Source organism: Dendrobates tinctorius, unplaced genomic scaffold (assembly GCF_039654945.1).
Source record: "Dendrobates tinctorius isolate UK_male_01 unplaced genomic scaffold, ASM3965494v1 ptg000502l, whole genome shotgun sequence".
Taxonomy (NCBI): Eukaryota; Metazoa; Chordata; class Amphibia; order Anura; family Dendrobatidae; genus Dendrobates; species Dendrobates tinctorius.
Window position 1 is genome coordinate 279,025 of NW_027362161.1, and position 72,089 is coordinate 351,113.

Consider the following 72,089-nt stretch of genomic DNA (forward strand, 5'->3'; position numbering starts at 1 on the left):
CAGGGGGGTCTGATCCTGGGTCTCAACCTTGTGTTGTGCCAGGCAGGTGTACCCCAGTCTCTCTGAAAACATCATCTGTCGCTGCCTCAACAACGCCTCTGCCTGCTATCTCTCCCGGGGCCCTAGGTTTTCTCCCAAGTGTACCTGTTCCATGTTTTAGACTGAGTCCTCTCCCCTAAGACATCAGGCTTGGGGAGTCCTGCTAAATCCTCTGCTTCGGGTGCACAGATGGCCACTACCTCTTCAGGGCGCTCCCGGTAGGGCTTCAGCATATTCACGTGGAACGTGCGGATAACCCTGGGGTCGTCACAATCGGCGACATTGTAGGTGGTGTGGGCTATTTTCCCCACTACCTGGTAGGACCCCTGCCATGCAGCTTTGAACTTGTTCTGCCTAGTTGGTTCTAACAAAAGGACCTTCTGTCCTATTTCAAAGGTGCGTTCTCCGGCCCTCCGATCGTACCATACACGCTGGTGCCGTTGGGCTGCCTGCATGTTCCCACGTACAGCCTGAGTCAGCTCCTGTAGGCGGTCCCGGAATTCCAGCACATAGGGCACAATAGGTATCCCTTCTCTGGTTCCCTTCCCTTCCCAGTGTTCTCGCACTAAGTCTAGGGGTCCCCTTACCCGCCTCCAGTATAACAGTTCGAAAGGGGAGAACCTCGTGGATTCTTGGGGCACCTCCTGAGAGGCAAACAGGAGGTGTGGCAAGAATTTCTCCCAGTCCCTGTAGGTCCTGGTAAAAGTCCCAATGAGTTGTTTTAATGTTCCGTTAAAACGTTCACACAACCCATTGGTTTGTGGGTGGTACGTGGCGCTTCTAATGGACTTTACGCCGCACAGCTTCCACAGTTGGTTGGTCACCTCTGCTGTAAACTGGGTACCCTGGTCCGAGATAACCTCCCGTGGAAATCCAACCCGTGAGAAAACCTGGAGCAGGGCAGTCGCCACTGTCTCTGCCAGTATGTTAGGTAATGTAACCGCCTCTGAATACCATGTGGCATAGTCTACCACTGTCAATATATACTTTTTCCCTGATGGACTGGGTTTGGCTAACGGCCCTATCAGATCGACCGCTACTCAGCTAAATGGCTCCTCCACAATGGGGAGGGGGTGTAATTTAGCCTTGCAGCGATCTCCCCTCTTGCAAATGCGCTGGCAACTGTCACAGGTCTGGCAGTACTGACGAACATCATAGGTTACCCCCAGCAAAAAGAAATTTTGTGTCAGACGATACCTGGTGCAACTGACGCCGAGGTGCCCGACCAAGGGTATGTCATGAGAGATTCGCAGTAGCTCCTGCCTATACTTCATGGAAACTACCAGCTGTCGTTTTATAGTGGGGCTCGTCCCTGTGTGGCACTGCTCTGTAACCCAGTAGAGGAGTCCCTGCTTCCATACAAACTGTTCCCCTTCCAGTAGTCCTCTCCCCTCCTGTGCCTTCCCACGATACCCCTGTAATGAGGGATCCTCAAGTACCTCCCTTTTAAACTCAGCTGGGGTGGCCCAAGAAATGTGTCTGGCTATGGGGATACGTGTAGGGCTGGGGTGTCTTACCTGGGCCTCCTCTGAGTGTGATTCCGCCTCTGCAGCTCGAGCTTGTCTCCGGGTGGTCACAGGATAGGTCTCAGCCAGAGGGGCGACCGAGTATGCAGACAACATGGGCCCCAAGTCATTTCCCAGCAAGACGTCTGCAGGCAAATCCTCCATCAGGCCGACCTCAACAAGGCCATCCCGACTCCCCAGTTCAGGTGAATCCTTGCAGTGGGCAGTTGATGTATGACTCCCCCTGCTACACGGACGGCCACTGTCCGGTCCGTCTTCTCTTGGTCCCGGAGGAGATGAGGCTTCACAAGGGTCAAAGTTGCTCCGGAATCTCTTAGTCTCTGCATACATTTCCCATTAACCCACACCGCCTGTCAATGCTGCTGTCGATTATCTGCCCGGGCTGCCTGTATGGGGTCTACTTCATGCAGCACTTCCTCCATCTCTTTCATCCTCGGATTAGTCATAGCCCCCAATGCCGGGTCAGCTTCGCCCGGGTAGTAGTGTAGAGTGGCCCGGTTGACGGTAGCTGTTCCCACCTTTGGCCACTGGGTATGCTGAGTCCGGTTGGGACATTGTCTTTGCAGGTGGCCCAGCTGATGGCAGGTGTGGCATCGCACCCCAGGGGGACTCTGATAAGCCGGGGTTTTAGCTGGTCCCCCGACAATCTCCTGTGGTTTAGGGGCCTTCAGACCCATGGGAAGGCCCCTAGTGACAGTCTTTGATCCTGACAACTGAGACCTCCTGGCATCATGATGTTCATCGGCCAGACGAGCGGCATCCTCTAGAGTCATTGGCCGTCTGTCCCAAAGCCATTCTTGTGTCTTGGGGTTTAGTCCAGTAAAGAATTGCTCTAACAAGTAGAGCTGAAGGACATCCTCCTTAGTGGTTGCTCGTCTCCCTTGTACCCACTGTAGCAATGACCGCCATTGTTTACAGGCCCATTCAGCGTGGGTATCTGTTACCTGTTTTCTAAGTCCACGAAACTTTTGGCGGTATGCCTATGGTGTCAGCGCATACCGGGCCGAGATCGCTTCTTTGACCCGCTCATAGTCCATACAGTTCTCATCAGGTACCGTGCGATAGGCGTCCGCTGCCCGGCCTGTCAGCTTGCTGGCCAGAACCTGAACCCAATCCTCCGGCTTCACTTGATGAAGGGCACACTGCCACTCAAAGTCCTGCAGAAAGCCATTAATGTCTTCCTCTGCCTCCCCCAACTGTCGGAAGGCATTATACTGGATTTTTTTGTGGCTTACTGCTGACGGTACCTGGGCGGAGGCCAGAGCTCTCCCTGCTCGCTGACTCTCCTCTCTCCGCTCTGCCATCTCCATCTTGGCTAGCTCTATCTTGGCTAGGTCTACTTTGGTCCATTCTGCCATCTCCATCTTGGCTAGCTCTATCCTGGTCCGCTCTGCCATCTTTTCCTTCAGATCAGTACGCACATCAGCCATCACCTCTCGTACGATCTCTACTGCGGGGTTTGGACCATAGAACGCCAGTCTGCTCTTTACCTCCCTCTGGAATTCAGTCTCTTCCCCGTTTACACCTTCCAGCTGGTCAGTCATCGTGTCTGCTGACATGAATTTCAGGTAAGTCATTGTCATGATCCCAATGCAGGTTTTTGAGCTGCACACCGGGGGTTAATGTCTGGAGCTCTGTGCAGGTTTTGACCTGCACACTTGGGGTTAATGATTGTGGCCTCTTTTTGGTTCTGGGAGAGCTTCTTAAACCCCTGGGAAGCTCCAATCCCTGCCAGTTATACTTTTGCCTTTGGTCTAGTGTGCTGACCCCCGTGTGCCTGTTTATTGCTATAGCTTGTTTATATGGTTCTGACCCGATTCTGTTTCCCGTTGTGAGTTTGCCTGTTGATTTTGCACTGCGTTATTATCTGTGTATGACCCATTGCCTGTGACCTGATTACTCTCTGCTCGCCCCTCTTGTACCTTGCAGCTATCTCTGTGTGTGACTCATTGGCTACGTCCTGACTATTCTCCATGTCTATGCCCCTTGGTAACTTTGTCTCACAGTTACTCTGCTAGGAGTTATCTTGCAGCTCCTAGCTCTGTGGAGTTTAAGTCACGCCTCTAGCAGTCACATGATTCAGGTCCTGCAGCTCTGAAGTACGCATCTACTCGGTTGCTGCCCGCTCCACAGGTAGCTTTGAGCACGCTTTTGCTTACTCAGGGCACGTGCACTGGCTCAGTGAGCAAGTTCAGTGCGGTGTCTCTTGACATTATAACTGGCCTGCAATTTTTTTTTCTCTCCTCACTTCTGCAGCATGGACCCAATGTGTGCTTTATCTGAGCAGGTGAGAAGCTTGACTCAGTCACTGCAGAAGCTTAGTTTGGAACACCAAGCTCTGGCCCAGTCCCAACGGCGGGTTGAGGACTCAGTTCAGGGGGTGCTTTCCGCAGGCTTCCAGCAGGTGGGGAATAGAGATGTCATTTTAGTCCCACCTGAATCCCCGGTTAAATTGCCAGATATATTTTCTGGTAACAAGGATGATTTCAGGGCATTTAAGGAGGGCTGTAAGCTTTTTTTTTTCTTTGAGACCCCGCTCCTCTGGGGATGAGAAACAGAGGGTGGGGGTGGTGATGTCCCTGCTTAGGGGGTCCCCACAAGCCTGGGCATTCTCGCTTTCCTCTTCTGCCCCTGAGAGAATGTCTGTGGATGCATTTTTTGAAGCATTAGGGCTTATTTATGATGAGCCTGATAGAGTGCGGTTGGCAGAGGACAAAGTGATGAGTATCTGTCAAGGGGAGCACTCGGCCGAATGGTTCTGTACTGAATTCAGACGTTGGGCAGCGGAAATTTCCTGGAGTGACGCCGCCCTGCGGGGGCTGTTCCACAGAGGCCTGTGTGAACGTCTGAAGGATGCTTTGGCACTTCATCCTCCGCCTGACTCCCTGGAGGATGCCATGGTCCAAGCGGTTCGCATGGATCGCAGGTTGCGGGCTAGAGGCATTATGCAACGGGAAACGCCCTTATTCTTCAGTGGAGATGAGACCCAGACTCTTCCTATGGCTATGGAGGTGAACGCTGTCACCTGTGAGGGAAAGGAAAGAAGACGCCGCCGGGAAAAGCAGTTGTGCTTCTATTGTGGGAAATCTGGACATTGGAAGAAGGACTGCCCCTCCTGTCCGTCATCCTCCAAGATGGCGGGAAATGACTAGGTCTAGGTAGTAATCGAGGAGGCTACCCAGACCTTCAGGTACAATTTTCCTCATGTGCAAAAATGGTGCTGCAGGTGGAACTGGAACTTGGTTATGGTCCTGTTCAGACTACTGCTTTTATTGACTGCGGTTCGGCTGTGAACCTGATTGATACCAAGGTTATGACTCTTTATAAGATAGGGACAGTCAGGCTTCACGATCCTGTTAAACTTGTGGCAATTGACTCATCTCCTCTTACCCAAGACGGTATCTGTTGCAGGTCTGAACTTTTTTCTCTAAAAGTGGGTTCCACTCATGTGGAGAAACTAAGTTGTCTGGTGGTAGATAACTTGCCTGCAGGACTGGTACTGGGGATGCCTTGGCTTCAACGCCATAATCCTACCATTGATTGGGTTACAGGGGAAATCACTCAATGGGGATGCAATAGTAAATGTGGTAACCGGGGACATCTTGTTAACGCTGTTAAATCAGTGTCTGTGTCGTCTGTCGATCTGGAAGGTATTCCGGAGTACCTGAAAGATTTCGAAGACGTTTTTTCCGAAAGTGAGGCTGAGGCGCTGCCACCACATAGACCCTATGATTGTGCCATTGATTTAGTACCCGGAGCCAAGTTACCTAAGGCTCGATTGTTCAATTTGTCTGGGCCTGAGCGCCAAGCCATGAAGGAGTACATAGCTGAGAGTCTCCGCAAAGGGCATATCAGGCCTTCTGTGTCACCTGTGGCAGCAGGGTTCTTCTTTGTGAAGAAAAAAGATGGTGGTTTGCAGCCGTGCCTCGACTTTCGGGAACTGAACAAGATAATGGTTAGGAACTCTTACACACTTCCCCTCATCTCAGACTTATGTAACCAGTTAGCTGGGGCCCAATGGTTCTCCAAGTTGGATCTGCGGGGGGCCTACAATCTGATAAGGGTTCGGGAAGGGGACGAGTGGAAAACGGCATTCCTCACATCAGAGGGACTCTTCGAGAACCTGGTAATGCCATTTGGGTTAACTAATGCACCCGCTATTTTCCAAAATTTCATCAATGTTGTGTTTTCTGATCTGATAGGCCGTTTTGTTATTATTTATTTGGATGATATTTTGGTGTATTCCCCGGACAGTCAATCTCACTTGCAACATCTAAAGACTGTTCTCCAGAGACTCAGGGAGAACCAATTGTTCGCCAAACTGGAAAAATGTTCGTTTTTTGTACAGGAGTTGTCTTTTTTGGGGTTGATTGTGTCCTGTGAGGGGTTTCGTATGGATCCTAAGAAGGTGCTGGCGATCGCTGACTGGGTTCAGCCTCGAGATCTCAAGGGGCTCCAGCGCTTCTTAGGATTTGCGAACTATTACCGGAGATTCATTAAAGGTTTTTCACAAGTGGTTAAACCACTCACGGATCTTACCCAGAAGGGAGCTGATGTAAAAAATTGGTCTGTACTCGCTAAGGAATCCTTCTCAGCAATTAAGAAATGTTTTATGTCTGCCCCGGTGTTGGTGCAACCTGACCCGTCCAAACCATTCATTGTGGAGGTGGATGCTTCTGAAGTGGGGGTGGGGGCTGTGCTGTCCCAGGGTCCGGCCACCCTTACCAATCTCAAACCCTGTGCCTTCTTCTCCAAGAAGTTCTCTTCAGCTGAGAAAAACTATGATGTAGGCAATAGAGAACTTCTTGCGGTCAAGCTGGCATTTGAGGAATGGAGGCACTTTTTGGAAGGGGCGGCTCACCCTATCACGGTTGTCACGGATCACAAAAATTTGGCATACCTTGAATCTGCTAAGAGGCTTACTCCTAGACAGGCCCGTTGGTCACTTTTTTTTTTCACGATTTCAGTTCTCAATTACTTTTCGACCAGGATCCACAAATGTTAAAGCGGATGCCCTGTCCAGAAGTTTTGATCCAGTGTCTCCCCCTGAGCCGCCGTCCTCCATTCTTCCCCCAGAGGTGGTAGTGGCGGGGGTCTCAACTGAGTTGGAACAAGAAATCCTAAGGGCTCAGGCCCTAGCTCCGGCAACCAGGCCAAGCGATAAACTGTTTGTTCCAGATTCATTGCGGCCTAGACTTCTGCAGGAGTTTCATGATTCTAGGCTGAGCGCTCATCCAGGTATCACGGCCACTAGAGAGGCAGTAACCAGGGGTTTTTGGTGGCCTTCATTAAGGGCCGATGTCAAGGAATTTGTTTCTGCTTGTGGCATGTGTGCCCATTCCAAAAGCTCGCATAACCGACCGGCTGGGGAACTCATACCTTTACCGGTTCCTGATAGGCCATGGACTCATCTTTCCATGGATTTTATTACCGGTCTTCCACCTTCCAGGGGCAATACCGTGATCTGGATGGTGGTGGACAGGTTTTCTAAACAGGCCCATTTCATTCCCTTGGCAGCATTACCTTCAGCAGAAACATTGTCAAGGTTGTTTGTGCAGCATGTGGTCCGATTGCATGGGGTACCCCTGAATGTTGTGTCTGACAGAGGTGTGCAGTTTGTGGCCAAATTTTGGAGGGCGTTCTGTATGAAATTTGGCATCTCACTCTCCTTCTCGTCGGCATATCACCCGGAGAGCAATGGTCAGACGAAACGCACCAATCAATCCCTGGAACAAATTCTCAGGTGTCTGACCTCCGCCAGACAGGAGGATTGGTGTGATGCGTTACCGTTGGCTGAATTTGCTTTTAACAACCGGGTGAGTCAGTCCACCATGTCCCCATTCCTGATTAACTATGGCTTTAATCCGCATTTTGGGGAGTTTTCTCGGGTGGATTCCGGTTGTCCAGGAGCAGAGGGGTCTGTTCAACGGTTAAAAAACCTCTGGGCTGAAGTCCGGCGTAATATCTCTCGGGCCCAGGGGAGATACAAATATTTTGCGGACAAAAAGAGAGCCTCGGGAGACATGTTTCAGGTGGGAGAGAAGGTTTGGCTCTCCACGCGTAACATCAACTTGAAGGTACCATCAGTTAAGTTGGGACCAAAGTTCATTGGTCTGTACGAGATTATGGAGATAGTCAACCCTGTGGCATATAGGTTGCGTCTCCCCGCCTCCTTAAAAATATCTAATGTGTTCCATAAGTCTCTGTTGAAACCAGCAGGATCTGTCAAAGAGAACTCTGAGACTGTTGTTCCTCCAGTGCTGGTGGAGGGTCAATTGGAGTATGAGGTCGGACATATTGTGGACTCTCGGCGGGTGCACCGCTCTTTGCAGTACCTGGTCCACTGGAAGGGATATGGACCAGAAGAGCGCTCATGGGTCCCTGCTCATTCGGTACATGCGGATCGCCTGGTTCGGGCGTTCCATGCCAAGTACCCGGGGAAGCCTGGGGGTCCGGAGGCCCCCCGTTGAGAGGGGGGTACTGTCATGATCCCAATGCAGGTTTTTGAGCTGCACACCAGGGGTTAATGTCTGGAGCTCTGTGCAAGTTTTGACCTGCACACTTGGGGTTCATGATTGTGGCCTCTTTCTGGTTCTGGGAGAGCTTCATAAACCTCTGGGTAGCTTCAATCCCTGCCAGTTATACTTTTGCCTTTGGTCTAGTGTGCTGACCCCCGTGTGCCTGTTTATTGCTATAGCTTGTTTATATGGTTCTGACCCGATTCTGTTTCCCGTTGTGAGTTTGCCTGTTGATTTTGTACTGCGTTATTATCTGTGTATGACCCATTGCCTGTGACCTGATTACTCTCTGCTCGCCCCTCTTGTACCTTGCAGCTATCTGTGTATGACTCGTTGGCTACGTCCTGACTATTCTCTCTGTCTATGCCCCTTGGTAACTTTGTCTCACAGTTACTCTGCTAGGAGTTATCTTGCAGCTCCTAGCTCTGTGGAGTTTAAGCCACGCCTCTAGCAGTCACGTGCTTCAAGTCCTGCAGCTCTGAAGTACGCATCTATTCGGTTGCTGCCCGCTCCACAGGTAGCTTTGAGCACGCTTTCGCTTACTCGGGGCACGCGCACTGGCTCAGTGAGCAAGTTCAGTGCAGTGTCTCTTGACAGTCATCTGCTGGCTCCTTCGAGCAGGAGTCACATGAACTTGGCTTGTCACTGGACTCTGCCACGGCGGGGAGCATACCTTCACATTTTACTGCCGTGCTAGGACTCAGGATTATCAGCATCCAACTGAACTTTAACTTCCCCTTATGGACTGGAACTTCTACTGTTGGGTTGGTGGAAGAGTTGGCATGTTGCGGCTTCCCCAATCCAAAGATGGGTTTTCTATTGGACTCATTTATTATTTTTTATTCAAGCTCTACGTTTTACTACAAGAATGGACTTGATTTCTGCATTATGTTGCATTGTTTTTCTTCTCTCCTCTAATTGCAGGTTTCACGACATTGAGGGGCAGAGTCGTCTCCTTATCTCTCACAAGGACATATGAAATCTGACGATTTCAGATGGGGAGTGTTGTGTCCCACTAATGGGAACAACCTGTAATGTATATTTCTCTGTGTTTAGTTCTTCCTCCAATCAGCAAAATTCCCTGTTGTTGCTAGGTAGAATTAGACTGTGTGAAAATTGTCCCCATGTCCCTCCTGTAGTTGAGCTCTGTATTAGGTTGCTCCTTCCTTCTTCTTCAGTTTAGCCTACAGTAGTCATTACTCAAGACAGGTGTACTCCCCTGTTCAGATTACTCCTTTTTAACTAATGTTCATTGTAACTAATACAAGATTTTGGAAGAAAACAGCATAGTTTCTCCTGGTTTTTCTACAGTTGCATTGCCAGTGGAGTTAAAACTATCTGTACATGCCTGGTGGTGTAAGTACAAGTTACACAATTATCTAAGAAGCTGATAGTTAGAACACTTGGGATTCACAGCCATCAGGAAGAGTCAGAATAGCTTCATTGAGGAGGATGACACCAACAACAAGGTGTACGTGAATGCCGCCTCCGTCAAACACGGGAGAGCTGTTATGATAGTCACCGTAGGAGGCAGACACAAAAATAGGAGCTACGTCCAGAAAACCAGAGAAGTTGGCAACTATCAGATTGCAGACCCCTGAACCTATCAACACAACTAGCAGTAGCCGTGGGGGGTTCCTACGGTGCCCTAGACCCCTCGATCACAGCCGGAGAGCTAAATAGCCTAAAGACAGAAAAGGAAGAGCAGACCCCAAAGTAAAAGGCAGCCCCCAACATATAATGACGGTGAAGCAAGATGAAAAAACACACACAGATAGAAAGATAGGCTGAGCAAACGATGGGGCCCAAACTAATCTAAACAGGAAAGGAAGGTTGCTATCTGCAATCTGCCAAAACCCTGTAAAAGACATAAGCCAACCAGCTGATATGGAAAAAGGCCCTGAAGCAGCTAGGCTTCAAAAACTAAATCAGCACTCAGGTATTTTCAGAGGACAGAGCTAAAGGAATTCAGCTCACCCCAGCAGGGAATGGCAGAAATCCAGAAAACAAAGCAAAAACGAAGTCAAAGCACAAATGCAAAAAGTAGAGCAGAAAACTTAGCTTTAGAAGAGCAGGAGTTCAGACTGGTCTCCTAGGATCCCACAGAGAAATCACCCACAGGGCAGGAGGGCGTCGACAGCCTTATATCCAGTCCGTAACTCCACTCAGCCAGTCATCATCATTAGGCTCAGATGTTTGATAATCAGGCTCACTACCTTTCCTTACCAGAAGAGGGAGTTCATCGGGCCTCAGTGTTGAAGGGAAAAATGAACTCACAACAGTACCTCCCCCTTGAGGAGGGGTCACCGAACCCTCAGCCACGCCACCAGGGCGATCAGGGTGAGCCCGATGAAAGGCACGCACCAATCTTTTGGCATGAATATCAGAGGCAGTGTCATGGTATGCCTAGGTTACTTTAGGCAAAAACCCCGGGACCCCTGCGATGTCCCTCAGACTAGGGGAACCCTGTCTGACCCTCTACCCAGGGTTTACACTGAAGGTGTGCCTGCCTGAGCCTCCACCCTGTCCCTGTCTCCTGTCCAGCCCTAAGCTGAACCCACCACCCTCCACCCAGTGAGGGGACCAGACACCAGACCCCACAAATACGTATGGACAGGGGTAAAAGAAACACCACACAGTTAATACACAAGGGAATACAATAATGTGCAAGGGCAACCAAAAATATATATAACAGATTGGAGAAAGAACCACTGAGGGATATACTGCACCAGATATCAGACGCTCCAACACCACCACTGCTGACCGGTATTGCTAGCACTAGGCTAAAGCTATAGTCGGTGACGCCCATAGTCAGGACGAACTATTTAAAGACCAAGGGCGTGGCCCAGCCCTCAGTCAGCATGACAACCTGGTTAACCCTATCCCGACTGGAACAGAATACCCAACAGGGTATTACCGCTGTCTGCCGGACACCCTGGTGTGAACAGTGTCCGACATGACAGTACCCCGCCTTCTACGAGGGACCTCCGGAACCTCACCATGTCGAGGACCTGGCTTGTCCGGATGGCGACGATGGAACATAGTAACCAGTCGATCAGCATGAATGTCAGAGGCCGGCACCCATGTCCTCTCCTCAGGACCATAGCCACGCCAGTGGACCAGGTACTGTAGAGTGCGACGCACAACCCTAGAGTCCACCACTTTGGACACCTCAAATTCCAATGCGCCATCCACCAAGACGGGAGGTGGTGGCCCGGGGGAACCATCCACCAAACCCACGACCTTCTTTAGCAATGCTTTGTGAAATACATTATGAATCTTATACACAGCCGGCAACTCCAAACGAAATGCCACTGGGTTGATCACTGCGGAGATTCTAAATGGGCCAATGAACCTGGGACCCAACTTAAGTGACGGTATCTTGAGCTTAATGTTCCTAGTAGATAACCACACCCAATCACCCACACACAGGTCCGGACCTGGCACACGTCTGCAGTCAGCCACCCGTTTGTACCTGGAACCCACCTTCAACAAGCGCTGCTTGACTCTCCTCCAAACAGACGACAATTGAGCTCCCAACTGGTCCTCTTCAGGGACGCCAACTGAGCACCCCTGACGCAAGGTGCAAAATTGAGGATGTTGACCATACACACAAAAAAAAGGAGATTCCCCAGACGATTCCTGGCAATGGTTGTTTATTGCGAATTCTGCCAGAGGAAGAAACGCTGACCACTCTTCCTGATTGTCGGAAATAAAGCAGCGCAAGTATTGCTCCAGGTTTTGGTTCATCCGCTCAGTCTGTCCATTCGACTGAGGGTGGAAAGCCGATGAATGAGATAATTTGATTCCAAGGCGAGAACAAAAAGCTCTCCAAAACTTTGCCACAAACTGCGTACCTCGATCAGACACAATGTCAGACGGGACACCATGAAGTCTGACCACCTCGCGAATAAATATCTGAGCAAGAGTCTTAGCATTGGGCAAAGACGGTAAAGCAACGAAATGTGACATTTTGGAGAACCTATCAACAATTACCAAAATGACCGAGTTCCCTGCCGAGGCGGGCAAGTCAGTAATAAAATCCATGGAAATCTCAGTCCATGGCTTACTGGGCACCCCGAGAGGCTGCAAGCTACCAGCGGGACGGGAACGAGGAGTCTTGGCCCGTGCGCACGTGGTACAGGCAGCCACATATGAGGCCACATCCTGCCGGATTTTAGGCCACCAAAAACGACGCGATACCAGTTCCAGAGTGCTCTTAACCCCTGGATGACCTGCCAGTACCGTGTCGTGATGTTCGCCCAACACTCTAGAGCGTAGATGTAGCGGCACAAAAGATTTATTAGCAGGTAACCCCGGCGGTACCACCTCCTGAGCCTCGGCAATCTCTGCCTCAATCTCTGTCGTGATGGCAGATACCACCACACCCTTTTGGAGAATAGGCACCGGCTCTTCACATAACTCTCCACCAGGAAAACACCTGGATAAAGCGTCTGCCTTAACATTCTTCGACCCAGGTCGATAGGTAACAATGAAGTTGAACCGGGTGAAGAATAATGCCCAGCGAGCCTGTCTGGAGGACAGGCGCTTAGCAGATTCTAAATAAAGCAAATTCTTATGGTCGGTTATCACAGTAATCTGATGAACAGCACCCTCCAAGAAGTGTCGCCACTCCTCAAATGCCAATTTGATGGCCAATAGTTCCCTGTTGCCAATATCATAATTACTCTCCGCAGGCGACAGCTTCTTGGAGAAGAAGGCACACGGATGCAACTTGGCCCAAGAAGGGCCCTGAGACAGTACAGCCCCCACTCCAACCTCCGACGCATCCACCTTCACGACAAACGGTAAGGAGACATCGGGCTGCACCAGAATGGGCGCTGAGGCAAAACTATTCTTGAGGAATTCAAACGCCTGTACCGCAGGCTCAGACCAGTCAGAAAAGTCGGTACCCTTCTTAGTCATGTCAGTCAGTGGTTTGGCAATCATAGAGAAGTTCTTAATAAATTTCCTATAGTAATTGGAGAAGCCAAGAAATCGCTGAAGCGCCTTAAGATTATCAGGCCGATCCCAATGTAGTACCGCCTGCACCTTTGCGGTGTCCATCTTAAAACCTGAGGCGGAGATTATATAACCCAAGAACGGTAGCTCCTGTACGAAAAACACACATTTTTCAAGCTTAACATAGAGCCTGTTCTCTCTGAGCAACTGCAGAACCTGTCTAACATGCTCTATATGTGTATCATGGTCGCGAGAGAAAATGAGGATGTCGTCAAGGTAAATTATAACAAACCTCCCCAACAACTGAGAGAAGACATCATTAATGAAGTGTTGAAAGACCGCCGGTGCCATAGTCAACCCAAACGGCATTACCAAACTCTCAAAGTGACCCTCAGGGGTATTGAACGCTGTCTTCCACTCATCCCCCTGACGGACTCTTATAAGATTGTACGCCCCCCTGAGGTCCAGTTTGGAGAACCACCTGGCACCAACCACTTGGTTGAATAAATCGGGTATAAGTGGCATAGGGTAAGGATCACGGACCGTAATCTGGTTGAGTTCTCTGAAATCCAGACACGGGCGTAAACCGCCATCCTTCTTTTTAACAAAGAAGAAGCCAGCAGCCAGAGGAGAAGAGGAAGGTCTAATATGACCCTTGCTCAGGCTATCCGCAATGTATTCCTTGAGAGCTAGCCTCTCGGGACCTGAGATATTAAACATTCTAGCTTTAGGTAACTTGGCCCCTGGTTTCAACCTAATAGCACAGTCATAGGGGCGATGCGGTGGTAGTTCTGAACAACCTTTCTCAGAAAATACATCCGCATAGTCCAGCAACGGCTCCGGGATACTTGGGGTCAAAGCGGAAATACATGTAGCCAGGCACCTCTCCTGACACTCCCTGCTCCACTGAATTATGTCCTGGGTCTTCCAATCAATAACAGGATTATGCATTGACAACCATGGAAAGCCCATAACCATCTGAGCCGGTAAGTTACTAAGCACCTTACAAGTTACCCGCTCTGAGTGTAATACTCCGATGTGGAGTTGTATATCCAACACACACTCTGTGATCTCCCCTTGAGACAACGGGGAAGCATTGATGGTAACCACCCGGATGGGGTTCGGCAATTTCTCCACCGGAAATCCCGCTGTATGCGCGAACCTCTCATCAATGAGATTGGCAGCTGAGCCACTATCAATAAATACTGTAATAGAGAGCATTTGCCCCCCAAGTACCACCCTAGCAGGGAGCATACACTGGGAAACCATGACGGAGGATACACAAAGGCTCAGACTAGACTCCTCCAAACCCTCTGAGCCTATCAGTTTTCCGCCGGCGCGCCCTTCTTAGGTACCAGGGGGCAAGCGTTAATAAAATGTCCTCCTTTGCCACAAAAAAAACAGAGCCCCTGCCTTCTGTGCCAAGGACGTTTAGGCTTGTTACTCGGTGACTGTGCTATACCAGCGATCTGCATGGGTTCCACGGATTCACCCGAGGCAACCTCACCGACCACTCCCCCACCTCCCGGAGGCAACGAAACCAGCGCCCCCTGACGGAGACGTCGGTCTATGCGTACTACAAGTGCCATCGCAGCCTCCAGAGAGGCGGGAGTCTCGTACATTAGGAGAGTCTGTTTAACCCTTCCAGAAACCCCATGCAAAAATTGACTTTTAAGCGCAGGGTCATTCCACTGCGTGTCCACCGCCCAGCGCCGGAATTCCGTGCAGTAATCCTCAGCTGGTCGATCACCCTGTAGCAGTGAGCGTATCTTAGACTCTGCTAAGTTTAATCTATCCGGATCGTCATAGATCAAACCCAGAGCAGAGAAAAAAAAATCTACAGATTCAAATGCCGGTGAGTCTGAAGGGAGTGAAAAGGCCCAGGCCTGTGGGTCACCACTCAGCAAAGAAATCACCAAGCCCACGCGTTGAGCCTCATTACCTGAGGAATGTGGACGCATACGGAAATACAATTTGCATGATTCACGAAACACCGTGAACTTACCACGATCACCAGCAAATCGTTCAGGAAGGGGAAACTTGGGCTCAGCTGCCCTGGCTGCAGCCTCAGCAGGTACCGCAGGAGCTGACAGGCCTTGTTGCTGGACCGCCGCCCTGAGTTCAGTGACCTGTATGGATAGAGCCTGCAGCTGCTTGGTTAGGGAAAGTATAGGATCCATAGTAAGTAACCCCTATATTCCCTACCTATACTTTTTTTTTTTTTTTCCTCTTACTTTAGTATTTGGGCCGACTATAATGTCATGGTATGCCTAGGTTACTTTAGGCAAAAACCCCGGGACCCCTGCGATGTCCCTCAGACTAGGGGAACCCTGTCTGACCCTCTACCCAGGGTTTACACTGAAGGTGTGCCTGCCTGAGCCTCCACCCTGTCCCTGTCTCCTGTCCAGCCCTAAGCTGAACCCACCACCCTCCACCCAGTGAGGGGACCAGACACCAGACCCCACAAATACGTATGGACAGGGGTAAAAGAAACACCACACAGTTAATACACAAGGGAATACAATAATGTGCAAGGGCAACCAAAAATATATATAACAGATTGGAGAAAGAACCACTGAGGGATATACTGCACCAGATATCAGACGCTCCAACACCACCACTGCTGACCGGTATTGCTAGCACTAGGCTAAAGCTATAGTCGGCGACGCCCATAGTCAGGACGAACTATTTAAAGACCAAGGGCGTGGCCCAGCCCTCAGTCAGCATGACAACCTGGTTAACCCTATCCCGACTGGAACAGAATACCCAACAGGGTATTACCGCTGTCTGCCGGACACCCTGGTGTGAACAGTGTCCGACATGACAGGCAGAGACCCAGGAATTATCCTCCTGACCATAACCCTTCCACTTAACCAAATACTGGAGTCTCCGTCTAGCCAGACGGGAATCCAGTACTTTCCATGTTACCTTCAACCAATACAGGATCTGGAGGTGCCACCCCCGGAACAACAGGTTCAACAAACCTCTTCAACAAAGGCTTATGGAACACATTATGGATTTTAAATGTGACAGGAAGAGCCAAACGAAAAGAGACCGGATTAATAATCTCCAAAATCTTGTAAGGTCCAATAAATCTAGGCTGAAACTTAGGAGAAGCCACCTTCATAGCAATATTTTTTGATGATAACCACACCATATCACCAACCTTAAACTGGGGACCAATGGTCCTATGTCGGTTGGAAAACCGCTGGGCCTTTTCCTGGGAGAGAGATAACTTATCCACCACTTGGTCCCAGATCTGGTGCATTCTCTCCACCACAGTGTCAACACCTGGGCAGGCAGAAGGCTCCACCTGCCCTGAAGAAAATCGAGATGAGACACAAAGTTACAAAAAAAAGGTGACATCAAAGTGGCAGAACTAGCTCTATTATTTAAAGCAAATTCGGCCAAGGGCAAAAATGAAACCCAATCATCCTGATCAGCGGAAATAAAACATCTCAAATATGACTCCAAGGTCTGGTTTGTTCTCTCTGTCTGCCCATTGGTCTGAGGGTGAAAAGCAGAGGAGAAGGACAACTGGATTCCCAGCTTGGAACAGAAAGTTCTCCAAAATCTAGACAAAAACTGAACTCCTCTGTCAGATACAATGTTCTCAGGAATCCCGTGCAAGCGAACCTGTATATATATACACTGCACAGTACCGCTCCTCCTGTGTATATATACACTGCACAGTACCGCTCCTCCTGTGTATATATACACTGCACAGTACCACTCTGTGATGTACAATGTCTGCAAGATATGTTTTCTGTTGCAATGTGCTAACAAATCCTCCATTTTCTTTGAGAAGCTGCCTGCCAGTGTCTCAGTTACATTGCACACTACAGCAGCTTCCCTTCCCCCCTTAGGTGTTATAAATCAACTTCCTGCCACACCATTTGGCTTCTCTCAGCCTCAGCTGAAAGAGAAGAAAAAAAAAGTGCGGGAAATAAACTCTTTGTTTGAAACAAAGAGGTTTGAATGAAACTATGAGAGATTACCCTGCGAAAACCATATACCCTAGAGATATAAAAATCACATTTTTGTAATCCGGGCGGTCACAGCGTCGCTGCCGTGGTTCTTGCGAAGCCTAATCCTTTCAGAACCTGAGATATGTGTTCCAGCTAAACGGTGTATCAGAACTACTGCATATTTGGTCTTGAATTATTGTACTCAACAAATCCCAACCAATGATGCCCTATATGTGTCTGTGCGGGCTGCCCCCACGGAGTTATGATTAGTATAAGTTTTCTAGTGTAATTCTAAATCCATAAGGGAGAGGTGGGATTAACCCAGCATGCATCTCTCCGTGATGTCACATAGCAAGTCTATAAAGCATTTCCTGGACAAAACCAGGGCAGAACAGCTCAAGTCGTCGTGATAGAAAGACCCCCGATGAGCAGAGACGGGCAGCTCCGCCTCCACCCACCTTAAAGCTGCATGGTCTGCCTAAGGAACAATATGGAACTGTGAGTGTACTCTCTTTGTTTTCTCCCCTTTTATTTTATACCTGTACTGTACATATTTTATGTCTCAATTTTATAGCAACTTTGATCTGTAAGCACTGTCCTCTTTCGGAAAATAAATGATATAATTATTTAGATCTGTCTCTATGCTCTAAGAATCGAACTGTACGCCTTTGTTAGATAATCGCTACTAATTCAAGGGGTTTGCCACGGACCCTCTTAATTTAACACTGTGAATTAAGTAACCGTGACTGGTGGCAGCACGTTGTGCATGGCTATTGCGGCTTGCTGGCAGTCCAGAAGGGTCTTATATTGCTAATTAATATTGCAATTAATTAATTGCTTATATTGATAATTCCCTTACTGCAGAAGCCTAATTGCTGGTTCACAACAGGCAGCCCGTCCGGCGACCAATTATCCTAGGTGCAGTTCCCTGACTGACCTGAGGGTAAGGGGGGCGCCGGAGAGCTGCAAGTTCCAAAGTGGAACTGAGAAAGTGGGATATACATAAATCCCCGCAGTTCTTGGAAGATTGATAGCAGTGGTGGGGCATCCAAATTAAACTCCCCCTGCGGCAAATTGTAGAGCGAGATTAGCTTGCTGGATATTTTTGTCACATGGTGCCAGTGGTGGGATAACTAAGATAAGCCCCAACGGTGCCTGTGATAGCCGTGTGCCGGCATTGTGTCTCGTCCCTCCGTCCGCTGATACACCCGTGTCAGTGGTGGGACTGTGACATAGTGGTGACACAGGGTCCGCTGTCCGTCGCGTTTTGGTGGCAGCGGGACCCCCGTTAGTCGCCTCCGTATTTGGACGAACGGCGGTGGGCTGTTCGTCACATATTGGTGGCAGAGCGGTGGGATCATCCTAGAGCATTAGTGATTTGGTTTGAGCAATCATTCCTCTCACTAAAGACCTGCACGGTTCCTGCGGGAATCCTGCATCATAGGTTTTGGAGAACAGACTCAGTGGTTACTAGTCCTGAGACATTAGTGTGTACATGCAAGTATCTCCCTCCCGTTTCTTCGTTTTTCTTTTTCTATCTTTTATTTGGCAACCATGGCGGCGATGACAGTGGAGTGGTATCAGAAGCAGAAAAAGGACACCCTTGCTGGGTTATGCACGTACCGAGGCATAGACGCCGCAGGCGGAACCAAAGATCAAATGATCACGGCTCTAGTGCAGCTGGACAACTACCAGAATCCAGCGAGCGCAGAAGTTGGCCCAAGTGGCAATGGGGCTGCAGCAGAGGCTCCACTCCTGAGCGCTGGCCCCACATTCAACCAGAACGGGGTGGACCCCTATCTGCAAATGGCCTTGGACGAACGCCCCGCCGAAGACAGTGATGGGCGGGTGAGGCTGATCCAGCAAGCTCGAGAGAGAGCAGAGCTGCGAGCGGCAGGCGGAGAGAGCCGAGCGCCAGGCGGAGAGAGCTGAGCGCCAAGCTGAGGCTGAGAGAGCCGAGCGCCAGGCGCAGAGGGCCCATGAACTGGAGGTACTCCAGCGGGGTGGGAATGCCCCCACAGCCCGAAGCCGTGAGCCCAGCAGCGTCCAGACTCCTAAACCCCGGCCAGAGCATTTTCCCGTGATGGAAAAGGACGGGGACTTGGACACGTTCCTGCGAGCCTTTGAGAAAGCCTGCAGACAGTACCAGCTGCCTAGAGACCAATGGGCAAGGTACTTGACCCCAGGGCTAAAAGGCAAAGCCCTGGAGGCATTTGCTTCTCTTCCGCCAGAAGCCGATGACGACTATGTCGCCATAAAACAGGCGCTGATCGCCAAATACCGGCTGACACCTGAGGTATACCGAAAGAAGTTCCGGCACCTCCAACGTGGCCCACATGATAGCTACAGTGATGTGGTGCAAGGACTCAGGACCCACTTTGACCAGTGGATCCATGGACTGTCCGTTGAAACCTTTGAGCAGCTACGGGACCTGATGATCAAAGACCAGTTCCTGCATCTCTGCCCAGCTGAGGTCCGACAGTTCATCCTGGACCGCGAACCAACGAACACGGACAAAGCGGCGCAGATCGCCGACAACCACGAGGCCAACCGGAAGCCCGAGACGCGGAGGCCAGTCGCCACCAGCTGGAAAGGGGGTAAGCCAGCAACCAACCCCAATGCCCCAGCTAGCCGTCCCTCTGGAGGCCCTGTCCCTGTTGCCAACAACAGGCCGGCTACTGACAGTCGCCTGTGTCACCACTGCCAGCGGCCTGGTCACTTCTTTTACGCCTGTCCGAACAGGCCGAAGAACCCCCCAGCCAAGGCCCCCGGTCCCAACGCCTCTGATCTTTTGGTGGGAGGTATGGTTGGGAGGGCTGACGACAACGTTCAACCTGTTCAGGTGGGGGCCCGTCTGGCTACAGGCCTCAAGGACACCGGGGCTGAACGAACCCTCATCCGTCCTGGACTGGCGGCCCCTGAAGAGTTTGTTGAGGGGAAAACCCTGACTGTCACCGGGATTGGAGGCACCCGTTGTCCCTTGCCAGTGGCACGAGTTTATCTCGATTGGGGTGCTGGGAGCGGGTTGAGGGAGGTGGGAGTGTCTGAAAACCTGCCCACTGATGTTTTACTGGGGACTGACTTGGGGCGGATGGTTGCATACTACGTCCCTGACACCCTTCCCCAAACTGATAATAAGGGTAACGTTAACCCTGATGATGATGATGATGACGGGAAACTGAATGTGTTACCTGCTAATGCCTTGATGAGTAATGATGCAACTAACAACCATTCTTTCCCCAGGTATGATGCTGATGTGACTGTGCCAAAGCAAACTGATAACCATTCTTCCCCTAGGAAGGATGATGATGAGGTTGATGTATCTGTGCCGACTGAACCCGTTAACCCTTTCTTTGAAGCGGTAGATGTGTCCACAGGTACCCAAGTGCTCAGCCCCGTCACTCTGCGGAGTGAGACGGCTGAGGAACCCCTGGCAGGAGTAAGCAACGGTGCTCAAGAGAATGGGGAGGTGCATGGGGACCATGAGGAAGGTAATGCCATGCAGCTGACCAGTGCCACCGAGGAAGGTAACTGGCCCATAAGTAGCCCTGCTCCTGAAGTGTTGGGGGTGGATGGGGAGGTAGAGCCCAAGCCAGCACCGGCTGGTGGGTCTGTAGAAATCCCCAGGGAGACAGCATACATAGCAGCTGTCACACGCAGTCAGAGTGCCCAGATCGCAGGTAACGCACTGTCTTCTGGACCCTCTGCTGCTACAGGAGAGACTGAACCAGAGGTGAACCCAGAGCCGGTTCCAGAGGGTCCCAGTAAAGAGGGGACCCTGACGTCACTTCTGGCAGCCTCCAGCATGGAGTTCCAGGCTGCTCTGCACTCAGATGCCAGCCTGGAGAAATTGAGAGGTCTCGCCGAGACACCCACCTCCAAGTCTGATAAGGAGAGGGTGTTCTGGGAACGAGGAAGGTTGTACCGGGAGACAGTACCCGGAGATCCTAAAAAGGAGTGGTTGAGGGAAAGACAGCTGATCGTCCCCTATCAGTTCAGAACCGAGTTGTTGCAGATTGCCCATGAGATTCCACTCGCTGGACACTTGGGGATCAGCAAAACAAAGGCACGGCTGTCTCAACACTTCTATTGGCCCAAGATGGGGACAGAGGTAACACACTACTGCCGCTCCTGTGCCACCTGTCAAAAAGTGGGTAAGGCGGGGCCTGCTCTTAAGGCTCCCCTTATTCCTTTGCCGGTGATAGAGAAGCCTTTCCAGAGAATCGCGGTGGACATTGTAGGACCGCTGTCCGTCCCCAGCAGCTCCGGAAAGCGATACATTCTCACCGTGGTAGACTACGCTACCCGGTACCCAGAGGCAGTAGCTCTGTCTTCAACCAGGGCAGATAAGGTGGCTGACGCACTGGTGACCATCTTTTCAAGGGTAGGATTTCCCAGGGAGATGCTTACCGATCAAGGGCCCCAATTCATGTCTCGCCTAATGGAGGCTCTCTGTGAGAAAATGCAGGTGACGCACCTGGTATCGAGTCCGTATCACCCACAGACTAATGGTTTGTGTGAACGCTTCAACGGTACCCTCAAACAGATGCTCCGCATACTGGTTGAGACCCAAGGGCGCGACTGGGAGCGGTACCTCCCACACCTGCTGTTCGCTTACAGAGAAGTTCCGCAGGCCTCGACCGGGTTCTCCCCCTTCGAGCTCCTGTATGGCAGGCGAGTCCGGGGACCCCTTGGGTTGATAAGAGAATCCTGGGAAGATGAGCCAAACCCCACAGAAGTGTCCATCGTGGATTATGTCATGCGCTTCCGTGACAAGATGCAGACCTTGACGCAGTTGGTGCATGACAACATGACGCAGGCTCAGGCTGACCAGAAGCGCTGGTACGACCAGAACGCCCGGGAGCGGACCTACCAGGTGGGTCAAAAGGTCTGGGTGCTTGTCCCCGTACCAACGGATAAGCTTCAGGCAGCCTGGGAAGGCCCATACGTCGTCCACCAACAGCTCAACCCGGTCACCTACGTGGTCACGCTTGACCATGCTCGGGGTAGGCACAAGGCCTTTCACGTCAACATGCTGAAGGGGCACTACGAACGTGAAGCTTGCGTCCTACCGGTCTGCAATCTGCCAGAGGATGGGGAGGAAGATTCCCTCCTGGACATGCTGGCCAAGGCCAATGGGTCCATTGATGACATGGAGATAAGTGGTTCGCTCACCGTGTCCCAGCGGTTGCGGTTGATGGCCACCCTGGAACTCTTCCGGCCCGTGTTCACCAACCAACCGGGGAGGACGGAGTTAGCGGTTCATGAGGTGGACACCGGGAATCACGCCCCATTACGGCGAACACCCTATCGGATCTCTGAGACGGTGCAACAAGTCATGCGCCAAGAGATCGATGAGATGTTAAGGCTGGGGGTGATTCGACGGTCAAAAAGCGCGTGGGCTTCACCTGTAGTCCTCGTGCCTAAAAAGGATCGAACCACCAGGTTCTGCGTGGACTACAGGGGGCTCAACGCCATCACAACCTCTGATGCCCACCCGATGCCGCGCATCGAGGATCTGCTCGAGCGGTTGACAAACGCCAACTACATATCCATCATGGATTTGAGTCGGGGATACTGGCAGATTCCCCTGAGCCCAGAGGCGCAGGAGAAATCCGCCTTTATCACCCCCTTTGGACTGTGCGAGTCCACGGTCATGCCCTTCGGTATGAAGAATGCCCCTGCCACTTTCCAGCGGATGGTCAACCACCTGCTTCGGGGACTGGAGGAGTACGCGGTGGCGTACTTAGACGATATTGCCGTCTTCAGTTCCACCTGGGAGGAACACCTTCAGCACCTCCAGGAGGTGCTCAAGCATCTTCACCAGGCAGGCCTGACCATCAAGCTGGGGAAGTGCCAGATAGGCATGCGCAAGGTCCACTACCTGGGGCACCGGGTAGGCGGGGGTTCCATGAGTCCGGAGCCAGAAAAAGTGGACGCAATCGTGTCCTGGCCCACCCCCAGGACCAAGAAACAGGTGAAGTCCTTCTTGGGCACTGCAGGGTACTATAGGCGGTTCGTACAGGACTATAGTGCCCTTGCCAAACCCTTGACTGACCTCACCAAGCAGAGGCTACCCCAAACAGTCAACTGGACAGATGACTGTGAGGCGGCTTTCCAAGCTTTGAAAGCAGCCCTGTGCAACTCTCCAGTTTTGAGAGCAGTCGACAGCAGTCGCCCGTTTCTGGTACAGACCGACGCCAGCGAGTTTGGCCTCGGTGCTGTGCTTAGCCAGGTCGACTCGGGGGAACAAGAGCACCCCGTGTTGTACCTGAGCCGGAAACTTTTGCCGAGGGAAGTGGCATACTCGACCAACGAGAAGGAGTGTCTGGCCATGGTGTGGGCACTGCAACGTTTGCAGCCCTACCTGTACGGGCGCGCCTTCACGGTGGTAACTGACCACAACCCTCTGAGCTGGTTGCACACAGTGTCCGGAACCAATGGAAGGTTGCTCCGCTAGAGCCTTGCCCTTCAGCAGTATGACTTTACTGTAAAACACAGGAAGGGCAGTGAAAACGGCAATGCCGATGGGTTGTCCCGCCGGGGCGAGCCCGCTGAGGTGCGCATGGCCGATTACCGAGAGGTAATGCCTCCTTAGCGCCCTCTTAAGGGGGGAGGTGTGATGTACAATGTCTGCAAGATATGTTTTCTGTTGCAATGTGCTAACAAATCCTCCATTTTCTTTGAGAAGCTGCCTGCCAGTGTCTCAGTTACATTGCACCCTGCAGCAGCTTCCCTTCCCCCCTTAGGTGTTATAAATCAACTTCCTGTCACACCATTTGGCTTCTCTCAGCCACAGCTGAAAGAGAAGAAAAAAAAGTGCGGGAAATAAACTCTTTGTTTGAAACAAAGAGGTTTGAATGAAACTATGAGAGATTGCCCTGCGAAAACCATATACCCTAGAGATATAAAAATCATATTTTTGTAATCCGGGCGGTCACAACGTCGCTGCCGTGGTTCTTGCGAAGCCTAATCCTTTCAGAACCTGAGATATGTGTTCCAGCTAAACGGTGTATCAGAACTACTGCATATTTGGTCTTGAATTATTGTACTCAACAAATCACAACCAATGATGCCCTATATGTGTCTGTGCGGGCTGCCCCCAAGGAGTTGTGATTAGTATAAGTTTTCTAGTGTAATTCTAAATCCAAAAGGGAGAGGTGGGATTAACCCAGCATGCATCTCTCCGTGATGTCACATAGCAAGTCTATAAAGCATTTCCTGGACAAAACCAGGGCAGAACAGCTCAAGTCATCGTGCTAGAAAGACCCCCGATGAGCGGAGACGGGCAGCTCTGCCTCCACCCCCCTTAAAGCTGCATGGTCTTCCTAAGGAACAATATGGAACTGTGAGTGTAATCTCTTTGTTTTCTCCACTTTTATTTTATACCTGTACTGTACATATTTTATGTCTCAATTTTATAGCAACTTTGATCTGTAATCACTGTCCTCTTTCGGAAAATAAATGATATAATTATTTAGATCTGTCTCTATGCTCTAAGAATCGAATTGTACGCCTTTGTTAGATAATCACTACTAATTCAAGGGGTTTGCCACGGACCCTCTTAATTTAACACTGTGAATTAAGTAACCGTGACTGGTGGCAGCACGTTGTGCAAGGCTATTGCGGCTTGCTGGCAGTCCAGAAGGGTCTTATATTGCTGAATAAGGGTCTGCGGCCACAGCATTGATAATTCCCTTACTGCAGAAGCCTAATTGCCGGTTCACAACAGGCAGCCCGTCCGGCGACCAATTATCCTAGGTGCAGTTCCCTGACTGACCTGAGGGTAAGGGGGGTGCCGGAGAGCTGCGAGTTCCAAAGTGGAACTGAGAAAGTGGGATATACATAAATCCCCGCAGTTCTTGGAAGATTGATAGCAGTGGTGCGGCATCCAAATTAAACTCCCCCTGCGGCAAATTGTAGAGCGAGATTAGCTTGCTGGATATTTTTGTCACATGGTGCCAGTGTTGGGATAACTAAGATAAGCCCCACTGTGCCTGTGATAGCCGTGTGCCGGCATTGTGTCTCGTCCCTCCGTCCGCTGATACACCCGTGTCAGTGGTGGGACTGTGACATAGTGGTGACACAGGGTCCGCTGTCCGTCGCGTTTTGGTGGCAGCGGGACCCCCGTTAGTCGCCTCCGTATTTGGATGAACGGCGGTGGGCTGTTCGTCACACACTCCTCCTGTATATATACACTGCACAGTACCACTCCTCCTGTATATATACGCTGCACAGTACCTCTCCTCCTGTATATATATACACTGCACAGTACCACTCCTCCTGTATATAGACACTGCACAGTACCGCTCATCCTGTATATATACACTGCACAGTACCATTTCTCCTGTATATATACACTGCACAGTACCGCTCCTCCTGTATATATACACTGCACAGTACCGCTCCTCCTGTATATATACACTGCACAGTACCACTCCTCCTGTATATATACACTGCACAGTACCGCTCCTCCTGTATATATACACTGCACAGTACCACTCCTCCTGTATATATACACTGCACAGTACCACTCCTCATGTATATATATACACTGCACAGTACCACTCCTCCTGTATATATACACTGCACAGTACCACTCCTCCTGTATATACACACTGCACAGTACCACTCCTCCTGTATATATACACTGCACAGTACCACTCCTCCTGTATATATACACTGCACAGTACCACTCCTGTGTATATACACTGCACAGTACCACTCCTCCTGTATATATACGCTGCACAGTACCACTCCTCATGTATATATACACTGCACAGTACAACTCCTCCTGTATATATACACTGCACAGTACCACTCCTCCTGTATATATACACTGCACAGTACCACTCCTCCTGTATATACACACTGCACAGTACCACTCCTCCTGTATATATACACTGCACAGTACCACTCCTCCTGTATATATACACTGCACAGTACCACTCCTGTGTATATACACTGCACAGTACCACTCCTCCTGTATATATACACTGCCCAGTACCACTCCTCCTGTATATACACACTGCACAGTACCACTCCTCCTGTATATACACACTGCACAGTACCACTCCTCCTGTATATACACACTGCACAGTACCACTCCTCCTGTATATATACACTGCACAGTACCACTCCTCCTGTATATATACACTGCACAGTACCACTCCTCCTGTATATATATACACTGCACAGTACCATTCCTCTTGTATATACACACTGCACAGTACCACTCCTCCTGTATATATACACTGCCCAGTACCGCTCCTGTGTATATACACTGCACAGTACCACTCCTCCTGTATATATACACTGCACAGTACCACTCCTCCTGTATATATACACTGCACAGTACCGCTCCTCCTGTTATATACACTGCACAGTACCACTCCTCCTGTATATACACTGCACAGTACCACTCCTCCTGTATATATACACTGCCCAGTACCGCTCCTCCTGTTATATACACTGCACAGTACCACTCCTCCTGTGTATATACACCGCACAGTACCACTCCTCCTGTATATATACACTGCACAGTACCACTCCTCCTGTATATATACGCTGCACAGTACCGCTCCTCCTGTATATATACACTGCACAGTACCGCTCCTCCTGTATATATACACTGCACAGTACCACTCCTCCTGTATATATACACTGCACAGTACCACTCCTCCTGTATATACACTGCACAGTACCGCTCCTCATGTATATATACACTGCACAGTACAACTCCTCCTGTATATATACACTGCACAGTACCACTCCTCCTGTATATATACACTGCACAGTACAACTCCTCCTGTATATACACTGCACAGTACCGCTCCTCCTGTATATATACACTGCACAGTACCACTCCTCCTGTATATACACTGCACAGTACCGCTCCTCCTGTATATACACTGCACAGTACCGCTCCTCATGTATATACACTGCACAGTACCGCTCCTCATGTATATATACACTGCACAGTACAACTCCTCCTGTATATACACTGCACAGTACCGCTCCTCCTGTATATATACACTGCACAGTACCACTCCTCCTGTATATATACACTGCACAGTACCACTCCTCCTGTATATATACACTGCCCAGTACCAATCCTCCTGTATATACACACTGCACAGTACCACTCCTCCTGTATATATACACACTGCACAGTACCACTCCTCCTGTATATATACACTGCACAGTACCACTCCTCCTGTATATATACACTGCACAGTACCACTCCTCTTGTATATACACACTGCACAGTACCACTCCTCCTGTATATATACACTGCCCAGTACCGCTCCTGTGTATATACACTGCCCAGTACCACTCCTCCTGTATATATACACTGCACAGTACCACTCCTCCTGTATATATACACTGCACATTACCACTCCTCCTGTATATATACAATGCCCAGTACCGCTCCTCCTGTTATATACACTGCACAGTACCACTCCTCCTGTGTATATACACTGCACAGTACCACTCCTCCTGTATATATACGCTGCACAGTACCGCTCCTCCTGTATATATACACTGCACAGTACCGCTCCTCCTGTATATATACACTACACAGCACCACTCCTCCTGTATATATATACTGCACAGTACCACTCCTCCTGTATATATACACTGCACAGTACCACTCCTCATGTATATATACACTGCACAGTACCACTCCTCCTGTATATATACACTGCACAGTACCACTCCTCCTGTATATATACATTGCACAGTACCACTCCTCCTGTATATATACACTGCACAGTACCACTCCTCCTGTATATATACACTGCACAGTACCACTCCTCCTGTATATATACACTGCACAGTACCACTCCTCCTGTATATATACACTGCACAGTACCCCTCCTCCTGTATATATACACTGCACAGTACCACTCCTCCTGTATATATACACTGCACAGTACCACTCCTCCTGTATATATACACTGCACAGTACCCCTCCTCCTGTATATACACACTGCACAGTACCGCTCCTCCTGTATATATACACTGCACAGTACCGCTCCTCCTGTATATATACACTGCCCAGTACCGCTCCTCCTGTATATATACACTGCCCAGTACCACTCCTCCTGTATATACACACTGCACAGTACCACTCCTCCTGTATATATACACTGCACAGTACCACCTCTCCTGTCCTGTATATATACATTGCACAGTACCACTCCTCCTGTATATATACACTGCACAGTACCACTCCTCCTGTGTATATACACTGCACAGTACCGCTCCTCCTGTATATATACACTGCACAGTACCACTCCTGTATATATACACACTGCACAGTACCGCTCCTCCTGTATATATACACTGCACAGTACCGCTCCTCCTGTATATATACACTGCACAGTACCACTCCTCCTGTTTATATACACTGCACAGTACCACTCCTCCTGTATATATACCCTGCACAGTACCACCTCTCCTGTCCTGTATATATACATTGCACAGTACCACTCCTCCTGTATATATACACTGCACAGTACCACTCCTCCTGTGTATATACACTGCACAGTACCACTCCTCCTGTATATATACACTGCACAGTACCGCTCCTCCTGTATATATACACTGCACAGTACCGCTCCTCCTGTATATATACACTGCACAGTACCGCTCCTCCTGTATATACACTGCACAGTACCGCTCCTCCTGTATATATACACTGCACAGTACCACTCCTCCTGTATATATACACTGCACAGTACCACTCCTCCTGTATATATACACTGCACAGTACCGCTCCTCCTGTATATATACGCTGCACAGTACCACTCCTGTATATCTACGCTGCACAGTACCGCTCCTCCTGTATATATACGCTGCACAGTACCACTCCTCCTGTATATATACACTGCACCACTCCTCCTGTATATATACACTGCACAGTACCACTCCTCCTGTATATATACTGCACAGTACCACTCCTCCTGTATATACACACTGCACAGTACCACTCCTCCTGTATATATATACACTGCACAGTACCGCTCCTCCTGTATATATACACTGCACAGCACCACTCCTCCTGTATATATACACTGCCCAGTACCACTCCTCCTGTATATATACACTGCACAGTACCACTCCTCCTGTATATATACACTGCACAGTACCACTCCTCCTGTATATATACACTGCACAGTACCACTCCTCTTGTATATACACACTGCACAGTACCACTCCTCCTGTATATATACACTGCCCAGTACCGCTCCTGTGTATATACACTGCACAGTACCACTCCTCCTGTATATATACACTGCACAGTACCACTCCTCCTGTATATATACACTGCACAGTACCGCTCTTCCTGTATATATACACTGCACAGTACCACTCCTCCTGTATATATACACTGCACAGTACCACTCCTGTATATATACACTGCACAGTACCACTCCTGTATATATACACTGCACAGTACCGCTCCTCCTGTATATATACACTGCACAGTACCACTCCTGTATATATACACTGCACAGTACCACTCCTGTATATATACACTGCACAGTACCGCTCCTCCTGTATATATACACTGCACAGTACCGCTCCTCCTGTGTATATACACTGCACAGTACCACCTCTCCTGTCCTGTATATATACATTGCACAGTACCACTCCTCCTGTATATATACACTGCACAGTACCACTCCTCCTGTGTATATACACTGCACAGTACCACTCCTCCTGTATATATACACTGCACAGTACCACTCCCTCTGTATATATACACTGCACAGTACCACTCCTCCTGTATATATACACTGCACAGTACCGCTCCTCCTGTATATATACACTGCACAGTACCACTCCTGTATATATACACTGCACAGTACCACTCCTCCTGTATATATACACTGCACAGTACCGCTCCTCCTGTATATATACACTGCACAGTACCGCTCCTCCTGTGTATATACACTGCACAGTACCACTCCTCCTGTATATATACACTGCACAGTACCACCTCTCCTGTCCTGTATATATACATTGCACAGTACCACTCCTCCTGTATATATACACTGCACAGTACCACTCCTCCTGTGTATATACACTGCACAGTACCACTCCTCCTGTATATATACACTGCACAGTACCACTCCCTCTGTATATATACACTGCACAGTACCACTCCTCCTGTATATATACACTGCACAGTACCACTCCTCCTGTATATATACACTGCACAGTACCGCTCCTCCTGTATATATACACTGCACAGTACCACTCCTGTATATATACACACTGCACAGTACCGCTCCTCCTGTATATATACACTGCACAGTACCGCTCCTCCTGTATATATACACTGCACAGTACCACTCCTCCTGTTTATATACACTGCACAGTACCACTCCTCCTGTATATATACCCTGCACAGTACCACCTCTCCTGTCCTGTATATATACATTGCACAGTACCACTCCTCCTGTATATATACACTGCACAGTACCACTCCTCCTGTGTATATACACTGCACAGTACCACTCCTCCTGTATATATACACTGCACAGTACCGCTCCTCCTGTATATATACACTGCACAGTACCGCTCCTCCTGTATATATACACTGCACAGTACCGCTCCTCCTGTATATATACACTGCACAGTACCGCTCCTCCTGTATATATACACTGCACAGTACCACTCCTCCTGTATATATACACTGCACAGTACCGCTCCTCCTGTATATATACACTGCACAGTACCACTCCTCCTGTATATATACACTGCACAGTACCACTCCTCCTGTATATATACACTCTACAGTACCGCTCCTCTTGTATATATACACTGCACAGTACCGCTCCTCCTGTATATACACACTGCACAGTACCACTCCTGTATATATACGCTGCACAGTACCACTTCTCCCATCCAGTATGTCCGGTATACCACATGAATTCCGTCATGATTACTGCTTATCCTGAATATTCTCTGATTACAACACATAACGCAATATCCTGTTACATTGCACAGTGTCCGGAGACAGAGCAGCAGCACAGGAAGACAAGGAAGGTTTGGGCGTGACTCTAGAGCAGTGTCTGCACTGTATATACAGGTCACCGTGTGTTATTGTCTGCACTGTATATACAGGTCACCGTGTGTCAGTGTCTGCACTGTATATACTGGTCACCGTGTGGCAGTGTCTGCACTGTATATACTGGTCACCGTGTGTCAGTGTCTGCACTGTATATACAGGTCACCGTGTGGCAGTGTCTGCACTGTATATACAGGTCACCGTGTGGCAGTGTCTGCACTGTATATACAGGTCACCGTGTGGCAGTGTCTGCACTGTATATACAGGTCACCGTGTGGCAGTGTCTGCATTGTATATACTGGTCACCGTGTGGCAGTGTCTGTACTGTATATACTGGTCACCGTGTGGCAGTGTCTGCACTGTATATACAGGTCACCGTGTGGCAGTGTCTGCACTGTATATACAGGTCACCGTGTGGCAGTGTCTGCACTGTATATACAGGTCACCGTGTGGCAGTGTCTGCACTGTATATACTGGTCACCGTGTGGCAGTGTCTGCACTGTATATACTGGTCACCGTGTGGCAGTGTCTGCACTGTATATACTGGTCACCGTGTGGCAGTGCCTGGACTGAGGGTATGTATAGCTCTTGGTGTAGCTTTTGGCTTTTTCATATGTGAACTCTCACTCTTCTCTCTGTCTCCAGATAATTATGGCCGGAGTAGCTCTAGTCCCACCCGGACTACAGGATTTAATCTCGGTGAGTGTGTACTAAAATTCAGAGGTTTGCTTGTTGAGATTCAGAGAAAGAGACTGTAGCAGCATATGAGGTGTAGGAGATGATGATGATGATGATGATGATGATGATGATGATGAGGTTTGTAATCAGAATGTTAGATGTGTGGTTGTTGTGATGGAGGTTTTGGAGGTGATGATGGCTGTAATGTTGCTGATAGAGGTGCAGGAGGAGGTGATGATGGTTGTGGTGCTGTTGGTGGAGGTTTCAAAGGTGATGATGTTTGAAGTGTTAGTGGTGGAGGCTTTGGCGGTGATGATGGCTATGGTGCTGTTGGTGGAGGTTTCGGAGGTGATGATGGTTCAGGTTGTACTGTAGGTGATCGAGGTTTTGGAGGTGATTATGGGTGTAGTGTTGGTGATAGAGGTTTATTTGGTGATGATGGTTGTAGTGTTGGTGATGGAAGTTTTGAAGGTGATAATTGTGGTTTTGGTGATACAGGTGTAAAAGAAGGTGACAATGTTTGTAGTGTTGTTGATGGGAGATTTGGAGATGATGATCGTTGTGGTTTTGTTGATGGTGGTTTAGGAGCCAATGATGGTTGTGGTGTTGGTGATGGAAGTTTTGGAGGTGGTGATGGTGCAAGTTGTAGTGTGGGTGATGGAGGTTTTGGAGGTGATGATGGGTGTAGTGTGGGTGATGGAGGTTTTGGAGGTGATGATGGGTGTAGTGTCGGTGATAGAGGTTTAGTTGGTGATGATGGGTGTAGTGTTGGTGATAGAGGTTTAGTTGGTGATGATGGTTGTAATGTTGGTGATGCAGGTTTTGGAGGTGATGATTGTTCTGTTGGTGATAGAGGTGTAGGAGAAGGTGACAATGTTTGTAGTGTTGGTAATGGAGGATTTAGAGGTGATGTTGGTTGTGGTTTAGGAGGTGATAATGGTTGTGGTGTTGGTGATGGAGGTTTTGGAGGGGGTGATGATGATAGTATTAGTAATGCTATAATTTTTCTCTTTGTCACAGCTCACTCATGTCTACATTAATCAGAAGTGTAAGTTTCCTCTTGCCGGGCCCGTTTTACATACATAAATCTCCTGTCCTGGATTACAAGCTGTCATGGTCGCCATTCATGTGGTCTCTTTGGTCTTATATTATATCACACCAGAGAGAGATCTCCCTATTAATGATGAGCGAGCGTGCTCAGATAACGTCTTATCTGAGCACGCTCGGCTGTTATCCGAGCATCTGGTAGTGCTTGTATATTATGTTCGATGTTCTGCAGGTGCATGATTTGCGGCTGTTAGACAGTTACAGCACATGAGGGGATTGTTTGTTACCCAATCCCCATGTGATAAGGTTGTCTAACAGCCACAAACCATGCAGCCACAGGGACTCAAACCACTCCCAGATGTTCGCATAAGACCCGAGCGTGCTCGTATACGACGTTATCCAAGCACGTACGCTCATCACTACTCACTGTATACTGGAGATGATCATCTGGGGCTGTGGACACCACTGGTCACAAGAAACCAGATGATGTCAGCAAGGCTTGAGCACACACATCAACTATCCACAACTGCCACATGAATTAGAGCATGCTGGGAGTTGTAGTGTTACACCACAGTTTATCATGTCTGTATTTTAGGCTTTCTACTTCACTGAACACCATTATGACCGGGTTCTAGAATTACTAGATTACTTGATACCATAATGATTGCTGTCTATGTTTTTCAGATAACCTGATCCAATTGTGTCTGTGCTCCTGACCTTCTAGATCAGCTGACACCGACATGTCTACAGTATATTCCACGCTTTCACTTCAGATCCCCCCATTACCATGGTGTCCATGCTTCTGTGAATGTACTAGGCATATATACTGTAACTTGGAAGGTGGCACTTACTTATGAACTTTCATTGCAGACAACAGCATGTTTCAGAGTTACTGCAGCTATGATTTGTGTGGAGCAAATGGTCACCTCCTCTACCAGGCCATAGAGCAGCGGGAATGCTGTGGACCTCGTATTGATGTCAGAGTCCAGAACATACAGGAGCAACAAGTCCTCAGCCTTTACATGCCTTCCAACTTCTGCAGCTGGGAAACAACAGTAAGTCCCAACCCTCAGCCTCCGAGTACCAGGGAGATTGGACCTAACACCGCAAAGTGATCCGAACCTCTATACATGGAAATCTAGGAAGAATTCAGTGTAATATGTGATCTATGTCTCAGGGTCATTTGATATGAAGCCCGGGTCTTAGCGACGTGTGATGTGAGTTTCAGGGCTTGGCATCAGTGTACTGTTAGTTCCTGGTCTTGGGATTGATGTTATGTCAGGTCTAGGTCATGGGGTCACTGTGATGTGAGGTACCTGTCTTGGGATCATAGTGATATGATGTCTGGGTCTTGGCATCAGAGTGATGTGATGTCTGCATCTTAGTGTCAGTGTCATGTGAGGTCCGTGTCTTGGCATCAGTGTGATGTGAGGTCTGGGTCTTGGCGCTGGTATGATGTAAGGTCCGGGTCTTGGTATTGGTGTGATGTAAGGTTTAGGTCTTGGCATCAGTGTGATGTCCGTGTCTTGATGTCCATGTGATGTGAAGTCCTGTTCTTGGTGTCCATGTGATGTGAGGTAAAGGTCTTGGCATCTGTGTAATCTGAGGTATGAGTCTTGGTTTCAGTGTGTGTAAGGTTCGAATCTTTGTAGTTCTTAGGATCAGTGTGATACATGTTCCAAATTTTGACGTTGATGTGAGGTCCCAGTCTTGGCGTCAATGTGATATGAGATCCGGTTTTTGGTGTGATATGAAGTCCGAGTCTTGAAGCTGGTGTAATGTGAGGTTTGGGTCTTGGGGTCGGTGTGAAGTGAAGTCCAGGCCTTGGAGTCAGCATGATATGAGATTTGGGTCTTGGCGTACAGTATGTGTGAGATGTTTTGTGTCTTCGCGTTGATTTGATAGGAGGTTAAGGTCCTGGCATCAGTGTGATATGAGATCCAGGTCTTGGCATTGATGTTATGTGAGGTACTGGTCTGGGCACAGTTGTGAGATGAGGTCTTGGCGTTGGTGTGATAGGAAGTCCTGGTCTTGGTGTTGGTGTTATATGAGATCCAGATCTTGGCATTGGTGTTATGTGAGGTACTGGTCTGGGCATGTTTGTGACATGAGGTGTGGGTATTGGTGTGATATGAGGTCTTGGTCTTGGCATTGGTGTCACGTGAGGTCCTGGTCTGGGCTTAGTTGTGCTGCGATATGAAGTCCTGGTCTTGGCGTTGGTGTGGTGTTGGGTTTAGGTCTTGGACAGTTTGATGTCTTGTGATGTCCTTCAGTTACAGGTCATGGACGCTTCAGGTCATCTCCTTGGATTGATTGATCAGAACTGGTCATTTTCCTCATTATCTTTCGAAATCTTGAACCCATTAAATCAGATCTGCCTAAAAGTGAAAGGTCCAGGCTGGGGGGAGGGCTTCATGTCTGACCAAGTCTACCAGGTAAGTAGTCGTCCACTAGTAATGTCCAACCGCGAGTAGCATCTCAGCGATTTTCAAAGACTGGGATGTCCAATTTTCTAGAATCAATAGAATATATGGGTCTTGAGGACACTCTGTCATTCAATGTCACATGTTGCATCTTGTGCTCTAGGTGCTGTCAGCTGACAAGTCCTTCATGGTTGGCCAGATAACACGCGTGTGGCGAGGACTGGGCCAGGAAATGATCTCTCGAGAAGACAAGTTTGTGGTTCAATTCACTCCTGACCTGGATGTTTCCATGAAAGCCGTGCTAGTGTCATGCACATTACTGATTGTGAGTGTCAGTGGGTAATACTGGGGGCTACCTGTGATGTCACCGCTGATCGATGCTGATGGAAAGGCAAAATTCTTAGTGATGTCACAACTGATCTCTGGTGATGATAGGAGACATTCTCGGTGATGTCACCGCTGATCTCTGGTGATGGATAGGAGGCATTCTCAGTGATGTCACCTCTGATCTCTAGTGATGTATATAAGGCATTCTCAGTGATGTCACCACTGATCTCTAGTGATGGATAGGAGGCATTCTCAGTGATGTCACCTCTGATCTCTAGTGATGGATAGGAGACATTCTCAGTGATGTCACCGCTGATCTCTGGTGATGGATAGGAGGCACTCTCTGTGATGTCACCTCTGATCTCTAGTGATGTATATAAGGCATTCTCAGTGATGTCACCTCTGATCTCTAGTGATGGATAGGAGGCATTCTCAGTGATATCACTTCTGATCTCTAGTGATGGACAGGAGGCATTCTCAGTGATGTCACCTCTGATCTCTAGTGATGGATAGGAGGCATTCTCAGTGATGTCACCGCTGATCTCTAGTGATGGACAGGAGACATTCTCAGTGATGTCACTTCTGATCTCTAGTGATGGATAGGAGACATTCTCAGTGATGTCACCGCTGATCTCTGGTGATGGATAGGAGGCATTCTCAGTGATGTCACCTCTGATCTCTAGTGATGGATAGGAGGCATTCTCAGTGATGTCACCTCTGATCTCTAGTGATGGACAGGAGACATTCTCAGTGATGTCACTTCTGATCTCTAGTGATGGATAGGAGACATTCTCAGTGATGCCACCGGTGATCTCTAGTGATGGATAGGAGACATTCTCAGTGATGTCACTTCTGATCTCTAGTGATGGACAGGAGGCATTCTCAGTGATGTCACCTCTTGATCTCTGGTGATGGATAGGAGGCATTCTCAGTGATGTCACCGCTGATCTCTGGTGATGGATAGGAGACATTCTCAGTGATGTCACCGCTGATCTCTAGTGAGGGATAGGAGGCATTCTCAGTGATGTCACCGCTGATCTCTGGTGATGGATTGGAGACTCTCAGTGATGTCACCTCTGATCTCTAGTGATGGATAGGAGACATTCTCAGTGATGTCACCTCTGATCTCTGGTGATGGATAGGAGGCATTCTCAGTGATGTCACCGCTGATCTCTGGTGATGGATAGGAGGCACTCTCTGTGATGTCACCTCTGATCTCTAGTGATGTATATAAGGCATTCTCAGTGATGTCACCTCTGATCTCTAGTGATGGATAGGAGGCATTCTCAGTGATGTCACTTCTGATCTCTAGTGATGGACAGGAGGCATTCTCAGTGATGTCACCTCTGATCTCTAGTGATGGATAGGAGGCATTCTCAGTGATGTCACCGCTGATCTCTAGTGATGGACAGGAGACATTCTCAGTGATGTCACTTCTGATCTCTAGTGATGGATAGGAGACATTCTCAGTGATGTCACCGCTGATCTCTGGTGATGGATAGGAGGCATTCTCAGTGATGTCACCTCTGATCTCTAGTGATGGATAGGAGGCATTCTCAGTGATGTCACCTCTGATCTCTAGTGATGGACAGGAGACATTCTCAGTGATGTCACTTCTGATCTCTAGTGATGGATAGGAGACATTCTCAGTGATGTCACCGGTGATCTCTAGTGATGGATAGGAGACATTCTCAGTGATGTCACTTCTGATCTCTAGTGATGGACAGGAGGCATTCTCAGTGATGTCACCTCTGATCTCTGGTGATGGATAGGAGGCATTCTCAGTGATGTCACCGCTGATCTCTAGTGATGGATAGGAGACATTCTCAGTGATGTCACCTCTTGATCTCTGGTGATGGATAGGAGGCATTCTCAGTGATGTCACCGCTGATCTCTGGTGATGGATAGGAGACATTCTCAGTGATGTCACCGCTGATCTCTAGTGAGGGATAGGAGGCATTCTCAGTGATGTCACCGCTGATCTCTGGTGATGGATTGGAGACTCTCAGTGATGTCACCGCTGATCTCTGGTGATGGATAGGAGGCATTCTCAGTGATGTCACCGCTGATCTCTGGTGATGGATAGGAGGCATTCTCAGTGATGTCACCGCTGATCTGATAATGAAACTCCTGATCTCTGGTGATGGATAGGTGGCATTCTCAGTGATGTCACCGCTGATCTCTAGTGATGGATAGGAGACATTCTCAGTGATGTCACCTCTGATCTCTGGTGATGGATAGGAGGCATTTTCAGTGATGTCACCGCTGATCTCTGGTGATGGATAGGAGACATTCTCAGTGATGTCACCTCTGATCTCTAGTGATGGATAGGAGGCATTCTCAGTGATGTCACCGCTGATCTCTAGTGATGGATAGGAGGCATTCTCAGTGATGTCACCGCTGATCTCTAGTGATGGATAGGAGACATTCTCAGTGATGTCACCGCTGATCTCTGGTGATGGATAGGAGACATTCTCAGTGATGTCACCTTTTGATCTCTGGTGATGGATAGGAGACTTTCTCAGTGATGTCACCGCTGATCTCTGGTGATGGATAGGAGACTTTCTCAGTGATGTCACCGCTGATCTCTGGTGATGGATAGGAGACATTCTCAGTGATGTCACCGCTGATCTCTGGTGATGGATAGGAGACATTCTCAGTGATGTCACCTCTGATCTCTAGTGATGGATAGGAGGCATTCTCAGTGATGTCACCGCTGATCTCTAGTGATGGATAGGAGGCATTCTCAGTGATGTCACCGCTGATCTCTAGTGATGGATAGGAGACATTCTCAGTGATGTCACCTCTGATCTCTAGTGATGGATAGGAGACATTCTCAGTGATGTCACCGCTGATCTCTGGTGATGGATAGGAGACATTCTCAATGATGTCACCTCTGATCTCTAGTGATGGATAGGAGGCATTCTCAGTGATGTCACCGCTGATCTCTAGTGATGGATAGGGGGTATTCTCAGTGATGTCACCTCTGATCTCTAGTGATGGATAGGAGACATTCTCAGTGATGTCACTTCTGATCTCTAGTGATGGATAGGAGGCATTCTCAGTGATGTCACTTCTGATCTCTAGTGATGGATAGGAGGCATTCTCAGTGATGTCACCGCTGATCTCTGGTGATGGATAGGAGACATTCTCAGTGATGTCACCGCTGATCTCTGGTGATGGATTGGAGACTTTCTCAGTGATGTCACCGCTGATCTCTGGTGATGGATAGGAGACATTCTCAGTGATGTCACCGCTGATCTCTGGTGATGGATAGGAGACATTCTCAGTGATGTCACCTCTGATCTCTAGTGATGGATAGGAGGCATTCTCAGTGATGTCACCGCTGATCTCTAGTGATGAATAGGAGGCATTCTCAGTGATGTCACCTCTGATCTCTAGTGATGGATAGGAGACATTCTCAGTGATGTCACCGCTGATCTCTAGTGATGGATAGGAGACATTCTCAGTGATGTCACCGCTGATCTCTAGTGATGGATAGGAGACATTCTCAGCGATGTCACCGCTGATCTCTAGTGAGGGATAGGAGGCATTCTCAGAGATGTCACCTCTGATCTCTGGTGATGGATAGGAGGCATTCTCAGTGATGTCACCACTGATCTCTAGTGATGGATAGGAGACATTCTCAGTGATGTCACCGCTGATCTCTAGTGAGGGATAGGAGGCATTCTCAGAGATGTCACCGCTGATCTCTAGTGATGGATAGGAGACATTCTCAGTGATGTCACCGCTGATCTCTAGTGATGGATAGGAGGCATTCTCAGTGATGTCACCGCTGATCTCTGGTGATGGATTGGAGACTTTCTCAGAGATGTCACCGCTGAACTCTGGTGATGGATAGGAGACACTCAGTGATGTCACCTCTGATCTCTAGTGATGGATGATAGGAGGCATTTTCAGTGATGTCACCGCTGATCTCTAGTGATGGATAGGAGGCATTCTCAGTGATGTCACCGCTGATCTCTGGTGATGGATAGGAGACATTCTCAGTGATGTCACCTCTGATCTCTGGTGATGGATAGGAGACATTCTCAGTGATGTCACCTCTGATCTCTGGTGATGGATAGGAGGCATTCTCAGTGATGTCACCGCTGATCTCTAGTGATGGATAGGAGGCATTCTCAGTGATGTCACCGCTGATCTCTAGTGATGGATAGGAGGCATTCTCAGTGATGTCACCTCTGATCTCTGGTGATGGATAGGAGGCATTCTCAGTGATGTCACCTCTGATCTCTAGTGATGGATAGGAGACATTCTCAGTGATGTCACCGCTGATCTCTGGTGATGGATGAGGCATTCTCAGTGATGTCACCGCTGATCTGATAATGACACTCCTGATCTCTGGTAAACACTGTGCTTTCTCCTATGCAGGATCTCTTGGAGCACCAGAGGCGCAGACAGTCGCAGTGAGAGTCCTGTAGACGAAGCCCAGACGATTCTGCACTATCTTCATGTGTATATTATACAGACATGTATACTCTTCTCATCATTCACACGACTCATGGATCTAGTTTTCTTTTCCTCCCACCTTCCTGCAGTACACACTGTCATCACCAAGGAGCAGAATCCTACCTTTGTATATGCCAAGCTGATGGGCCCATGTTCATCCAAGTTTATCACTTCTGCCCACCACTGTTCTCTGTTACATGCCTTTTAGGCTTCTGTCGTAGAAAATATTCAACTCTCTAATGCCGCTTGTGAGTGGGGGCATTCACTCCCTTCCCTCTCATACAGATTTCCAGTAACAAAAATAGCTGAGACTCTGAGTCTCTTAGACATAGACTGGTACAATGCACATGAAGAAGTAGGAAATTAGGTACAGCTGGGTAGTGACAATCTCGACATGCAGGCAGCTCCTTTTTGAAACAAAGAACCCGCTGCAGTACCAACAAGATTATCTTTTGTGCATAGACAAAGGTATATATTACATCTACAATAGTCAGCCAAGACTTGGGGTCTCTGGAAGAAAATTCTGAATATTGGGGCTTGTAAAGACCCAATAGTAATGGGACATACATTTTCAGCATCACGACAAATCAGGGAAGAAGATACATATTTTTCATAACTGTTACTCCTGCCTACAAGCCTCAAATCAATTATGGGCAGATCACCAACAATAGTCATGTCATTGTGGAGACACAGCATTGTATCTTAATTAACCAGATGACTATTTTTAGCAAGCCAGAAAGAATCGACTTATCTATATGTTGATTTTTGAATTTAAGCATTTCTTTCTAGCTGGTCAAGAAAAAAGACTTTTGTTTATGTAAACCTGTAATATTGACTTGTAAGCTGTTGTAACATATTGTTCTCTTATCCTTGATGACTAGTGATCTTTACTGATATGCTAATTATGCTAGATAGTTTGATTACTTCAAAAACATCAAAAACAGAGAAGGAAAAACTGTGCAAATAGATTAAATAATCAAGTAATGCTACTTGATCTCATCTCCATTTTGCTCTTTATGTAAATACTGAAAGGACACTTGTTAAATATAAAAATAGGTTACATGCTTCTGTATAGAGGGGCCGAGAGAGAGACAGCCAGAGATTATGCCAAGATTATTCTGTAGACATCCAGGGACTCTACAGAATTGCTTCCAATTCATCATAGCTCCATCATGAGGGACACGGATCTATCATTCTACAGAAAGCAACTTAGGGAACCTCAGCCCCGGTTGGAATACAGATCTGCTCCATTGACCATCGCTGAACAATGGAGATGTCTAGAGTAAGCCAAGATTGGGACCCGCCAGTCGCCTAGCTCCATGGAGATGTTTGAAGAAGCCAGGTTGTGACCGTCGCGTCACCTGGCCTTGTACCTCAATGGACTGTAATCTTCCAAAGCTTGTTCTTACCTCCTCTCTGTGTGTGTGTGCCACAGAGGAGTTAGTCGACCCTGGGAGTTCTGAAGTAACATCTGCCATTATCCCGGCGAGTCAGCGAAAGGGTGAGACTCTGTAATTTTGCACCATCTTGGGTACTGTGCTGGGACTGTTCTATGTGTTATCTTCCTGTTTTGTGGTTCAATAAAGCATTGCCACCCCGTGTTACCCTCACCCTGTGTTGTCTCAGTATTGTTCTGCCCACTATAAAAGGAGAGCTGGCATTCGGCGGGATGATCCCTGGTCCATGCAGTTTCGGCTAGCGGACTGGAGCGCCCGCCGACCCCCCGTGTCTCCACAGTCATGTTTGGTGTCTGGGTAAAGGTAAAATCCCAATAAAAATATAGTCGTGATCTTGAGCTTTTGCGTTCATCAGGAGTGAAGATATTGCATAAGTTTGGAATTTGAGAAAATCCTGAAGGGTTGAGGACATCTAACAACCCAGCCCACCTGAGGTCATTACTGGGGGGGGGGTTAACTCAGGTGCTGACAAGACAAATTATGATTTATGTTCAATGTTGAGGAAGATTCATACCAATGTAGGCCAATGTTGAGGAAGATTCATACCAATGTAGGCTTGATCCCGTTATCCAGACGTTTTCAATCAGATTGCTTCCATCCACTACGCTGAATCATCTCTGCGATCTGTATAGTAAGTTCTCCTGTTAATCCCTAGTCCAACACTGTCTAATATTAATGGGTCGCGCTCCCAGGGCCGTGGGGTACTCGGTACCGTGCCGATGTCGGCGGGATGTGTCACAGCAGCGGTGACCCAGTCCATGGCCCTGGGCGCCCAATTAATAGGGGGAGTTTGAATGGTGGAATATAGTTAATGGAATAGTTCGTGACGCCACCTGTGGTGTTCGGCAAGTGAGATGTTAAGCCGACGCTGCGTGCAGATTCTCTGGGGCTGGTGGTGTGTTGCAGCCAAGATGGTGAAGCTCCCCACAGGTGAAGCTGTAGCCCCAGGGCAGTGTAGATGTGGAGTTAGAGGAGAGGCACAAGCGGTGTGGAAGTTGGTACCCAGATGTAGCAGTGCTGGGTGTGTTGGCGCAAGAATCAATGGAGGACACCAGGGCTTGTAGTTCCAAATCTTTACTCACAGTCTGTAGTACACACAGGTGCCCGCCTCTGTGCTGTGTCCTCCGGGTCAGAGGCTCAATCAACCTCCAGGTCAGATGGATTGCTCCCTTCCAACGCTCCGCCAACATGTACCATGTACCAACGTCTCCTCTTATAGCGCCTTTAAGTGTGAAGTACTCCCAGTACTGAGTTACACTGGAGTGCCTCCTGACAGATGTTCCCAAGAACTCTACTTGTACGGCAGACAGCTGTAGCCTGCTTCGGGGACTCCTCACTCCTGAGTCCCGGCTCACTATCCAAGTTGCTGTTGCGCCCCCAAGTCTTAGATGGGAGTAGTGCATTTACAGCCCACTACTCCACCGGTGTCTGCTGCAGGACCATTAGCATCCATACAACCTCGGGGACCGGGCCCCGGCCATGCGCTTAGAACTTCTAGGCAGGGTTCTCTCCTAACCCACGCCCTCTCTGTTCCCTTTTACTCCTACGTTCCGTACTAATCTCTCCTCCTGGAAGATCAGGATTCAGTTCAATGTCTTCCTCCTTCTTTCATTTCCCGTGCCAGCAGACCCAGGTCACTGAGACAGCTGCAGCACCTCCTTCCTCCATCCCTCTCTCAGGGATCTTCTGTCCTCACTCCTCTCTGAGTGACTCTCTGACTGACCTCTCATCCTAAACCCTCCCGCTCTTTTATGTATTCTAACTCCACCCGCCTCCCAGCACGTTTCGTGTTCCAAGCAGGGAGCCACCAAAGGTGCTCTGCTACACTCCACGTAGGGAGCCGCAATGTGGCTTTGCTGAACTACTGTGTTGTGTAGGGTGCGAGTGTTGGAGCGTGGTCAGGAGCCTCCAACCTACCTGGATGGTGGGGCACCACACCTCAGGAGGAGGTGCAGCACCTCTGTGGCGACTGAGCCTCAGGGGCGCCACATTAACACCTTACCATGTGTCAACGTTGACCTCAGTGTGAATAAGGGGAGACAAAAGGACGGGGTCCCAACCAATGGAACATCAGTTTTGGGAAGCCTTTAAATATAATTACCCGCTCAGGAGAGGGAGGCCACCCCCTAGCTGGCACAGAATGCAAACATACAAAGAAAAAACACAAAAACTGAGCTTGGTTTGAGTTGGTACACATGCAGCATATAAACGCATGTTCACTTTGGCCATAAAGCAGACAAAACCTACAAGAGACCAAATGAGAAAAGCCCTGCTGCAATTAAATAAGTAAAAAGCAAAAGTGCATTTAAGTAATTCAGAGTTCTTAGGAATACTGTTTTTGATCAAAATAGCATAAAAGCCGTCCCCCCATCGACAAGTGACCCTGATCGGGGCGGCCCCACACTGACTGAGGCTAAGGCTGATGTCTGAACTCCTGGGTGAATGTGGACACCTCTGTCAGCAATGCCGGCATTTATGGGTAAGTAGGGACCTGCTGGTGGAGGGCGGAGTGCTCGGTCAGTAAGCCAACATACAAGAGACAAAAAAACTGACTGGCACGTCCAGGCTAGTGTGAATAGGTGCATACCAGGAGGAGCCACCCCCATATACAATATACAAAAAAGGTTGCTCTCTATCATGCTAAAGTACGTCAATGTGGAATATGTGAATAGCACTACGGCAATATCCCACATTGACAGAACCCACTGGAGCCATAGGTGGAGGAGGACATGACTTGGGGATGGGTGGACCTTCACTCCGGCAGCTTTTTGGTATAGTGGTGTAGATTGTTAAGCACAAGGGATGTTGCTTTCAGAGTAAGAAGCGCAGTATGTCTGTGCCTGGGGGTCACTGTGAGGGGGGGATTATATAGAGCAGGAAATCTGTGTCTCCCTCTTTCATGCACAGGATGAACAGGAGGAAGCATGTCTGCAGTGTCAGGGAGTATAATACTGGGGTTATCACCTCACACGACAGATGATAGGAGCACGTTCACCTCAGACATCATGTACTAGTGTAGTATCAGCTCCTACATCATGTATGGGATCAATATTACCTCAGCAATTCATGTAGCTGCCATGTCCCTCATGTGCATGCTACATTTTCCTCACAGACTGTGAGACAGCTTCCGTGTGACCTCCCTGCAGACATGTTTGATATACTGCTCTGCATTCACCTCAGACATTGTGTAGTGTGTACAGTATCCGCTCCTACCTCATATCTGGGATCAAGATTACCTCAGAAATTCATGTAGCGGCCATGTTCCCTCACTTATTGCAGCTTTTGTGTGACCTCCCTGCAGACGTTTCTGATATACCACATTACTGCTGTATTATACAAAGTCTTCATGAGTTCTGGGTTTATGTATGATAGGACAGGGCAGGGACGCAGTGTCGGCCATTACTATGGTGGAGCTGAGCAGTCCCATGTATTAGAGACACTGGTGAGAGGAGCAGTCGGGGGATGGTATATGTGTGATGATGAGAGGCTGCACTTCAAGGAGGGGGCTGGAAGTAAGCCCAGCTAGATGGAGGCCCCCCATGACTGCGTTGGGCAGGTCAGGGTTTTTTGAAATAAGGGTGGGGCAGATGATGGGAGGAGTATGGGGGAGGGACAGATGATACTGGGGTGAGGAAAGTGTGGGAAAAACCGCATTCTGGCTGGAAGAGAACGCCGAGGGAAGACCCACCCGCCCTCCCCTTTTTATTTTGGGCCCCCTCGTTTTTGCGGGATGGGGTGGGGGGTTTGTTTGAGTCGTAATGGGGTGCCTGGGCAATGTAGTCTGGGTATATTCTGTGGGGAAAGTTACTTTGTCACAGTGGCAGGTGGCGGGGGGTGGGGTTCTTGGAGTTGACGCTGATTCAGCGTAAAAAGGAATTTTAGGTAAAATTCCGGACAGTTAAATTCTGTGGGTGATCTGGCATTTTGGTTACGGGCTCTGGACGGGGGTTTTACCCTGGGAGCTGTTTGGTGGTTGGCCTTCCCGGAACGGGATTTATGGTGCCCTCGAGCTGGTGGTGTACGGCTGGGGGTAACTTGGCGGTTGGAGTTATCGTTGGACAATTTTTGCCAAAATATTTTAAGCCAGATTTTATGGGCTCCAAGAACCCTCCCCTTCATGTCATTACATATGACATATTAATATTTAATATTTATTGTTAAACATGGTTATGTTTTGTTTGTTAATAAACTAGCCGCTGTGGCCAAAATTATCCAAAAATATTATTTTGTGTAGTGTTGTTATTTTAAAGGTAAATTGGTGTTGCCTACCAGTTCGGGTGGGCATAAGATGGTTTCTCGGTAAGGAAAAAACCCATATTGGCCGTACGCGGTCATGTCAGTGCACTGTATACTGACCCTGCTGTGTGCGGATTATCCCCCCTTCCCATGGAGTCTGATGTTCTGGATGTGACCTCATCTCTCTTACATACACTGGATCTGCACACCCAGCCTCACAGTAACAGGTTGCTCACTATATATGTGGTGTATGTGTAAAGGCTCTATTCCTGTGCTGTATACATGATATCACTCCTCACTCTGCTATATACGGATCATGCTGGGTATAGACATCCTGTGTCTCCAGGTCATTTTCCTGGCTGTACATATAACCTGGACATGACTTCCAGCTTAGTGCTTGATTTCTGTAGCTATTGCTGCCATTAGTCCTCTTATGTTCCATGCTGTCCTGCTGGATATATCCATCCTCTTTCTGTATATTGTCTCCCTCATATGTTGCATGATCAGAGTATACCCACCAAGAGCTTATTTTCTATTACCTAAGATGGTGGATAGAACAGGCCTGAATGGATTTTGTTTTATCATGTGTAAAATAATCGGGGAGTAACTCGGCACATAGAATCATAGAATCGTAGAGTTGGAAGGGACCTCCTGGGTCATCTGGTCCAACCCCCTGCTCAAAGCAGGATTCGCTAAATCATCCCAGTCAGATGTCTGTCCAGCCTCTGTTTGAAGACTTCCATTGAAGGAGAACTTACCACCTCTCGTGGCAGCCTGTTCCACTCATTGATCACTCTAACTGTCAAAAAGTTTTTTCTAATATCTAATCTGTCTCCTCCCATTCAGTTTCATCCCATTGCTTCTAGTCTTTCCTTGTGCAAATGAGAATAAAGTTGATCCTTCTACAATGTGACAGCCCTTTAGATATTTGTAGACAGCTATTAAGTCTCCTCTCAGTCTTCTCTTTTGCAAACTAAACATTCCTAAATCCTGCAACCTTTCCTCATAAGACAGGGTTTGCAGACCGGTCACCATTCTGGTCGCTCTTTTCTGAACTTGCTCCAGTTTATTGATGTCTTTTTTAAAATGTGGTGCCCAAAACTGGACACAATATTCCAGATGAGGTCTGACCAAAGAGGAGTAGAGGGAAATAATGACTTCACGTGATCTAGACTGTATGCTTCTGTTAATACATCCTAGAATTGCATTTGCCTTTTTTGCTGCTGCATCACACTGTTGACTCATATTCAGTCTGTGATCTATTAGTATACCCAAGTCTTTTTCACATGTGCTGTTGCTTAGCCCTATTCCTCCCATTCTGTATGTGCTTTTCTCATTTTTATTGCCCAGATGTAGTACTTTGCATTTTTCCCTGTTAAAAACCATTCTGTTAGTTGCTGCCCACTTCTCCAGTTTATTTATATCTTTTTGAATCCTCTCTCTCTTCTCTAGTATTAGCTAATCCCTCCTAGCTTTGTGTCATCAGCAAATTTAATCAGTTTACCCTCAATTCCTTCATCTAAATCGTTGATAAAGATGTTGAACAATACAGGGCCCAGGACAGAGCCCTGTGGTACCCCACTAGAGACATTCTTCCAACTGGATGTGCAGCCATTTAAGACCACTCTTTGGGTCCGATCACTAAGCCAGTTATGAATCCACCTAACAGTTGCCTTGTCCATTCCATACTTTGTCATTTTTTTCAATAAGGATTGTATGAGATACTTTGTCAAATGCTTTGCTGAAGTCAAGATATACTATATCTACAGCATTTCCTTGATCCACCCAATCAGTGATTCCGTCATAGAAAGAAATTAAGTTAGTCTGACATGACTTATTAGTTACAAACCCATGCTGACTCTGTTTAATCACTTCATTCTTATCCAGGTACTGACACGCATGTTGTTTAATAATTTGTTCAAAGATCTTTCCTGGTATAGAAAAGTCAGACTCACCGGCCTATAGTTGCCTGGGTCCACCTTCTTCCCCTTTTTGAAGATAGGAACAACATTTGCTCTTCTCCAGTCTTCTGGGACTTCTCCTGTTCTCCAAGAATTTTCAAAGATTATGGAGAGGGTTCAAAAATTTCTTCTGCTATCTCCTTCAGTACTCTGGGGTGTAATTCATCTGGACCTGGAGACTTGAATTCATTTAGGTTAGCTAAGTGTTTCCTCACTATCTTTCTGTTTATAGATATCCTGGATTCTTCTATTCCCTTAATAGGACAGTGAAGAACAGTTGATGTTACATTTCCTTTCTGAGAGAAAACAGATGCAAAATAGGAATTTAAAAGTTCGGCCTTCTCAACATCCTGTCTTACCATTTCATCATTTTCATCCTGTAAAAATCCTATAGCATCTTTGACATTTGAGTGTGCACTAATAACTCAGCACATGGCGGGCAGTGAGTGGGAACTCCTAGTGTGAGGCTGCACATTGCTCTGGAGGACACATCATGGGCCCAGTTTTCAGCCCTGTCTCTCGTCTATTGTAATTGTATGTAGTAGGGTGACTGGGATACAGAACTTGCAGTTTTCTGCTCACACACCTATGGCTGCAGGCAGCTTATATTGGACCTACATATTTCTTACCATTTATGTGCAGCTGGTGATTGGAGTCTGTCTGTAACTACTGCAGAGGAGCAGGCGGCTTCTCATTTATGGTTACAGCATATAACACAGCATTGCCCATCTCTGTCTATTTCTGGACCTTACGATGGGATATTTTCCATTATTAACCTATTGTATACCTTGGTTGTAAACCTGCATGGTTTCACCCTCACTTATCCCACATTTTGTGCGGTTGGGGGGTCCTTGAAGTTGGTTAAATATGGTCTAGGGCAGTGGTCCCCAACCTTTTTTGCACCAGGGACCGGCTTGAACCAAGACCATTCTTCCATGGCCCGACAGGGCGGGGATGGAGGTGTGACAGGGGCGGGGCTTTGGTCATAAGGGGCGGGGCTATGGACGCGGTTGTACTTTAGCAGTGCATATTTATCATTTATTTATAACATTTTTAATGTGACTCAACTCACCATAGGTTTTGAATGAGTGGGAGCACCTGGCTTGTTTCTCTGTTTCAGTGGGAGCACTGGGCTACTTCTACTGATGACCGTCACTGCTAATGATGATTGGAACCTACAAGGAAATGGAGCATTGAGCACTTAAGAACAATTGTACTGGAGTACTGTACATGCTGATTATTTTCTAATCATCAGAAAATGTATGTGTGGTCCCCCCCGTCCAGCTCTGTGTGGCTCCCCCTGTTGTATGCATGGCTCCCCTGTCCCATCCTGTATACATGGCTCCGCTCCCATCCTCCCATCCTGTATACATGGCTCTGCTCCCACTCTTCTATCCTGTATACATGGCTCCCCTGTCCCATCCTGTATGCATGGCTCCGCTCCCACTCTCCCTCCCTTGTATACATGGCTTCGCTCCCACTCTCCCGGCCTACCTTGTATATATGGCTCCGCTCCCACTCTCCCGGCTTCCCTTGTATATATGGCTCCGCTCCCACTCTCCCTCCCCTGTATATATGGCTCCACTCCCACTCTCCCTCCCTTGTATATATGGCTCCACTCCCACTCTCCCTCCCTTGTATATATGGCTCCACTCCCACTCTCCCTCCCTTGTATATATGGCTCCACTCCCACTCTCCCTCCCTTGTATATATGGCTCCGCTCCCACTCTCCCTCCCTTGTATATATGGCTCCGTTCCCACTCTCCCTCCCTTGTATATATGGCTCCACTCCCACTCTCCCTCCCTTGTATATATGGCTCCGCTCCCACTCTCCCTCCCTTGTATATATGGCTCCGTTCCCACTCTCCCTCCCTTGTATATATGGCTCCACTCCCACTCTCCCTCCCTTGTATATATGGCTCCGCTCCCACCCTCCCTTGTATATATGGCTCTGCTCCCACTCTCCCGGCTTCCCTTGTATATATGGCTCCGCTCCCACTCTCCCTCCCCTGTATATATGGCTCTGCTCCCATTCTCCCTCCCCTGTGTATATGGCTCCGCTCCCACTCTCTCTCCCTTATATTTATGGCTCCGCTTGGCTCCCCCATCCTCCCCATCATACTTACCCTCACGTCGCTGACCTTCCTTCCCGTCGCTGCACGTCCCTGCATCTCGCGGCGCTTCAGCTTCTTCCTGTGCGGAGCGGTCACGTGATACCGCTCATTAAGGTCCATGAATATGGACGCCACACCTATGGGAGATGAGTGGCGTCCATATTCATGACCTTAAATGAGCGGTAGCACGTGACCGCTCAGCGCTGGATGAAGCCGCCGCTGGATGAAGCCGCCGCGGGTTGCAGGGTGAGTATCAGCTGCTGCACCGCCCCCCGACTCCCCTTGTGTCCGCGGACCGGCAAGGGCACTGCAACGGCCCGGTGCTGGGCCGCGGACTGGCGGTTGGGGACCCCTGGTCTAGGGGATCCATTGGGATATGGTTTCCTCCTTTTGGAATTCAATATGGTTCTGGATCTGGTGAAAGGTGGAAGGGAGTTTCGGCAAGGGTTTGTCGGATCCCCAGGAAATTCAAGTGAATATTGGAACCCTTGTGGTTATGGTGCTCCCGAGCTGGTGGGGTAACGGCTGGGAGTAATTGTTGGTACATTTTATGTTCACTTTATGTTTGGTAATCACCAGATTTTTTGGAGCTTCAAGGACTCCTACCAGCGTGTTAATATTATTTATGCTTTGATGTTTTATGGTATGTTTGTTTTAATAAAGGTGTGAATAATAATTATATAAAAAAAAAAAAAAGGGATCAGTGTATACCCACCAAGTGCTTATTTTATATTACTTAAGATGGCGGATAGCACAGGCCTGAGTGGATTACCTGGAGCCTGGTGGTTGGGGGGGTCCTTGAAGTTGGTTAGAAATTGGTCTGGGGGATCCATTGGGATATGGATTCCTCTTTTTGGAAGCTAATATGGTTCTGGACCTGGTGAAAGGTGGAGGGGAGTTTCGGCAAGAGTTTGTCGGATCCCCAGGAAATTCAAGTGAACATTGGAACCCTTGTGGCTATGGTGCTCCCGATCTAGTGGAGTAACGGCTGGGAGTAATTGTTGGTGCATTTTATGTTTGGTAATCACCAGATTTGGGAGCTTCAAGGACTCCCCCCAGCGTGTTAATGTTATTTATGCTTTGATGTTTATTTTATGTTTATTTTAATAAGAACATGAATTTTAACAAAAAACAGTTATTTGTTTTCCTTTTAGTGGGTCCTTGGAAGTTATTTATAAATTCGTCAGTAGGGGTAACCATATTAAGTATGGACCTCTGGGGTGGGGTTCTTGGAGTTGACGCTGAATCAGCGAAAAGGAATTGGAAGTTAAAATTCTGGATCTGGCTTTTGGTTACAGCTCTGGACGGGTAACTCTAGACGGGGTGTAACCCGGGAGCTTTTGGTGGTTGGACTTCCCGGAATGGGATGTTTGGTGCCCTCGAGCTGATGGTTTACGGCTGAGGGTAACGTGGACTTTTAAGTTCTTGTATTTTTGCCAAATATTTAGCCAGAATTTTGGGGCTCCAAGAACCCTCGCCTCATGTCGTATAAGACTGTGTATTTAATACTTATTGTAAATGTTTATGTTATTTGTTAATAAACTGGCCGCTGACCCCCCCTGGGTTGGGAAGGGTAACCATTTCAGGTATGGCACCCTGGTTTTGAGGGGTAATCATCTCAGGTATGGCCCCCTGGTGTGGAGGGTAACCATCTCGTGTATGGCCCCCTGGTGTGGAGGGGTTAACCATCTCAGGTATGGCCCCCTGGTACGGAGGGGTGACCATCACGGTATGGCCCCCTGGTCTCCAGAAGCATTTATATTTTATAGGACCCTGTTAGGGTAAAGTCCCTGGGGTCATGGCAATCATATTTTGCATGCCTACAGAAGAAATTGGCTCCTCTGAGCCAGGAACAGCGGCTGGAGGGGAGAAGAGAACAAGGTTGTCGTCTGGACAATGCATTTATCTAGTGCATGAAACTGAAGAGCAATGTACCTAATCTGTGTGCCCTTGAGTCAGTGGGAGTGACTAGGGGTAAAGTAATCAAGTGCATTAACACGAAGGGCAATATGCCTATTCCCGATGCCTTTGACCCAGTTGGAGAGGTCAACAGTAAATGTTATCAAGCGCATGAAAAACAATTAACAATGGCGTGGCAGGGTTATCAATAGTGCCTTTGTAGACTTTTTCTGCTTTAGGTTTATTTAAATTGCTACTTCCAGATATTCTGAACGTTATTTTATGGTCGGTTATAATGTTGTTATATTGTGTATAGTTTTTAATTACTCCCTATTTATAATATCTTTCTATTGATATGTTCATCACTTTTCGGGTAGTGATAGTAAGTGGGTTTAAGAAATTTTACTGCACAGCTACTGTAAATAATGGTGGTTTCTAGAACTAAAATCTGTGATTTGGTGAATTATTAGAGCTGGCTACAATGCATGCGGTATCATAGTTTTTTGAGGCATGACAGATGCCATTATACAGGTATTCAGATTGTAGCTACGACCTTAATTATGGTTTACTTTCCACATTCCCCATTATGGGATCCTCATTGCAGGATGTTTAGCGACTGTTATTTTGCTGTAGTTACCGTATTATCGATCATAATTTGGTAGCATTGATAAAATTAATCTGTCGGAGCTCTTGAATTTTAATTTTTATTACTTTTGTGCACAGACTTTCCATAGCATGTAGGAATGGTTGATGGGGGTCGAGTCCATTTAAGGTGTCAAATGGCCTCTCTGGTGGCGGTTTAGGAGTCGGGTGGAAGTTGCAGACAAGTTAAGGTGGACTCATTTTAACTAATAGAGGATGTAAAACCTCATGGTGGTGAACAGGCTCGGCTTTGGTGGCCAGCCTCAAGGACGTTGTAATGGTAACGTCAATCGGGCACAGTGGTTAAGCACAGGAGTGAGGATAATAGGGTCAGTGCTGCCCTGAAAGTTTACTGGCTCTGCTTGAATGGCAAGCCAGTGCGTGCCGCCCCTTTATGGCTGTCTGTCCTGGTTCTGTATGTCAGACAGCTGGGGATATCACAGTACTTGGGAATCCCAATGTACTAGCACTTCACCTGACTCCTACTGTGATTGTTTTTAATCCTGTGATTTAAATAAAGCTGTGGCCATTTTGATAACCAAAATAGTGTGTTGTGTATTTATTCTAGTGCCTTGGTTTACTGTATTAATGGTGGTTTTAAGATGGAGTGGGGGTCCGTCTCATATCCATAAGTCAATGCTTTAGCATGATAGAGAGCAACCCCCAGCAGGTGCGGACCGCTGCCACTCTGTGAGTCTATATGTGATTTGCAGTCTGGGGGGCACCGGGTCCCCGAGGTGTATCTAGGTTCTCTGGCACCCGGGCCAAGACCTCAGTACACCCCCCAAGCACATATGTGATTTGCACACTCAGTCACGTGCCGACAAGCTGCTCTCCCTAATCTAACATATACTCACTGTGTAAGGTCTTCACATCCTGTTCCGTCCAGATGTGTCCGTATCCCAGAATTCCAAGTGGAGGAAGTTCACTGACTGCCATATTGGGACACCCAAGTGATGGGTGTCTCAATATGGAAAATGCTGGTGGTTCCAGCCACACACACACACACACACACTGTATATGCCGTACACAGCCTCTTGCATGGTACCAACAGCGGAACACCATCGCCGGGATCAACCGAATAATTCACTGACTGCTGCCATCTTTGTACAGGAGGAGCGCATTTGCAGTTTTAATGTGACCACCGCTGTCTGCACAAACATGGCGGCAGTCTAATTAAGGCTGTCTGCCCACGATGCGATTATTAAGCATTTTTGCCGTGATTTTCGGCGCGAAAACGTTTAAAAAACTTGTACATGACGCCCCCATGCATTCCTATGGCATTCCGCACATGCTGTGCTAATGCTGCGGTTTTTTCCACGGCAGAATCGCATTGCGAAAAAAATCACAGCATGCTCATTCTTTTTGCGGAATTACAAAGAATTGCAGCGATTCCGCACCCATAGGAAAGCGCGAGAATCGTTTACTTCCCGCATGTGGCTATGCCCACCATGCGCAAAGTTAAGCACCTCATGTGCGGTTGGTACCCACGGTGTGGAGGAGAGGAGACTGTCCTCCAGGCCCTGGGTACCATACCTGTTATGAGAGAGTCACCGTAGGAGGCAGACACAAAAATAGAAGCTACGTCCAGAAAACCAGAGAAGTTGGCAACTATCAGATTGCAGACCCCTGAACCTATCAACACAACTAGCAGTAGCCGTGGGGGGTTCCTACGGTACCCTAGACCCCTCGATCACAGCCGGAGAGCTAAATAGCCTAAAGACAGAAAAGGAAATCTAAACTGCCCCAGAGCAGACCCCAAAGTAAAAGGCAGCCCCCAACATATAATGACGGTGAAGCAAGATGAAAAAACACTCACACAGATAGAAAGATAGGCTGAGCAAACGATGGGGCCCAAGCTAACTAAACAGGACAGGAAAGGAAGGTTGCTGTCTGCAATCTGCCAAAACCCTATCAAAGACATAAGCCAACAGGCTGATATGGAAAAAGACCCTGAAGCAGCTAGGCTTCAAAAACTATATCAGCACTCAGGTATTTTCTGAAGACAGAGCTAAAGGAATTCAGCTCACCCCAGCAGGGAATGGCAGAATTCCAGAAAAACAAAGCAAAACAAAGTCAAAGCACAAATGCAAAAAGCCGAGCAGAAAACTTAGCTTTAGAAGAGCAGGAATTCAGACTGGTCTCCAAGGATCCCACAGAGAAATCACCCGCAGGGCAGAAGGGCGTTGGCGGCCTTATATCCAGTCAGTAACTCCACTCAGCCAGTCATCATCATTAGGCTCAGGTGCTTGATAATCAGGCTCACTACCTTTCTTTACCAGAAGAGGGAGTTCATCGGGCCTCAGTGGTGAAGGGGAAAATTAACTCACAACAGTAACTCCCCCTTGAGGAGGGGTCACCGAACCCTCAACCACGCCACCAGGCGATCAGGGTGAGCCTGATGAAAGGCACGCACCAATCTTTTGGCATGAATATCAGAGGCAGAGACCCAGGAATTATCCTCCTGACCATAACCCTTCCACTTAACCAAATACTGGAGTCTCCGTCTAGCCAGACGGGAATCCAGTACTTTCTCTACCTCATATTCCATGTTACCTTCAATCAATACAGGGTCTGGAGGTGCCACCCCCGGAACAACAGGTTCAACAAACCTCTTCAACAAAGACTTATGGAACACATTATGGATTTTAAATGTGACAGGAAGAGCCAAACGAAAAGAGACCGGATTAATAATCTCCAAAATCTTGTAAGGTCCAATAAATCTAGGCTTAAACTTAGGAGAAGCCACCTTCATAGCAATATTTTTTGATGATAACCACACCATATCACCAACCTTAAACTGGGGACCAATGGTCCTATGTCGGTTGGAAAACCGCTGGGCCTTTTCCTGGGAGAGAGATAACTTATCCACCACTTGGTCCCAGATCTGATGCATTCTCTCCACCACAGTGTCAGCACCTGGGCAGGCAAAGGGCTCCACCTGCCCTGAAGAAAATCAAGGATGAAACCCAAAGTTACAAAAAAAAGGTGACATCAAAGTGGCAGAACTAGCTCTATTATTTAAAGCAAATTCGGCCAAGGGCAAAAATGAAACCCAATCATCCTGATCAGCGGAAGTAAAACATCTCAAATATGACTCCAAGGTCTGGTTTGTTCTCTCTGTCTGCCCATTGGTCTGAGGGTGAAAAGCAGAGGAGAAGGACAACTGAATTCCAAGCTTGGAACAGAAAGTTCTCCAAAATCTAGACACAAACTGAACTCCTCTGTCAGATACAATGTTCTCAGGAATCCCGTGCAAGCGAACCACCTGTTGCAAAAACAGGGGCACCAACTCAAAGGAAGACGGCAACTTAGGGAGTGGTACAAGATGAACCATCTTAGAGAACCTATCACAAATCACCCAAATAACAGTCATCCTTTGAGAGACAGGCATATCAGAGATGAAATCCATTGAAATATGGGTCCATGGCCTCTTGGGGACAGGCAAAGGCATCAACAACCCACTAGAGCGAGAACACGATTTAGACCGGGAGCACGTCCCACAGGACTGCACAAAATTCCTGACATCACGAGACAAGGAGGGCCACCAAAAAGACCGACTCACCAGATCTCTAGTACCAAAAATACCTGAATGACCAGCCAAAGCAGAGCAATGAACTTCAGACATCACTCTCTTCTTCCACTGGTCAGGAACATACAACTTTCCACTGGGACAACGCTCAGGTATGTCCTCCTGGAACTCTTCCAGAGCACGTCTCAAATCGGGCGAGATGGCAGAAAGAACTACCCCTTCGCCTAAGATGGTAGCAGGCTTGGTCACCACAGGAGAATCAGCAAAGAAGAGGGCGTCTGCCTTGACATTCTTAGTTCCAGGAAGAAAAGAAACCACAAAATCAAAACGTGTAAAAAACAAGGCCCACCTAGCCTGTCTAGGGTTCAAGCGCTTAGCCGACTCTAGGTAAATCAAATTCTTGTGGTCAGTGAGGACCAAGACTTGATGCTTAGCTCCCTCCAACCAATGTCTCCACTCCTCAAATGCCCATTTCATGGCCAACAGTTCCCGATTCCCCACATCATAGTTACGTTCAGATGAAGAGAACTTTGGGGAAAAGAAAGCACAGGGATTCATTTTAGATGTTACAGGATCCTTTTGGGACAAAACAGCTCCTGCACCAATCTCAGAAGCATCCACCTCTACCTGGAACGGAAGTGAGACATCAGGTTGCCGCAAAACCGGGGCGGAGGTGAATCTTCGTTTCAGCTCCTGAAAGGAAGAAACAGCCTCCGGAGACCAATTTAACACATCAGCACCCTTCTTAGTCAAATCAGTCAATGGCTTGGCAATACTAGAAAATTTTGCTATAAATTTCCGATAAAAATTAGCAAAACCCAAAAACTTCTGGAGGGCCTTCAAAGAAGTGGGCTGAACCCAATCGTAAATGGCCTGTACCTTGGCCGGGTCCATTTCAATAGTTGACGGAGACAAAATAAATCCCAAAAAAGAAATCCTCTGTACTCCAAAAAGGCATTTAGATCCTTTGACATACAGGGAATTCTCCCTCAAGATCCGGAACACAGTCCGAATATGTTCCACATGAGAATCCCAATCCTTGGAGAAGATCAAAATATCATCCAGATAGATAATCAAAAATTTATCGACAAAATCTCGGAAAATATCGTTCATGAAGCACTGGAAGACAGAAGGGGCATTAGTGAGTGTGATGTACAATGTCTGCAAGATATGTTTTCTGTTGCAATGTGCTAACAAACCCTCCATTTTCTTTGAGAAGCTGCCTGCCAGTGTCTCAGTTACATTGCACACTACAGCAGCTTCCCTTCCCCCGAGTGCCATAAACCAATTTCCTGTCACCCCATTTGGCTTCTCTCAGCCTCAGCTGAAAGAGAAGAAAAAAAAGTGCGGGAAAAACTTCTTTGTTTGAAACGAATAAAACTATGAGAGACTATACCATAAGAACCAAATACCCTAGAGATATGAAAATCACATTTTTGTAATCCGGGCGGTCACAGCGTCGCTGCCGTGGTTCTTGCGAAGCCTAATCCTTTCAGAACCTGAGATATGTGTTCCAGCTAAACGGTGTATCAGAACTACTGCATATTTGGTCTTGAATTATTGTACTCAACAAATCACAACCAATGATGCCCTATATGTGTCTGTGCGGGCTGCCCCACGGAGTTGTGATTAGTATAAGTTTTCTAGTGTAATTCTAAATCCAAAAGGGAGAGGTGGGATTAACCCAGCATGCATCTCTCCGTGATGTCACATAGCAAGTCTATAAAGCATTTCCTGGACAAAACCAGGGCAGAACAGCTCAAGTCGTCGTGCTAGAAAGACCCAGATGAGCGGAGAAGTGCAGCTCCGCCTCCACCCACCTTAGCCGCATGGTCTGCCTAAGGAACAATATGGAACTGTGAGTGTAATCTCTTTGTTTTCTCCACTTTTATTTTATACCTGTACTGTACATATTTTATGTCTCAATTTTATAGCAACTTTGATCTGTAAGCACTGTCCTCTTTCGGAAAATAAATGATATAATTATTTAGATCTGTCTCTATGCTCTAAGAATCGAACTATACGCCTTTGATAGATAATCGCTACTAATTCAAGGGGTTTGCCACGGACCCTCTTAATTTAACGCTGTGAATTAAGTAACCGTGACTGGTGGCAGCGCGTTGTGTACGGCTATTGCGGCTTGCTGGCAGTTTAGAAGGGTCTTATATTGCTAAATAAGGGGCTGCAGCCACAGCATTGATAATTCCCTTACTGCAGAAGCCTAATTGCCGGTTCACAACAGGCAGCCCGTCCGGCGACTAATTATCCTAGGTGCAGTTCCCTGACTGACCTGAGGGTAAGGGGGGCGCCGGAGAGCTGCGAGTTCCAAAGTGGAACTGAGAAAGTGGGATATACATAAATCCCCGCAGTACTTGGAAGATTGATAGCAGTGGTGGGGCATCCAAATTAAACTCCCCCTGCGGCAAATTGTAGAGCGAGATTAGCTTGCTGGATATTTTTGGTCACATGGTGCCAGTGGTGGGATAACTAAGATAAGCCCCACTGCGCCTGTGATAGCCGTGTGCCGGCATTGTGTCTCGTCCCTCCGTCCGCTGATACACCGGTGTCAGTGGTGGGATTGTGACATAGTGGTGACACAGGGTCCGCTGTCCGTCGCGTTTTGGTGGCAGCGGGACCCCCGTTAGTGTCGCCCGTAAGTAGACGAATGGCGGTGGGCTGTTCGTCACATATTGGTGGCAGAGCGGTGGGATCATCCTAGAGCATTAGTGATTTGGTTTGAGCAATCATTCCTCTCACTAAAGACCTGCACGGTTCCTGCGGGAATCCTGCATCATAGGTTTTGGAGAACAGACTCAGTGGTTACTAGTCCTGAGACATTAGTGTGTACATGCAAGTATCCCCCTCCCGTTTCTTCGTTTTTCTTTTTCTATCTTTTATTTGGCAACCATGGCGGCGATGACAGTGGAGTGGTATCAGAAGCAGAAAAAGGACACCCTTGCTGGGTTATGCACGTACCGAGGCATAGACGCCGCAGGCGGAACCAAAGATCAAATGATCGCGGCTCTAGTGCAGCTGGACAACGACCAGAATCCAGCGAGCGCAGAAGTTGGCCCAAGTGGCAATGGGGCTGCAGCAGAGGCTCCACTCCTGAGCGCTGGCCCCACATTCAACCAGAACGGGGTGGACCCCTATCTGCAAATGGCCTTTGACGAACTCCCCGCCGAAGACAGTGATGGGCGGGTGAGGCTGATCCAGCAAGCTCGAGAGAGAGCAGAGCAGCGAGCCGAGTGCCAGGCGGAGAGAGCTGAGCGCCAAGCTGAGGCTGAGAGAGCCGAGCGCCAGGCGCAGAGGGCCCATGAACTGGAGGTACTCCAGCGGGGTGGGAATGCCCCCACAGCCCGAAGCCGTGAGCCCAGCAGCGTCCAGACTCCTAAACCCCGGCCAGAGCATTTTCCCGTGATGGAAAAGGACGGGGACTTGGACACGTTCCTGCGAGCCTTTGAGAAAGCCTGCAGACAGTACCAGCTGCCTAGAGACCAATGGGCAAGGTACTTGACCCCAGGGCTAAAAGGCAAAGCCCTGGAGGCATTTGCTTCTCTTCCGCCAGAAGCCGATGACGACTATGTCGCCATAAAACAGGCGCTGATCGCCAAATACCGGCTGACACCTGAGGTATACCGAAAGAAGTTCCGGCACCTCCAACGTGGCCCACATGATAGCTACAGTGATGTGGTGCAAGGACTCAGGACCCACTTTGACCAGTGGATCCATGGACTGTCCGTTGAAACCTTTGAGCAGCTACGGGACCTGATGATCAAAGACCAGTTCCTGCATCTCTGCCCAGCTGAGGTCCGACAGTTCATCCTGGACCGCGAACCAACGAACGCAGACAAAGCGGCGCAGATCGCCGACAACCACGAGGCCAACCGGAAGCCCGAGACGCGGAGGCCAGTCGCCACCAGCTGGAAAGGGGGTAAGCCAGCAACCAACCCCAATGCCCCAGCTAGCCGTCCCTCCGGAGGCCCTGTCCCTGTTGCCAACAACAGGCCGGCTACTGACAGTCGCCTGTGTCACCACTGCCAGCGGCCTGGTCACTTCTTTTACGCCTGTCCGAACAGGCCGAAGAACCCCCCAGCCAAGGCCCCCGTGCCCAACGCCTCTGTTCTTTTGGTGGGAGGTGTGGTTGGGAGGGCTGACGACAACGTTCAACCTGATCAGGTGGGGGCCCGTCTTGCTACAGGCCTCAAGGACACCGGGGCTGAACGAACCCTCATCCGTCCTGGACTGGCGGCCCCTGAAGAGTTTGTTGAGGGGAAAACCCTGACTGTCACCGGGATTGGAGGCACCCATTGTCCCTTGCCAGTGGCACGAGTTTATCTCGATTGGGGTGCTGGGAGCGGGTTGAGGGAGGTGGGAGTGTCTGAAAACCTGCCCACTGATGTTTTATTGGGGACTGACTTGGGGCGGATGGTTGCATACTACGTCCCTGACACCCTTCCCCAAACTGATAATAAGGGTAACGTTAACCCTGATGATGATGATGATGATGATGACGGGAAACTGAATGTGTTACCTGCTTATGCCTTGATGAGTAATGATGCAACTAACAACCATTCTTTCCCCAGGTATGATGCTGATGTGAATGTGCCAAAGCAAACTGATAACCATTCTTCCCCTAGGAAGGATGATGATGAGGTTGATGTATCTGTGCCGACTGAACCCGTTAACCCTTTCTTTGAAGCGGTAGATGTGTCCACAGGTACCGAAGTGCTCAGCCCCGTCACTCTGCGGAGTGAGACGGCTGAGGAACCCCTGGCAGGAGTAAGCAACGGTGCTCAAGAGAATGGGGAGGTGCATGGGGACCATGAGGAAGGTAATGCCATGCAGCTGACCAGTGCCACCGAGGAAGGTAACTGGCCCATAAGTAGCCCTGCTCCTGAAGTTTTGGGGGTGGATGGGGAGGTAGAGCCCAAGCCAGCACCGGCTGGTGGGTCTGTAGAAATCCCCAGGGAGACAGCATACATAGCAGCTGTCACACGCAGTCAGAGTGCCCAGATCGCAGGTAACGCACTGTCTTCTGGACCCTCTGCTGCTACAGGAGAGACTGAACCAGAGGTGAACCCAGAGCCGGTTCCAGAGGGTCCCAGTAAAGAGGGGACCCTGACGTCGCTTCTGGCAGCCTCCAGCATGGAGTTCCAGGCTGCTCTGCACTCAGATGCCAGCCTGGAGAAATTGAGAGGTCTCGCCGAGACGCCCACCTCCAAGTCTGATAAGGAGAGGGTGTTCTGGGAACGAGGAAGGTTGTACCGGGAGACAGTACCCGGAGATCCTAAAAAGGACTGGTTGAGGGAAAGACAGCTGGTCGTCCCCTATCAGTTCAGAACCGAGTTGTTGCGGATTGCCCATGAGATTCCACTCGCTGGACACTTGGGGATCAGCAAAACAAAGGCACGGCTGTCTCAACACTTCTATTGGCCCAAGATGGGGACAGAGGTAACACACTACTGCCGCTCCTGTGCCACCTGTCAAAAAGTGGGTAAGGCGGGGCCTGCTCTTAAGGCTCCCCTTATTCCTTTGCCGGTGATAGAGGAGCCTTTCCAGAGAATCGCGGTGGACATTGTAGGACCGCTGTCCGTCCCCAGCAGCTCCGGAAAGCGATACATTCTCACCGTGGTAGACTACGCTACCCGGTACCCAGGGGCAGTAGCTCTGTCTTCAACCAGGGCAGATAAGGTGGCTGACGCACTGGTGACCATCTTTTCAATAGTAGGTTTTCCCAGGGAGATGCTTACCGATCAAGGGCCCCAATTCATGTCTCGCCTAATGGAGGCTCTCTGTGAGAAAATGCAGGTGACGCAGCTGGTATCGAATCCGTATCACCCACAGACTAATGGTTTGTGTGAACGTTTCAACGGTACCCTCAAACAGATGCTCCGCATACTGGTTGAGACCCAAGGGCGCGACTGGGAGCGGTACCTCCCACACCTGCTGTTCGCTTACAGAGAAGTTCCGCAGGCCTCGACCGGGTTCTCCCCCTTCGAGCTCCTGTATGGCAGGCGAGTCCGGGGACCCCTTGGGTTGATAAGAGAATCCTGGGAAGATGAGCCAAACCCCACAGAAGTGTCCATCGTGGATTATGTCATGCGCTTCCGTGACAAGATGCAGACCTTGACGCAGTTGGTGCATGACAACATGACGCAGGCTCAGGCTGACCAGAAGCGCTGGTACGACCAGAACGCCCGGGAGCGGACCTACCAGGTGGGTCAAAAGGTCTGGGTGCTGGTCCCCGTACCAACGGATAAGCTTCAGGCAGCCTGGGAAGGCCCATACGTCGTCCACCAACAGCTCAACCCAGTCACCTACGTGGTCACGCTTGACCATGCTCGGCGTAGGCGCAAGGCCTTTCACGTCAACATGCTGAAGGCGCACTACGAACGTGAAGCTTGCGTCCTACCGGTCTGCAATCTGCCAGAGGATGGGGAGGAAGATTCCCTCCTGGACATGCTGGCCCAGTTCAAGGCCAATGGGTCCATTGAGGACATGGAGATAAGTGGTTCGCTCACCGTGTCCCAGCGGTTGCAGTTGATGGCCACCCTGGAACTCTTCCGGCCCGTGTTCACCAACCAACCGGGGAGGACGGAGTTAGCGGTTCATGAGGTGGACACCGGGAATCACGCCCCATTACGGCGAACACCCTATCGGATCTCTGAGACGGTGCAACAAGTCATGCGCCAAGAGATCGATGAGATGTTAAGGCTGGGGGTGATTCGACGGTCAAAAAGCGCGTGGGCTTCACCTGTAGTCCTCGTGCCTAAAAAGGATCGAACCACCAGGTTCTGCGTGGACTACAGGGGGCTCAACGCCATCACAACCTCTGATGCCCACCCGATGCCGCGCATCGAGGATCTGCTCGAGCGGTTGACAAACGCCAACTACATATCCATCATGGATTTGAGTTGGGGATACTGGCAGATTCCCCTGAGCCCAGAGGCGCAGGAGAAATCCGCCTTTATCACCCCCTTTGGACTGTACGAGTCCACAGTCATGCCCTTCGGCATGAAGAATGCCCCTGCCACTTTCCAGCGGATGGTCAACCACCTGCTTCGGGGACTGGAGGAGTACGCGGTGGCGTACTTAGACGATATTGCCGTCTTCAGTTCCACCTGGGAGGAACACCTTCAGCACCTCCAGGAGGTGCTCAAGCGTCTTCACCAGGCAGGCCTGACCATCAAGCCGGGGAAGTGCCAGATAGGCATGCGCGAGGTCCACTACCTGGGGCACCGGGTAGGCGGGGGTTCCATGAGTCCGGAGCCAGGAAAAGTGGACGCAATCGTGTCCTGGCCCACCCCCAGGACCAAGAAACAGGTGAAGTCCTTCTTGGGCACTGCAGGGTACCATAGGCGGTTTGTACAGGACTATAGCGCCCTTGCCAAACCCTTGACTGACCTCACCAAGCAGAGGCTACCCCAAACAGTCAACTGGACAGATGACTGTGAGGCGGCTTTCCAAGCTTTGAAAGCAGCCCTGTGCAACTCTCCAGTGTTGAGAGCAGTCGACAGCAGTCGCCCGTTTCTGGTACAGACCGACGCCAGCGAGTTTGGCCTCGGTGCTGTGCTTAGCCAGGTCGACTCGGGGGACCAAGAGCACCCCGTGTTGTACCTGAGCCGGAAACTTTTGCCGAGGGAAGTGGCATACTCGACCATCGAGAAGGAGTGTCTGGCCATGGTGTGGGCACTGCAGCGTTTGCAGCCCTACCTGTACGGGCGTGCCTTCACGGTGGTAACTGACCACAACCCTCTGAGCTGGTTGCACACAGTGTCCGGAACCAATGGAAGATTGCTCTGCTGGAGCCTTGCCCTTCAACAGTACGATTTTACTGTAAAACACAGGAAGGGCAGTGAAAACGGCAATGCCGATGGGTTGTCCCGCCGGGGCGAACCCGCTGAGGTGCGCATGGCCGATTACCGAGAGGTAATGCCTCCTTAGCGCCCTCTTAAGGGGGGAGGTGTGATGTACAATGTCTGCAAGATATGTTTTCTGCTGCAATGTGCTAACAAACCCTCCATTTTCTTTGAGAAGCTGCCTGCCAGTGTCTCAGTTACATTGCACACTACAGCAGCTTCCCTTCCCCCGAGTGCCATAAACCAATTTCCTGTCACCCCATTTGGCTTCTCTCAGCCTCAGCTGAAAGAGAAGAAAAAAAAGTGCGGGAAAAACTTCTTTGTTTGAAATGAATAAATCTATGAGAGACTATACCATAAGAACCAAATACCCTAGAGATATGAAAATCACATTTTTGTAATCCGGGCGGTCACAGCGTCGCTGCCGTGGTTCTTGCGAAGCCTTATCCTTTCAGAACCTGAGATATGTGTTCCAGCTAAACGGTGTATCAGAACTACTGCATATTTGGTCTTGAATTATTGTACTCAACAAATCACAACCAATGACGCCCTATATGTGTCTGTGCGGGCTGCCCCCACGGAGTTGTGATTAGTATAAGTTTTCTAGTGTAATTCTAAATCCAAAAGGGAGAGGTGGGATTAACCCAGCATGCATCTCTCCGTGATGTCACATAGCAAGTCTATAAAGCATTTCCTGGACAAAACCAGGGCAGAACAGCTCAAGTCGTCGTGCTAGAAAGACCCAGATGAGCGGAGAAGTGCAGCTCCGCCTCCACCCACCTTAGCCGCATGGTCTGCCTAAGGAACAATATGGAACTGTGAGTGTAATCTCTTTGTTTTCTCCACTTTTATTTTATACCTGTACTGTACATATTTTATGTCTCAATTTTATAGCAACTTTGATCTGTAAGCACTGTCCTCTTTCGGAAAATAAATGATATAATTATTTAGATCTGTCTCTATGCTCTAAGAATCGAACTATACGCCTTTGATAGATAATCGCTACTAATTCAAGGGGTTTGCCACAGACCCTCTTAATTTAACGCTGTGAATTAAGTAACCGTGACTGGTGGCAGCGCGTTGTGTACGGCTATTGCGGCTTGCTGGCAGTTTAGAATGGTCTTATATTGCTGAATAAGGGGCTGCAGCCACAGCATTGATAATTCCCTTACTGCAGAAGCCTAATTGCCGGTTCACAACAGGCAGCCCGTCCGACGACTAATTATCCTAGGTGCAGTTCCCTGACTGACCTGAGGGTAAGGGGGGCGCCGAAGAGCTGCGAGTTCCAAAGTGGAACTGAGAAAGTGGGATATACATAAATCCCCGCAGTACTTGGAAGATTGATAGCAGTGGTGGGGCATCCAAATTAAACTCCCCCTGCGGCAAATTGTAGAGCGAGATTAGCTTGCTGGATATTTTTGGTCACATGGTGCCAGTGGTGGGATAACTAAGATAAGCCCCACTGCGCCTGTGATAGCCGTGTGTCGGCATTGTGTCTCGTCCCTCCGTCCGCTGATACACCGGTGTCAGTGGTGGGATTGTGACATAGTGGTGACACAGGGTCCGCTGTCCGTCGCGTTTTGGTGGCAGCGGGACCCCCGTTAGTGTCGCCCGTAAGTAGACGAACAGCGGTGGGCTGTTCGTCACAGTGAGCCCAAAAGGCATCACCAGGTACTCAAAATGTCCCTCCGGAGTATTAAACGCCGTCTTCCATTCATCCCCCTGCTTAATGCGAATAAGATTATACGCCCCCCTGAGGTCAAGCTTGGTAAACCAGCAAGCACCTTTAACTCTAGAGAATAGATCCGAAATCAGGGGTAACGGATACTGATATTTAACAGTAATTTTGTTGAGGGCACGATAATCAATACAAGGTCTTAATGATCCATCCTTTTTGGTTACAAAAAAAAAACGGCACCTAAGGGTGATGAGTAGTGTTGAGCATTCCGATACCGCAAGTATCGGGTATCGGCCGATACTTGCTGTATCGGAATTCCGATACCGACATCCGATATTTTTTCAATATCGGGCATCGGAATCGGAAGTTCAAAGTTGATTGACAGCCGAAATGACGTCATCATGATGCGCGGTGTGTGCGCATCATGATGCGCCGTCATTTCGGGCCTTCCGGGGGTCACTGCCGGCCTGCCGGGGGGCTGTGCCGGCCTGCCGGGGGGCTGTGTGGACTGCCCGGGGTCTGTACCGGCCTGCCGGGGGGCTGTGCCGGCCTGCTGGTGGTCTGTGCACCCTGTGGGGGTCTGTACCGGCCTGCCGGGGGGCTGTGCCGGCCTGCCGGGGGGCTGTGCACCCTGTGGGGGTCTGTACCGGCCTGCCGGGGGGCTGTGCTGATGTCCGGGGGTCTGTGCAGGCATCGTCCGATGGGACTACAAGTCCCATCTGGCGATGCCTGCTACCATGACAGTGATTGACACATTAGCCAATGATGGGACAGTAGTAGTCCCATCATCCGGCTAATGTGTTAAATGTTAAAAAAAAAAAAATACCACATACATACTACATGCATGCTACATACATACTACATGCTACATACATACCACATATATACTACATGCATGCTACATACATACTACATGCTACATACATACTACATATATACTACATGCATGCTACATACATACTACATGCTACATACATACTACATGCATGCTACATACATACTACATGCTACATACATACTACATATATACTACATGCTACATATATACTACATATATACTACATGCATGCTACATGCTACATACATACTACATATATACTACATGCATGCTACATACATACTACATACTACATACATACTACATATATACTACATGCATGCTACATACATACTACATGCTACATACATACCACATATATACTACATACATACTACATGCATGCTACATACATACTACATGCTACATACTACATATATACTACATGCATGCTACATACATACTACATATATACTACATACATACTACATGCATGATACATATATACTACATGCTACATACATACTACATACATGCTACATGCAATACATTCATACAATACATACATAGACATACAGTACATATAACAGAGTAACATACTTACCAATACTTGTCACATTGTTCCCCGAAGCCATTGTCTTTTACGGAATAAATACTAACATAACAAACCACAAAAATACTCACCCATGATCCGAAGCAGTCCACGAGTGTGTCCCATGACGATCTTGGGTAGAGAACTGCAGCATCAGCTGATGCTGCCTCTCTCTACGGGCTGCAGGAATCCAATGACGGAAGGTAGGTATCCTTCTGCACTGTATTCCTCCGCCACTTAAAAAAAAAAGTCCCTAGTCTCACTTTATGGCAAAAGCTGCGTGGGAACTCTCTCACACAGCAATGTCAAAAGTGAGACTAGGGACTATTTTTTTTTTTAAGTGGCGGAGGAATACAGTGCAGAAGGATACCTACCTTCCGTCATTGGATTCCTGCAGCCCGTAGAGAGCGGCAGCATCAGCTGATGCTGCAGTTCTCTACCCAAGATCGTCGTGGGACACACTCGTGGACTGCTTCGGATCATGGGTGAGTATTTTTGTGGTTTGTTATGTTAATATTTATTCCGTAAAAGACAATGGCTTCGGGGAACAATGTGACAAGTATTGGTAAGTATGTTACTCTATGTTATATGTACTGTATGTCTATGTATGTATTGTATGAATGTATTGTATGTAGCATGCATGTAGCATGTATGTAGTATGTATGTAGCATGTAGTATGTATGTAGCATGCATGTAGTATATATGTAGTATGTATGTAGCATGTAGTATGTATGTAGCATGCATGTAGTATATATGTGGTATGTATGTAGCATGTAGTATGTATGTAGCATGCATGTAGTATATATGTAGTATGTATGCAGCATGTAGTATGTATGTAGCATGCATGTAGTATATATGTAGTATGTATGTAGTATATATGTAGCATGTAGTATGTATGTAGCATGCATGTAGTATATATGTAGTATGTATGTAGCATGTAGTATGTATGTAGCATGCATGTAGTATATATGTAGTATGTATGTAGTATATATGTAGCATGTAGTATGTATGTAGCATGCATCTAGTATATATGTAGTATGTTTGTAGCATGTAGTATGTATGTAGCATGCATGTAGTATATATGTAGTATGTATGTAGCATGTAGTATGTATGTAGCATGCATGTAGTATATATGTGGTATGTATGTAGCATGCATAGTATATATGTGGTATGTATGTAGCATGTAGTATGTATGTAGCATGCATGTAGTATGTATGTAGCATGCATGTAGTATGCATGTAGTATGTATGTAGCATGCATGTATGTAGTATGTATGTAGCATGTATATAGCATGTAGTATATATGTAGTATGTATGTAGCATGCATGTAGTATGTATGTAGTATGTATGTAGTATGTATGTAGCATGTAGTATGTATGTTGCATGCATGTAGTATGTATGTAGCATGTAGAATGTATGTAGCATGCATGTAGTATGTATGTATGAAGTATTTTTTTTTTTTACATTTAACACATTAGCCGGATGATGGGACTACTACTGTCCCATCATTGGCTAATGTGTCAATCACTGTCATGGCAGCAGGCATCGCCCGATGGGACTTGTAGTCCCATCGGACGATGCCTGCACAGACCCCCGGACATCAGCACAGCCCCCCGGCAGGCCGGCACAGCCCCCCGCAGCCTGCACAGACCCCCGGACATCAGCACAGCTCCCCGGCAGGCCGGCACAGCCCCCCGGCAGGCCGGTACAGACCCCCACAGGGTGCACAGCCCCCCGGCAGGCCGGCACAGCCCCCCGGCAGGCCGGTACAGACCCCCACAGGGTGCACAGACCACCAGCAGGCCGGCACAGCCCCCCGGCAGGCCGGTACAGACCCCGGGCAGTCCGCACAGCCCACCGGCAGGCCGGCACAGCCCCCCGGAAGGCCCGTACAGACCCCCGAGAGGCTGTACAAGGGCAGGAAAGGGTTTTTCCAATTCCGATACCGGAAGTCTCATATACTTGAATGGGACTTCCGGTATCGGCATCGGCGATACCGATACTTTTTTTAAAGATCGGCCGATCCATTCCGATCCGATATTTTGAAGTATCGGACGGTATCGCTCAACTCTAGTGACGAGGATGGTCTAATATGACCCTTCTCCAACGCCTCCTTAATATAGGATCGCATAGCCTCGTGCTCGGGTACAGATAAATTGAAGAGCCGACCCTTGGGAAATTTACACCCCGGGCTCAGTTCAATTGCACAGTCATAACCGCTATGAGGAGGCAGAGACGCAGACTCATTCTCACTAAATACATCATAAAAGTCCGCCAAATAATCAGGAACATCATGCGACTGAGGAGAGGTGGAAAACACCGGAGCCTCACTAAAGGCACACCGACAACCCCAACTCACCACAGACACAGATTTCCAATCCAAAACTGGATTATGAATTTGTAACCAGGGAAACCCCAGAACAATGGTATCATGCAGATTATGCAACACCAAAAATCTGCAATTTTCTTGATGGTCTGGGGCGACCCGCATTACCACCTGGGTCCAAAACTGAGGTTTATTTTTAGCCTAAGGAGTAGCATCAATCCCCCTCAAAGGGATAGGCGTCTGCAGAGGTGTCATCGGAAATCCACAACGTTTAGCAAAATCCAAGTCCATTAGGTTTAGGGCTGCTCCCGAATCCACAAAAGCCTTGGCGGAAAATGTGGACAGGGAGCAGATCAGAGTAATAGCCAGAAGAAACTTAGGTTGAACACCATAAACAGAAAACGTGTGTGCAAAGCGTTTCTCTTGTTTAGGACAGACAGAAATAATATGCGAGGCATCTTCACAGGAAAAACACAACTTATTACGCCTTCTGAACTCCTGACGCTGCTCTCTGGACAAAACTCTATCACATTGCATAGGTTCAGACATTTGTTCAACAGGTGGCAACACCTCTCGTGCAGTTTTGTGTTCGCGCAAACGCCGATCAACCTGAATGGCTAATGATATAGAATCGTCAAGACCAGAGGGAACAGGAAATCCCACCATAGTATCTTTTACGGCTTCTGACAAATCCTTCCGAAAGAGAGCAGCCAAGGCATTATCATTCCAGGTAGTAAGTACCGCCCACTTTCGGAATTTTTGACAGTACAATTCTGCAGAATCTCGACCCTGGTTCAATGCCAGCAGGGTCTTTTCAGCCTGATCAATGGCATTAGGTTCGTCATACAACAACCCCAAGGCTTGAAAAAATGCGTTCACATTAGTCAGAATAGGATCATCTGGTTTCAAAGAAAACGCCCAATCCTGGGGATCACCACGCAGCAAAGAGATGACAATTTTAACCTGCTGCGCGGAGCTCCCTGACGAGTTAGGCTTCAAGGCAAAAAATAATTTACAATTATTTTTGAAATTCAAAAATTTAGACCGATCCCCAAAAAATACATCAGGTGTAGGAATCTTTGGTTCAGCAGCATGTGAATGAGCAAGGTAGGCGGAAATTCCCCGCACTTCCGCAGCGAGCTGCTCCACACGATCAGACAATTGCTTTATCTCCATTGAGAGAAAAAAAAATTCCCCCTACGGCCTCAGAGATATAGAGGAAAAAATATACACTCTTTTTTTTTTTTTTTTTTACAATTCTTTCCTGCTATTGAGTACCCTAGGATCTGCAGTATGGCGGGTGATTCTGTTATGAGAGAGTCACCGTAGGAGGCAGACACAAAAATAGAAGCTACGTCCAGAAAACCAGAGAAGTTGGCAACTATCAGATTGCAGACCCCTGAACCTATCAACACAACTAACAGTAGCCGTGGGGGGTTCCTACGGTGCCCTAGACCCCTCGATCACAGCCGGAGAGCTAAATAGCCTAAAGACAGAAAAGGAAATCTAAACTGCCCCAGAGCAGACCCCAAAGTAAAAGGCAGCCCCCAACATATAATGACGGTGAAGCAAGATGAAAAAACACTCACACAGATAGAAAGATAGGCTGAGCAAACGATGGGGCCCAAGCTAACTAAACAGGACAGGAAGGGAAGGTTGCTGTCTGCAATTTGCCAAAACCCTATCAAAGACATAAGCCAACAGGCTGATATGGAAAAAGACCCTGAAGCAGCTAGGCTTCAAAAACTATATCAGCACTCAGGTATTTTCTGAAGACAGAGCTAAAGGAATTCAGCTCACCCCAGCAGGGAATGGCAGAATTCCAGAAAAACAAAGCAAAACAAAGTCAAGGCACAAATGCAAAAAGCCGAGCAGAAAACTTAGCTTTAGAAGAGCAGGAATTCAGACTGGTCTCCAAGGATCCCACAGAGAAATCACCCGCAGGGCAGAAGGGCGTTGGCAGCCTTATATCCAGTCAGTAACTCCACTCAGCCAGTCATCATCATTAGGCTCAGGTGCTTGATAATCAGGCTCACTACCTTTCTTTACCAGAAGAGGGAGTTCATCGGGCCTCAGTGGTGAAGGGGAAAATGAACTCACAACACATACCCCTGTAACAAAAAGAATAAAAAATCGGGGTATTTTTACCTTCCGGCGTCACGCGCAGCCTTCCCGGGCCTCAGCGTTCCCAGTAATGCCTTGCGGCAAGGTCCTGTGATGACGTAGTCTCTCGTTACTCTAGCGGTCTCGTGAGATCGCTATAGCAATGCGAGTCCAACGTCATCACATGTCTCGCAAGGCATTACTGGGAACGGGAGCGTCGCTGAGGCTGCGCGGGACGCCGGAAGGTAAATATACCCCGATTTTTTATTTTTTTATCATTTTTAACATTCTATCTTTTACTATTGATGCCACATAGGCAGCCTCAATAGTAAAAAGCTGCTCACACTTGTCAAACACAATGTTTGACGAGTGTGACCAACCTGTCAATCACTTTCCAAGCGATGCTTCAAATCGCTTGGAAAGTGCTTGAATTTCACACGCGAAAATCACGGCAAAAAAGCTAACATAATCGCGGTGAAATCGCGCAGAAAAAACACGCGTTTTCTGTGAAGGAGTCCGGTTTTGAGTGTCCGGTTTAAAACGCTACGTGGGCGCATAGCCTTACTGCGCCTCCGCGAATTCCACGCAGGCGCAGTGAATCATTCGGCTGATCCCGGCGGGAGATGCGCAACGTGTCTACAGGCAGAGGAAGCCGGTCACATTAAAGGGGTTTTCCCACAAACGAAAGTTCATTTTAAAAATTGTCTGTATCTGACCGTGTACGGAGCATACCACATCTCCTGGGCAGGGGAGGAAGCAAAAGACAATACTGACATTACAGCAGGGGATCACAGAGGATACATTTTGTGAGGAAAAAATATTTCACTGAC

At 48.5% G+C, this 72,089-nt stretch overlaps 1 protein-coding gene across 2 annotated transcripts; it reads left to right on the forward strand.

Moving 5' to 3' along the window:
- The first annotated feature begins 31,020 nt into the window (after positions 1-31,020).
- On the forward strand, positions 31,021-41,651 carry LOC141078104 (phospholipid scramblase 3-like). Of its 2 annotated transcripts, none has more exons than XM_073564943.1 (7): positions 31,021-31,074; positions 31,742-31,795; positions 32,795-32,822; positions 33,692-33,876; positions 35,095-35,256; positions 35,408-35,569; positions 39,964-41,651. In XM_073564943.1, the coding sequence occupies exons 2-7, from the start codon at positions 31,748-31,750 to the stop codon at positions 40,000-40,002; spliced, it is 624 nt and encodes a 207-aa protein (XP_073421044.1). In that variant the 5' UTR covers positions 31,021-31,074; positions 31,742-31,747; the 3' UTR covers positions 40,003-41,651. The 2 variants fall into 2 exon arrangements, with proteins under 2 accessions (XP_073421044.1, XP_073421043.1); XM_073564942.1 differs by lacking the exon at positions 31,021-31,074 and adding an exon at positions 31,081-31,671.
- Positions 41,652-72,089: the final 30,438 nt, after the last annotated feature.

What these genes read in the sequence shown, in the direction of transcription:
- LOC141078104 (XM_073564943.1), top strand. Translation starts at nt 31,748, where the DNA reads ATGGCCGGAGTAGCTCTAGTCCCACCCGGACTACAGGATTTAATCTCG. An exon ending in TCTGCAGCTGGGAAACAACA is followed by an intron (nt 33,877 to 35,094) that starts GTAAGTCCCAAC and finishes GATGTCCTTCAG; the next exon opens with TTACAGGTCATGGACGCTTC. An exon ending in TGTCATGCACATTACTGATT is followed by an intron (nt 35,570 to 39,963) that starts GTGAGTGTCAGT and finishes TCTCCTATGCAG; the next exon opens with GATCTCTTGGAGCACCAGAG.